We start from the raw sequence: 72089 nt of genomic DNA on the forward strand, positions 1-72089 counted from the left end.
AGGTAGTTTAGACTTATACACTCCAGGTGTTCACAATCCACTTAATCAGAGTACCAGAACAATTAGCACTGTTTTAATGATTTCAAACCTCATGTGTCATGTGTTTCATGTGTCACATCTCATTTGTCACATATCTCATGTGTCACGTGTCTTGTGTCAATCTTTTGCTATTGGATTTTGGCACTGGCACAAATTGTTTGTCATCGGCTACTGCCTATGCAACCACTGATTATTTCTGTAGGTCCATACACTCTTTCTAGTGTGACTGCAACTACCAGTGTGTACCTAACAGGGCTCTTTGGGATGCAGAGGGGTTACCTCTAACAGTAGAGCAATTAGGCATATTTTTGTTATATCTGGAGATCAACAGAACTACCACCAAAATTCACATTAGGTTGGGCATAAACAGAGCACTCTCTTCCACCCTGCACCCAATATATAATAATTTGCAGCGCTAGCATACGAGGAGCTGACTTACTCTGCGTTCAGACATGTTCCTGATGATTTGAAGCATGGACAGCCTCAAACAGAATGCTACGCTCCAATCTTCATTGGTTGCCCAATTTATTGATATTTTTGCTACGATTAAATAGCCAGCAAATGTTGTCTTAATTGAGAGTCACCTTCTGAGAAGCAGGAATACTTTGATGGCTGATTTCAGGTGGAGCCCATTGACCTATATTACTCACTTTTTGCTTGATAGTCTGAATATGAATTACATAATTTGGCTATTTAAAAGTAGATTTATTTGCCTGCATAAGATAAATAGTTACATGCCCAGAATTTTGGCCATTTACAGAAAAGAACAGATTATGTTTGCTACATAAAAAGCCTCACAGTGCTTCCTCCCATGAACCAAAGTTCAAATACATAATTCTGTATTTAAGTGTGTATGTTATTGCCCCTCCTTTGCCATCCACTGTGACTCTAATAAGCCTGTCAGCTGTTTGTCCATATCTCTTCTTGCCCTAGACTGATATATCAGACTGATCTGAGCCTTCCTCAGGATCCTGGGGGCTGATGGACATCATAAAGAGAAAGTCTGGGCTTTTAAGGACTCTTCTCAGAGTAAGAAAAAAACTTGCTCTGATGGAGTCTCACTGACCATACATACACGAAAGCTTCACCAGGAACTTGTCAGTTGAACTGCCGTACAAACATGGGATGGGGAGAGGGAAAATCAGATCTTACCATATTTTGTAGCTTTGCTATTGAGGTTCAACAGACTTGACATAAATCTAAGACTGTCTCTTCATGGGCCTGCTAAGCTTATGACACCTCATTCTGTTTCCTAAGTCTTTGTGTCTCCACAATAAATTTCAGCCTTCTGAAGCAACAAAACCATTGTCTCCTGAGAACTTGGTCTGACCTGTTAAGGAAATCTGTGGTTTACACTGGCTTGTGTCTCAAAAGAAAAGCAGAGGTAAGTTAAAGGTTGTTTTTTTTCTGTTTGGTTGGTTGGTTTTGTTTTTATCTTGAAGAATACATAAATTACTTTTTACAGTTCTTTATAAAACAGCAACCAACATGTTTTTCTGTAATTGCTGAAGTGACCTGCTAAGAAGAGTAGCCCCTGCATCTTGAAAATAAGAACCAAAGCAGAAGGATTTAAGCAAGTTTGCTAATTAAATAAATCCTGTTAAATGGAAATATTTTCAAGAGTTTTATACTATCTAATGCAAGCTTTAGTCTTCAATTATTTAAGTAAAGTATGAACTGAAACCTCTTGGTTTTACTCACATAAACAACTGTGACTGCACTATGCTTCCTATAATGTAGTCCACTTTAAACTCTGGATTACACTCCGTAACTGTAATGTCTAGTTGGAAACCTAATAAGATGCGGCAGTTTATCTGCCAATGACCACAATCACCTTCAGTAAGTTAGTGAGGCCAGTGTAACTATACATAGTTCAGTCTGAGACCTCTGTATTTCCACTTTAATGTAAGGAAAACAAAAGAAGTCTGTAGCACTTCTGCATTATATGTATCAGCAAATCGTATTTGACTGGTAGAAATGCTGCTTCTGAACTATGCTTGTATCACATCCCTTCAGTCTGCCAAGCCCAAGTATTGGAAACAGTGGGGTAAAATGACAAACACAGCAGAATTATTTCAGAGGGGATCTTAAACCTTTCATGAATTTGTGCTGCATCCAGCTGAGGGGAGAACGGAGATTTTGTGTCTTACCTTAAACTCAAATCAGCTTTCACAAATGAGAACACTGCCTGCCACGTTATAAGGCCAGCCACAGAGAAAGCATCACTGCTGGTTTTGTAATCTTGAATCTCATGCTCATTAGTAATACACAACACAACACCAAACCTTTCTAAAACAACAAGGCCAGAACTTTGCTTTAATACCTCTGTCAGCACTTCTCCTTTGCACTCCTGAAGATGCAGATTGTGCTATTGACAGAAAGACAGAGTACTTATAAGTGGCTCTTCTAAACACTAGCACAGGCCTCTGTTTACAAGTGCAGAGTGTGAATAATAGATGCAGAGGTTAACAAAAACAATGGAAAAAATTAACTAATGATCATGCCTGTTGCCGGCAGAAGACGTGTACCTAAGAGTGAACATGAACCACCCAATGTACTGGGCTGCTCTATTAGCTATTATGTTCGATACGATCTTCGAGCATATGACAAAGCTTGTGGCACCATCTTTGAAAGTCCTCCAGGAAGGAATGAAGGAGTAGAGAGAAACTGCAGTCAGTATGACAGCTTCATTCTGACTAGTGACATGAAAGTGGTATTAATTAACACTCAGACACATTAGGGACAGATCAAAAAAAACAAAGAACAGAGACTCCTAAGACTTTGGTGCTCAGACACATGTCTTTTGAGAGCAGTTTGAGTCAAAGTGTTATTAGTAAAGCTATATGAAGTGCCTAAATGCTTCCACAGGGTATAAGCAGTCCAGTGATTTGCTATTGGATCTGGCCATTTGTGGACTGGTCACACACAAAAACTGGAAAAGAAAGTACCTTAGGTGCTTTGGGTAACCTATTAAGGGAGGTCTTAATTTTGAAATTCTACCTAATTTCGTTCTCAAGAGCAACAAACCAATAAAACTGTACTAGTGGCATAAAAATATAGGGGAAGTAGCAAATGACTTATTCATATATAATCATTAGATACACCAGAGGTACACATCTGCTTACACTGCCCAAGGCACTCAAGGTTTTTTTTTTGTGACAACACTTTAATGAAGACAGCTGTAACTTCATTAAGGTCAAATGGAATAGTGTTGTCACCCTAGCTGTATAAAACAGATAGTTTGTTTTTGTTTGTTTGCTTTGTTAAAGTTACAGGGGAAAAGAGAACCTATTTGTAAGTCTAAGCCTAAGAGCTAGTATCTGGGATGTGACTACATCAGACACCAAGTAAAATAGCCTCAAACCGCAGTAAAGACCAAAAAATGCAAAATGTTCTAGCCACACAAAACTTTGCGGGATATTTAGTTAATTAGGCAAATGTGCCTGGTACACTAGGAACAATGTGTCAAAACACTTCCACAGGAGATGGTGAGAGCCCTCAGTAAGGGGCCCTCACCCCTTTCAGCAACTGATAAAGCCTATCACCATCCACAGGATAAAAGGAAAGAGAGGTATCAAATGAATCACAAGTACATCTTCCTGCTAGGCTAGGGAAATAATGCCTTCTTGTCAGAAGCCTTTCATACGACCATTTTAAAAGAAATGAGAACAAGCTGTAAGGAGAGATGAGACCACCAGTAGAACAGTGGCGTTAGTGTAATTTTTTTGTCACTGTCACACTGGTCTGTCATTAGGTTGGGTGCGCTTTTCTGGCTTCCCCTTCTAGGAGCTCCCAATGTATTTAGAGAAATGAAACATATAAACCTCTATCATCTACCTCTTAGATTCAAAAGAACCCCTCAAAATAAACAAAACAGGGACAAAAACCTGATTCATGGTTAATCAGCTTCATAATACATAAAAATGCATGGAAAGAACACTCTGCCATGGAATATAATCCTTCTTTGCTATTTTTATTGTTCTTGAAAACAATAAAACATATAACCTTTGATGAAGACCTTGAAATTATTAGATACAAATTTGTTATCTCCTAATGAGATGAGATAGCTGATGAAATCCGAGAATCCAGTAAGAAAAGTAGAATCAAAAATACGATTCTTGAGATTTTTAACTCTCATACTTATCTAGAGAAGATATATGCGGAGACTGAGAACTTAATTTGCTTTCAAAAGTTAAAAGAAGGGTGCAACAGAACAACCATATTTATCAAGGTTAAGTACTAAGATACTGTCTGGTGTATTCTTAAATGTGGAACTATACTCATATTACAACTGTCAGAAATGGCATTGCTATTAGAAATATTTTAATGGTGTGGTATACTCAGGTCGGCTTATAATGACCTTTTAATCCATTTTTCTTCTCTCTACAAATACTTTTTCTGAGGGGAGAAAAGTCTTTATCTTCTGGTCCTTTGCACAGTTCTCATGCATAATGCAATTACTATGATTTTCTGCACCTCAAAAGTGCAGACATTTCCCATAACTACACAGAGAGAAAGAAAATGACCTGAATTCAAATTACTGTACAAGACACAGACCTTACTAACATGGGTCTTATTACTTAAGATGACAGTGAATAACTACAGATGGTATTAGTATTTTCAGTCCAGGTGGTTCTACGTTCAATTATTAACCAGCCCTACCTCATGTTCCCTTGGATGCTAATGACTTCTGATCATGTGACTGAGCAGATCTGAGCAAAATTTTGACATTGGTCCCACCACAAATTACCTGCCCAAGTCAGGGGAAAACAATATGCCAGGGATATAAGCCAAAAATGAAGCCCATGTTAAGATCTTCTTATTCACTGTACCTTTAGCTGTTAGATCCAAGAAGGCAAAAGAAACATAAAATCCTGCAGTATCTGGAGCTTTTCCTTTTGCTCTCTTAACTATTATTGCTAAGCAAATCTGGCATTCAGACACTAATATTTTGGTTTGCAGAAGAATGCTGAAAAAAACATTATTAAAAATGTCAGGAAAATTGTTATATCTGGTAAAAATCACAGATATTTAAAAAAGGGAAAAAAAGCAATTCAAAGCAGATGTCTTCAATAAGTGTACCTGAAACCTTTTATAACAAAGTTCTCTCTCCACATCATCGATCTAAAGCTTTAATTGGCAGACAGTAAAGTCTGATGGGAAAATAATGGTCTTTTAAATACCTGGGAATGAAAAGCAAATTGAGTTAGCACAGTGTAAGAGGCAAGTAATTACATAATGTCAATCCTGTTTTATACAGTTCAGTCTTTAAACAGCATGCAAAGAAAAGACATGTCTGGGAGAAAATATGAATCTCCCTACTTTAAGTGACTCATGTGCTCTTTTCCCAATAAGAAGTTAGGGCTATTACATGTAACAGCAGGCTCTTTGCTTAAGGGTTTCCCAAATATGGCTGCTGCTAACACTGTTAGTTTGTGACGATTTAAAATTTTCTTTCCCTCTTGTAAAATCCAAATGTCAGTCGCTAGCTACAAGAGTGTGAGTCTTCACTGGGCAACTTCCAAAATAATCCTCTCTGAAGAAAGAATTTCTATTGTCTCAGAGAGAGACCCTCACAAAAAGTAGGCACAAAGTTAAAAGACTGATTGAAATCTCAAGAATATATACCATGCAACTGCATATTTCATTGACATAATATTTAACAATTTGCTGAAAGTATATCACTGAAAACAAACAGAAAAGGGGAGTTTTAGGTGGCTCATGTCTCTGTTCTTCACCGATTCTGCACTTCTCGGTTTCCTGTATCTGGTGTGTTTGCATCATCACTTGTCCTTATGCCATGTACATTGCTTCAGTAGGATTTCACCTACCAGACTCAGCATCAGAGAAAGTGTCTAGAAAAGAGGGTAAGAACTGTCAGGAAGCCAGAACTGAATGCCAGATGTCAGGTAATTTTTCTAAGCAAGATGATCGTGTGGTACTGTAAGGTTTGCAGGAGATACTACTTATTAATTTAGCTTTAAGTATTTTGCATTTGCAGACTTTTACCTTCAACTGTCCCATGTGCAAAGATTACCCTCATCTTCATTTTATATAGGAAAGAGAAGATGATCCTGGTCCACAGTGGTATATTTATTCAAGCAAATTTTGATCATATGGGAAGACATGATCTCGGAATCCTTTTCACAGGTAACGCACCTAAATATATTCTCAACAGGATCGCAGACACTGAATTGATAAAGCAAGAATTGAGAACAGCTATTATGATCATGATTTTCTTTTATTATAGGCCTCCACTGCTACTCCTAGCAGGGTGCATGCAATTAAGTTATGGTATGGTACTGGGTATCTCAAAAGATGATAACCTTTGACAGCTGGGCTTCCTCCAAAAATAAGTTGATTGCATATTCCTCCAATTTAGGTTCATGGCGAATTTCAGTCTTTTCTTCTGTCAGGAGGCCTACAGGCAGCTAGAGGGTTTGGGTCTTCTTTTGCCTTTTCTTTCTCCTCTTTCTTACTGATTTCAAAACAAATGAATTCAGCACTGTTGCTGCTCAATCTCCTTTCCCAAAAGCCAGCTTAAGATGCCTTTCTGCTAGCCTCCAAAAGCTTTAACTACTCATGCTCAAATCCTAGTTGCCACCGCGTTTCCTGAAAGTTCTCATGGATTTTATACAAACATACATTAAAATATGTTTCCTCTGCTTTTTCTCCAGTAGAAGTTGAATGCATGAATTCTTTCTTTCAAATTCTTCTCTTCCCTACAGCTAGAACAAAAAAAAGAACCTGGATATTCTCTCAGTTTGCTTTGTTACTGCCACCTCTGACACAATATACCATCTGCAATTTTGAAAGTGGTTGGTAGGTTCTTACTGCCTGTTCACCACTGTGCCAAGGGCTCACACTTAACCTGCCCTCTACGCTGGTCACCCACTGCAAACATGCTATGATGTTGTATGCTGGGATTTTACCTGCATTTTTTTCCAAACTTTTCAAAAACTTCCACAAATTGCAGTTCATTTGTTGCCCACAGTAGGTAAACACAGTGTCACAGTTCAGGTTTTGGCATGTGGAATTGTTACAGAAACAATCCTTGGTAAAGATTTTCAAATGAAATTTTTTGACATTGAGGCCATGACCAGTTAGGAGAAAAATAACAACAGACTATTGGAAGAGGTCAGAACTGCAAGGCCATTGGCATCCACCCACAGTACTTTAGTAGCCATGATACAACTTTCTATAACAGAATTTCCTTAGACTGCAAATATAATTGGTTTGCATTAAAACTATTAAAGAAAATCACAGATAAAGTGAGCAATAAAGACACAAATGTGAAATGTTGTGAAACACAATTTTCACCGGTCGCCTGGGAGGGAGTATCTGTTACACAGACTTAAATGAAGAGCTAACTAGGGATTTTGAAGTAACAATCATATTACATTTACTAATTATGTTTTTGTTGGCCTTAAGTACCTAAAAGGGTTTCTTTTTCAAATCTAATATGCTAGTTAAGCCTTTTCTTTATAGAAACCTCGAAACAATGCAAATCATAGAATCATATAATTATTTAGTTGAAAAAGACCTTTAAGATTGAGTCAATCAACGGAATAATTCTTCTAGAACAGAACTACCGTTATGTGGTATTTAAGTAGTAGTTACTGACATATTCAAGAAAAATATCCTGGTTGATGAGTAGCTGAAACTGCCATGTAATGACTCAAGGTATTTCAACTCTCTAGGTCACCAGAGGTTTTGAAGTATGTTGATATAAGACCTGCATATGTTTCTTCTGATAAAGACATTTGGACTGTAGGAAAACAAACACACACCAAGAGCCTTCGGATGGCTGGAAAATAAGAATTGTTAAGCTGGGCATAACTCAAACCAAATGTCCATACTTTTTTCCAGCCACTGATATCTCTTTATTCTTTCAAATAATTCTTTGTGCCTTGACATTTGCCTTGGAGACCAACCAATATAGAACACACTGAATTCCTACTATTTGTTTTATTAACTCTTATTCCTAAGGCTGATCAAATTTTTAATTACTTAAGTGTGCAGATGAAACAACAGATCTGCAGTGCATGACTAAATGTTTAAAAACCTCTTAGTAATTTTAGGAACTTCACTTTCAAAAGTGACACTGAGGTGTACACAAACAGTAAGACTGTCTGCAGTCAGAAAGATGGCTTTGCCTGGTACATAATCAAAACTATATTTTTAGTAGCATTAGTATTAGTGTTTTAGTGAAATGAACAGAATGCAGTGATCTCCCCTACTCCAGGGTGTTTGTTTACTAGGTGTTTGTTTACTACAAGGAATCTGTTCTAAGGCCATAAACAATTACTCCTTCTTGAGAAAAAGATCAAATGTTTATGGATCTGAATGCAGAATCAGCAAGGGAATGGAGGTGCTGACACGCTCTTTTACCCGATAGATCGGTTAACAATTGTGGCACACTTGCAGGGTAAGTATTTCTTGTTGCCTAAGGGATCTGAAGGCACATCTCTTTTGTAAATTACTCAGCATGCTCCAGCAAAGTCTAAAATGGGATTTCCAACTCACTCAGGGCCAGGCTGTCTAATTTCTGTATCTGGAAAAGGTTTCTTCTATTCCAGGACATGAGAATTTTACTGTACATCAGATATTTCATGTGCTCAAAAACACTAGGTGCAGGAGCAAAATCACTTGGTTTGAGCAGCCTGCATTTTACATAAGGTGAATTCACTTCAGAAGGCACAAATACTCTAGTATCATGGATTTTACTGACCTTGTGTGCAGCACACCTTTATAAGCCATTCAGTGGAATGTGCCATTCAGGAGTCATGTGCCTGAGCTACTCGTCTATCCACTCTCTAGCTTAGAAGAGTTTCCAAGAGTTTCCTAGTTTCCAATGTTTAGCCAAAGAACCTTTTTTGTGAAAAAGACATTTTTAAGTTTAACCATTTGAGGGTCAACAAAGAACAAGCTCATTAGGAGATTTAAGCAAATAAAAAACTTCTTGTCCCAAGTTGTCCCTGTTGTCATTAAGCAGGGAGTTAAGAGAAAGCTGAGGAGGCTTTGAGCTCTGTTTGACATGAGTAGTCAGAAAAAAGGTGAGAGGGATGAAGTACTCACAGAATAGAAAGATGGTAGTTGGTAGAGGGAGGACTAATGTTTATTTTGGGGCTGATGTTGATGCACAAGAATAAAGATGTCATCCTAGATGTCTTCCAAGAAAACATCTTATGTAAGCATATTTTTCCATTTAATCCTTCTGGATTACATTTCCATTAATCTCCAGATGAAGCCTTGGGTTCAGTTGTTCCTTTAACATATGCTCCACTAACAGAAGCATCATTCAGCTTCTTGATTTACAGATAAGTTTATCAGCTGCTATAGCTCTATGTGAGCTCCTTTGCTGGCCAGGTGGCCATGGCTAAATCAGGAAGTTTAGCTCAGCGAGTAGTAACAACCCTGAGAAATACTCCTGTGAGATGTGCGGAACAATCTGATTTGTGGCTGCAAATCTATGGCAGCCTAGGTGTACACGTCCTGCCCAGGGAGCAAACTCCATACGTCTTTTGCTGCTATTTCTATTTATTTTTCCACAGAGGAGGTTTTCAGAAACACAAGACATTTGTGAAATATAAAGGGACAGGAAAAAAGAATCAGAAACAGTGTAATGTTCTAAGCCATGTTCTACCCAATTGAATGTAGGAGGATGGCTTGTCCTGGGAATATTTGAACTCGGTACTTTATATATCCATTGAAAGGGCTCTGAAAAACTGCAGGAAAAAAAAGTGCTGCACTAAAAATTCCATCTTTGCTCATTCAATGAATGAATTTTTTTTCCCAAAGAATTTATTTCCATTTCTTGTAATTGCAGGTCCTGAAAGCTCAGCATGGGGCCTGAAAATCAAGCAGATTCTTTCTTATGCTATAAATAAGGCAATACATGTTATCTATAAAAATAACCTTTATTTCTGACTCTACTGTCTTGTAGTTATTCTTCAGTGACATACAAAGAGCAAATTCCTTACCTGAGTGGCTACAGCTATCTGAAATGTAACAATCTACCTGCTGATACACAAAACCAAACAGAATACAGCTCACCCCCTCTCAGCTGTCTGGATCTTACAAGTGCAGCAACAGTATAAAGGATTAAAATAAACCACATTAAATATTCCCTTTTGACTAAAGTTACTGTAACATTTGAATGAACAAATTTCAGTCTGAAAGTTTCATCGAAGAAGTTCCAATGAAATGGTATTTTAAACAAACAAAAAGAACTAAGAGTGAAGAATTTATTAAAAGAAGGAGAAATGAAAACTCCAAATACAAACAGGCATCTCTCCAGACTTCAAAAAAATTACCTAGCTACATATAAATCTAGACAAACTTTCCTGAACCTGTGCTATTCTCTTTTTTTCTACAATGAACCTAAGGAAAATTTTCTCCAGAATTTGCCTGCTGAGCAAATCAGTCTTCTGTGTTAATCTTGATGTGGCTAGGAAATAATTTCTATAACCACAATTTTAAAAGTTTATTTTCTGTTTCAGAAGCAAGTTGGTTTTTTTTAAATGCATTGTTCTGAAGTAGCAAAACCCAGGTTAATGTCTTTATTTTTTAAACTATATGCCTCCCTTAATACTATTGATGGCTATTTCGATCACTAGTGGCTTATGCCAGTCACTCACTGGATTCTTTGTTTTTTATTGTGTTGTCTCTTTCCCTTGAGGAGAATCCAAGATCTGTTTAAGTTCCTGAATCACACATTATGTATCAGGCCCAAACTTCATTTGAGCAATACAAGCCGGCTAACACTTTACACAGTATCACTTTGGGCAATACAACTGAAAGCTGATATCAGCTGATCAGATATAAATGATTTGCAAGGCTGTACAGTCCTTGTGGCAGGTTAGTTTTCCACTACTGTTTCCTCTTCTCCTGTTTCTAGAGTTTCAGATCCAAAAGCTATTTTAAAGTGCTGTTACATAGGGAATATAACAGTTAGTCTATTTTAAGCTTATGACACTATTAGCATACAACTAATGTGACAGTATGTATATAAATTCAAATTGTTAACAACATCTCTTCTTTTTGCCTAATAATTCCTCAAAACCACACTTCTGTGCTTGTGTGCTTCAAATTTACATATCGAAAGTAGATATTTCTTCAAACAAATTGGTAACAAGCAGCTGTCAACATATATGTGATCGTATACATTTTTCATCTATTGTGGAGATCCAAATACAAAACTCAGTACTCCAAGACATAATGGTGGTTTGTGAGTGTCCAAATTACCTTGGACCCATAAATAAATGAATGCCTTACATTCACATCTATAAGCAGTTAATCATCACTGAGAGATATAGTATGGGCAACTTTGCAGAGGTAATTCAACTAATGTGCAGTGTAGGTAACTTATGTAGATTAGACAAATTATGCCTTGCTAGCTTGGCACACAAAGAAATTTCAGCTTCTGATGCACATTAACTCTACATGTCTCTCTGGACATCCCACCTGTAAAATTCTCAATTGCATAAACAGTAAGCTTAACATACAGTAATTTGTGAGGACAGAACTCATGAAAGGAACACAAGCAATGGATGTAAAGCATATATTGTGTATGACCTGGAAACACATATTGGTCACATTGTTTGAAGTTTGTGATGTCATACTAGCATAATTTATTTCTTCTGAAGTGAACGATCCACTTTGCTGATTAAAGATTTATTAGCCCTGTATGATAGGATGAACAGAAGTGACATATTGACAGCTTAAGAATTGTTTTCATGAGATGAGAACAGACAAAGGACAAGTGTGTTCATAGCCACAATCTTAAATTCATATCTATCAGAACAAAGTAGTATGTATGTTTTTTTCGAACATTTTCAGATAGACATTAATGCATTTGGACAATCACCTGCCATCAATACTTTTAAGGGATGAGGCAAATTTATCACCCAACATGGTGCTGGATGATAAACATAAGCATCCCATGCAAAGAAATAACTACATCTCAGCTAATTAATTTTTTTTTTCTGAAGTACATATTGTGACATAAGCTTGGCAGTGACCAGTGACTAAGACAAATACAGGAGGCACAGCATTTTATAAATGTTTCAGCTATTTGAATTTTTCGTAGTCAAAACAACAGAGCAAAGGAAATACTAATGGCAATTGCAAACAAAAAATGAATTTGAGTTGGACTGGTCTGTTCAACACCAAGATGCTTAGACAAAGTATAAGTGAATAGCTTTGTCACAAGGACTGTGTGCCCAACATTTACAATGAGTTATCTGGCATTGGACTAATATGGAAAATTGACCCGGAGGGAACAAATCCACAGAGATATTCTTCATTTATTTGCAATAGGATTGTGTAACTGGAGTTGATGTTACACTAAGCTAGCAAAATAAAGTTTTAGAAACATGTATATATAGCTACCAATAAAAATACAGCTGGCATGAAATCAGTTTGGTTGCAGTTTGATAAAACACCAGTGCTTTCTGCAGTGTCAGCTGCTTACTTGGTCCTGCATGGCTTATTACAATCTCAACTCTTTAATACAGAGTTTAGAAATACATTATTTTTCCCAAAGAGCTAGTGACTAATGCCCAAACTTGATTTGAAGGGAATATATATGAAGTAATGGGCCATTCAACTTGAGTAAGATACCACAACAGAACTTGATCATTAGTGAGTACAGCCATTCTGCTTTTTCGTCTCCGGTATTCAAAAGCAGTCATCTTTACTTAGCTTTGCTTTTTGCTCGAAAAGTGGCAGAAGTAACAATGTTGTTCTTCAAGATAAAAAAGAAAACGAACCAAAACAAAAATCCCACAGAATATTTATAACAGAGTAGTACTAATAACTGCACAGATTTAAAAATATTCATCAGCAGAACCTGACCCAAAGGGAAATAGATTTATCTGAAAGAGCAAATAGGGCAAAAATGGTAATTCAAATCATCACTGCCTAAAATCAGCTTATGGATCAGAGATGGACTGACACATTCATCTAAATGATGACATAAACATGGGTTACAGTTTGTTGATATGGTGTTAGGAAAAGGCTCAAGTGAGATATATTAATTTTTCATTTCCCCTGTAGCTAGAAGAATGGCAAGAAAAACCTATCTGGTGGTATTTAGGCACCCTATTTAGAAACTCTGAAAGAACCAGAAAATTTATCGCAGCTGAACAGCAGAGGAAATATGTCAAATGTTTTCCTATGCTAAGTTTTTGTACTGTCTTTTTCAAAGAACCTCTTAGAATAGTTAATTGACAGTAGATGCCTCTCCAGCATAAGCAATCTATCATAAATTGCTTTGCTATTCTATAATTTAATTTTCCTTGATTTTTGTATCAAATCTTATTTTGAATAAAATATATATTCCATGCAGAAATACCTTTGTGAAAAGAATCTTAAGAGTTATGCAGGTTTTGAAGAATAACCCAGTAGATGAGGAAGAAAAGCTATAAAATCCACAGTGGGGGATAAATAGGATAAAGAGCAATCTTAAAAAAAAATCATGACCTGCAAATTGCACAAAAATGAATGAAAAAACACCATCCTTTTTAAAAGACAATACCTGTGGTCTCTGAACTTTTAGTTTGAAGGAAATCAGCTATAACTACCAGAAGCCTTCTTTCAGGGAAGCAGAAAGGCTCAAGAAAATATTTTAATAAAAAGGCTCAATCAGTTTATTCTAGTTTGATATAATCTACAAATATATTTATACTTTTTAGTCCAAATGACTCTTGTGAAAAAAAGGACCTTTACAGAAATTTCAAATTGCTATTAAAATGCTGTATAGGAACAAATGCACCTACTTACATTAAATCTTAACAACAAAAATGTGTCACAAACTTTCTCAAAGACCTAGAGAAGATATATTTCAGTATTAAGCAGATAAAAATATACATTTCAATATACAAATTGAAATATTTTATTATAACATGCATTTATCATATTTATTGTGTGCTTTATATTAGAATATGCATTACCAGTGCCTAGTGAAATTATTGAGAAAGTCATTCTGGGAGTTATTGAAAAACACTTCAGAGACAATGCAGTCATTTGTCATAGCCATAAACTGTTCACAAGGGAAAAGGACTGCTTAACCAACTTAATTTCCTTTTATGACAAGGTAACCCAACTAGTTGACCAAGAGAAACCAGTAGATGTGGGGTTTTTTTATTATTTTATTTTAGCAAAGCTTTTGATACGATCTCTTACAAATACTTCTCCACAAAATGTCCAGCACACAGCTAGACAGGTCCATGGTATTTTGGGTAAGCAACGGGCTGGTAGATTGGGCACAAAGAGTTATAGTAAATTGGGTTACATGAGGCTGGTGGCCAGTCACTAGTGGTGTTTTCCAGGGCTCAGTTTTAGGGCCAGTGCTCTACAATGTTTTTTTTAAATGGTCTGGACATAGGAATTGAATGTACATTAAGTGAGTTTGCCAACAATACTAAACTAGGAGGAACTGTGGACTCCCTCGAGGGTAGAGAGTCCTTACAGAGAGATCTGGATAGACTATAGAGAGCTGGGCAACCAGCAACTACACAAAATTCAACAAGCGCAAGTGCTGGATTCTCCCACTGGGACGGAGTAATCCTGGTTATACGAACAAGTTGGGGGACAAGAGGCTGGAGAGCAGCCCTGCAGAAAGAGATCTGGGGGGCTGGGTTGGTGGCAAGTTGAATATGAGTCAACAGTGTCCTTGGCAGCCAAAAGGACCAACTGTATCCTGGGGTGCATCAAGTACAGCATCGCTGGCTGGTCCAGGGAGGTGATTGTGCTGTTCTGCACTGCACTGGTGTAGCCTCACCTCACGTATGATGTGCAGTTCTGGGTGCCACAGTATAAAAAGCTGAGGTCACGTGGCTTGTTCCGCTTGGAGAAGGGAAGGCTGAGGGGTGACCTCACCACAGTTCACACTTCCCCAAGCATGGCAGCAGGGAGGGAGATACTGATTTCCTCTCTCTAGTGACCAGAAACAGGACACAAGGAAATTGAATGAAGCTGCATCAGGGAAAGTTCAGATTGGACACCAGGAAAAGGCTCTTCACTGAGAGGGTGGTCAGTCACTGGAACAGCCTCCCCAGGGAAGTGGTCATGGCACCAAACCTGTCAGAATTCAAGAAGCATCTGGACGATGGTTTAGTATTACAGTTGGATGTTCTATAATTCTGTTTCAATACAATGGCAATGCTTGGTTGTGATAACATAAATACATAGCTAAGACAAGGTTTAGTGTTGGATATATATTTACAAATGAGAAAAGTAGTAAAACTTACAGGTACATACACTCTTCCCCGGAGACTTCAGCTGACAAGCAAACCTTCAGATTTAAACTTCAGTCAAAGCTGTGTATTTAGCTTATTTTGTTGTTTATTAATATTAAAAAGCATGGGCATCTTTAAAACTATATAGCAAAGAAAAAGCTTGTCCACTGACAACAGCATGTTTTGGGAGCATGTTTATTTCCCATGGTATTTATTTATCCCAGTGCAAGACCAAAGTGATGATGGAAGTCAAACACAGGTCACAAGTGGGCTTGGCTGAACAGCCTTGCACATTTAAAAATTTTCTTCAAAGTGCCAGAACCCCAGGGAAACACAATAAACACAAATTAAATTATAACAGTGAATTTTATTCCTGACTAGCCTTGCACATTGACAGATTTAGACAACCTTACAGGAATGTCTTGATCAAAACTGGTCTCTGTTAAAGTACAAAGTACTGTGTTCATTAACGTTCAGACTTTGATAATATGTACACTGTCCTGTCGCTGTGGTCACTTTCAAGGTGATCTTTACGAGTTCCTTTCAGACAGCATGTAGCTGCCATTCCCCAAAATGTTTTAGCAACTAAGCAGTAGGCAAGATTAAACACAAATACAAGTCACATCAAGGACTTTTTGAAAGACTACCTTCATGTCCATCCCCTGCAGCATATATTTCTTTGAAATAACTCTTGTAATCTAGGAATTTAGAGACCTGATCTGGATAATTTTTGGTGTGTTGTTTTCACTAAGTTTCAAGCAGGGAGAAGGGACAGAAAAGTAGGGCCTGAGAGCAGGGTGATTCCTCAGACAGTGCCTGCACTGAGAGCCTCTCTGGGCTTTCTCGAGGCTGCCCAGCATTCCCAAAACCCAAATATACAAGCAATGGGCAGAGCAGCAGAGCTCTAAGAAACATTTTATGCCTCACTGGTAGACAATGAAACATCCACAGGATAAAACAAATTTATTTAAAATATTCTGTTCTTTGCCTGAGAGCCAGTATTAACATGCTGCAAAAGGTAGAGTAGCAATTTACAAACCATTAATTTAGAACAGGTTATATGAAAAAACAAAAGATAAAAAAGTGCATCTAAACATCTAATCATATAAATACCCAGATATGCATATATATAAAAATTCATATACTTTACAGAAAGTCCTCAGTCTTTAGACTTAAAAATGCTAAGTCAGCTTCCTGAGAGTAATAATAATAGCCAAATTCTCTTATGTACATGTTCCTGCGGGTGTGGAGCAAGATACTTCTTCAGTCTCTCCTTTTGCAGAAAAAGACGAAGAACATATTTTTGACTTGCTGGCTGAACCAGAATATCACCAAAACCAGTTTCAGCCTCAGATTTTTTTTTTTTCCCTGCAAAAAGTACAAACTGTTTTTTTAAGAACCAAAATGCATCATTTTACCACATTTACTTTTGGAGTTAGGAAACTCCAAAACAGATTTTTTTTTTGCCAGATGTGGATTGAAATGCGTCCTTCGCTCAACAAGGCACTGTCATTTCTTCATGTAAAAATTATGCTCTCCTACATTTGTCAGTATGATTTTTTTTTTTTTTCCTGATTTGCAAGTTTTGTTTTTTTTCTTTGCTCTGCATGGCAGATCTGCCGACAGTGTTCCTTTGCTATGAACTCAACTCTCAGCTACATTATTCATTCATGGATAAATGTCATTCCCATATATTTTAAGTAACATTTTCACCTTTATATTTTCTTCCAGTGAAAATAATCACTGCCTCTTCACAGGATGTAAATAAATGCTTTATAACTACAGTGTGAATCTGAAGCTGCTTTTAATCTTTATATCAGTGAAATTCTGCTGTTTCCCCAATGCAGTAAATGATTACTGCCTTCATTTTGGGTAGTGAGGGACCATCAGTTCTGGTGCTGTACATCTACAAGTTGCCCATATCTTAGGCCATTTTTTTAAGCGGCGACCACTTAAGAGACCTGAAGTTTGGTGGAATAATTAAAATACCTTATTAAAGAACTTCAACTGACTGGCTTAGGCTGCATAACACTGGATACATGTATCACTTTGAGAAAAAATAAGGACATCGTTTTTGCCTATGGTCCAGCTATTTCAAGACAGATGCACGGAAGATGGAGGATTTGTTTTTCTGCACAATGGTAACAGTGAGGCTATGGCTGCCTCTTCCTCCCTTCTGCCTATAAACATGTGCCAAGTGCTGTAATAAGAAGTCATCTACAGATACTCTACTACTTAGCATGCTTTCCCTTGCTACTGGGTAGATCCTGCCATCCTTAATCTTCTGTACACAACAAATCTTAGTAGCCTTGGCTACACTTGCCAGTGTTAATATACGAAACTTTGCTGAAGTTCAGCTTTTCTCTGCAAAAGCTCCCTAAAAATAGCATTGTGAAGCTCCACATGTGCTTTTTCTCTCAATAATTACTATTCTAAGAGAGTTCGTTTGTCACTGATAGCTTTGTAAACTCAAACACGGGATACCATTGCATTATTTCTGTATCATATCATCTGGAGTAGTGCCTCTAAAACAGGCGCTTTTAAAGCCCTGGTGACATCCTCTGTCATAGTCATGTCATGCGTCCTGTCCCTGCCCCCACACCGTCCCTTCCTCAGTGTTAAATTCTCAAACTTATGTGGGTGACATACAGAGATCAAATATCTGTCCTTCAGTTCTTGGAATCAGCCATACAATATCTAGTTCTCATTTTTTCCTGATAGCAGCTGAAGTCTTGATGTGCAGTGAAGTTTTTTGACATAAAAAATTTTAAGCATCAGTTGCATAACATGACACACTTTTCACTCAGATGGGTGAAATGTGGCTACAACTAGGTAAACAATCCTACTCAAGTTGAGTCCACAAATCTTTTTTTTTTCTTTTTTTTTTTTTTAGTTAAAAACTACAGCCACAACAGCACTGGATGTTAACAAAATGTTTCTCATTTGAACAGTGACAACAATAAACTGTGGAGTTCTGAATTTCAGCAACAGCAGTGGCAACTAGAATAGTGTCTTCTACATGTCCTGAGCCCTCACTAGGTCATCACTTTTAGCAGCTTGTCCCTAGGCCTATGATGAGATGTCACTAAAGCTGGAAGTGCATAGTAGAAGACTTCAGCTTGGTGGGCATGACCTGATAAAAAACTGTTATGCCTGTCACAGAAAAACAGCGAACTAAATGGTAAAAGCAAAAGTCATTCAAGTACATAGGACAGTACCAGCTGTACAACCACACATATGCATTTTTATTTCTTGTAACCAGTTAGAGGTACTGTAAAATTATAAGACTGACAAAAGGTCCAAGCCAAGACACCTACTCATACAAATATCAGAGTGTCATTCTCCAGGGATGCAAAAGCAATCCAAAGTGTTTGACTTCCACTTGTATTCAGGTGCCCTCCCTTACAAAGAGTGTGTTTGTACATATGAAAGTGTAAATACACACAGATAGGTCTGTAAATCACTATGAACACATATTCAAACCTGGTAACCATCCAATGGTTATTTCTTAGCATAACTTTCATTTATGCCACCTCGCATGCAGAATGAGTATATACAATGAAATTAGGCAGCAGGCCTGATTCTTCTTTATGTATTAGGTAGACTCCTATGGGTTTACTAGATGTATATTGATTGGCCAAGTTCTGAGAAGTTTTTACTGAAATCTCACAAAAATGAGGTTTGTTTCTATTAGATCAAATAAAAGGATAGTGGGATGCAAAAGGATTCTTCATCTGCTTGATACCATCCTGATCTTTGGCCCCTTAGCTACATTTCACTTTCTGAAGGAAAGTTTCACACACAAAAAAAGAGGATCACCTATTTATTTTAGAAATTCTACAAGTTGTTATCAGGTGATACAAATAAAATAAAATCTCCAAACAAAAAAACTACTTTATTCTGAACTGATCTAGTAAGCCAACTGAAGTTAACATTTTAATAAATTAACTGCACTGAGGACAGACCTACAGACAAAGAGCTAAACAAACAGAAATAATCCAATCCAGAAAAAGATTTAAAAAAACAGCAGGAGGAAGGGACAAAGATTTAAGAACAACTCAGTAACCAACACAGATAAATTTAAGAACAGTTCAAAACATCCACAGCTTCCTGCCATTCTGGAGAATAAATATACCCAGACCCACTGTTTAAGTTAGAGTGAACTTTGAGGATTCATAGTATTTGTAAAATTAATATTTTATTGGTGATAAATTTTAATAACTCCCAGAGAAACAATGTCACTGAACACTTATTTACCAGAGAGTGGGCTCAGTCATGCCTACATTAGTAGACAAATGGGGTCAAGCTGCCATTCCAGATTTAATCACATTCAGTTTCTTCAGCTCTCAGATTCAGTTTTCATGCATGTCAAGATGCTGTTCATCTTGCTCTTTTTCTGGCTGAGGAAGAAGAGTCTGAATTTGAAAAGGGTTGTAAATTGGAATTAGAGAGATATGTTTGCAAAAACATCTCTTTCCTAACAGGGAGATGTACAGGGTGAAGAAGACTCTTTGGTTTAATCCCTAGCTCTAGCAGCACTTGCAAACTCCCAATTTTTTTGCAAACTTTTCAGAAAACGGGTGTATCACACTTTCAAGATCCAGTGGAGGCACTGAAGCCATTGTGTCCTTCCCAATGTCAGCTAAACTGATGTGGATATACAAATTTGTAGAAGAGGCAGCACCTAAAATTTCTCAATAATTCCAGCATTGATTCTAAATACAGAAAAATAAGAGTCTCTAAAGCACATGGCAAAGCTTGGTAAGTGAGAGGCAAGGTGTAATCTGGCCCACCCCACAGGCCTAGCACAACCATCATGCATTAAGGAGCCCAGGAGATCTGCTGTCGTACCTGCCCTTTAACAACTGTGGTCAAATCCTACTTTGCCCACTTATTTTTTCTACAACTCAGTACAACTGCTTCAGCTTTAACTGGCTGGAGAGGTTCTTCTGCCCCAGCTTCCCTCCAGACCCCATGCTCTACTGGCCTTGAAGCTTGCAGTCTCAGTGGGGTGTGAGAGGCATCCTTTGCTTTGTTGCAGTCTTGCATGGATGCAACCATGAAAACCAAAATTTGAGTTGCCATCAGCGGCGGTACTAATAAAATAAATCTATTGACCAATAAATTTTAAATGCCACCACAGTTCCCCAGTCAAAGCGTTCTCAGAACAAAGGCTTTATGTAGAAATGCAGGCTTTTTTCCACAGAAGAGTAGGTCACGTAGCTAACACGAACAGATTAAGATCCTAAAATATTTAACAGTGAAGTCAGCAATTTAAAATTTCATTTGGAATATGGACCAAGTCTGAATCAGTGATGTTCCTCACAGACTGGTCATAATAAACATTTTGAGAGCATTTTTAGCTAAACAAGGAATTACACTCTCTCAGATGGTTTCTCACTTCTACCTCATTATGAGGAAATCTACTACCTTGAACTTGTTTCACAGTAAGTATCTAAATATTACCAACAGTTTAGGTAGACAGAAGGAAAGCAGAGGAGGAAGATGGATTACTTGGCTTGTACCTAGCCATCCAACTGTGGCACAGTTCCATTTCAGTTTTGTATAAGGAAAAAAATGGCTTTATTAACGGTACTCACACTGCTACCTACCTAAGATCAGGTTAACTACAGCAACTTAATCCTCCAATACAAGAGGATTTCACCCTGAGAAAAATCCTCTGTAATTCTCTTACCTCTATAAATGGCTCCAATATGCTTACCCAACAAGTAGCTTCCATTTCCTAATCACAGGTCTGCTTGCCGTCACATCAATGGCTCCACCTTTTTTTGCCTTCTCTCTTATTATTACAGCTTTAGACTGACCCAAAGTCTTTTTACTGCAATTAAAACATTCTGCAGGATCATCTGCTTTGTCTTTACCTGCTGCTGTTCTAAGCAGAGGGCTAAAACCGGCTCATAATTCATGACTTAATTAAACCTATTCTCTGGACCTTTTATCTTCATGAGGCAGTGGTGTGGCTAGACCTGGAAAGTGAGGGCCAAATCAGGGCTTCAGTTCCTGGCTCTGCCACGTGAATTGCTATGTCATTTTAAGTGTTAATTATCAACCAGATGTGTTTTCTTCCTTCAGGAAAACTGTGAGGCTTTACTTGTATTGCGACCCTTTCATGGATGGAAGGCTTACTGTATACAAAGCATAACTTCCAGGCCACACACAACTTTTCACAAAGTCTAAAGGAGAACCCTAAAGTAACCATTATATGAAAAAAAAAGCACCGCCTAGGTTCCAATATAACATGCTCAAAGATAGCAGGATACTGTGATTTAATTGTTTTCAGTGCATCAGTTCCACATATTTACCCCAAACAATTCCCTCAACAGAACAGGCAATACTTAAAATAGCATCATATCTTTGAAATATTGTTGCAACAGGAAAGAAAATAGTTCTTTCTCCCCCAAAACTATTTTTTGCCATTAAGTAGAGGAAATAGGAAACATCCTGAATAAATAAGGGTTAAAAATTAAAAATAATTACAGAAACTCTGTGTGAGGACAGTAAAAAACGGATGTTTTAAATAAATAATAATTATACGCTCCTCTAGCTCTTACATTGCACTTTTAGAGACAGATTTTGATCTGTTGTGGTCATGTGAATTCAGTTCAACTCCTTTGTTTTTGATTGAATTACTTCAGGCTCACCAGAATAACCAAGATCAGAGGCTGATTTAGTGATTTGCCCAAAGGCAATCACCAATTTCAAATAACAAAGTAGAAATTAAAGCTTTGGAGGACAAGGCTTTTCTTATATTGGTCTTCAGCAATGGAAAATGTCAAATATAATCCGATTCATCAGAGAAGGAAAATACTGTATTTTCCAAGCATTTCTGATTGAATATTTGGACCACATCGAACCACTTCAAGGTCTGACAGTGTCATCATTCATGCTCCACTATGCGCGTAACATACACAGTAAGTTAAAAGAACCTTGTTAAGGTAATGTGTTCAAGGTCTTTAAAACTTAGGAAATACCGAAAAATATTTTTTCCCTCTGGTGTGTATGCATTAAGATACAGCTGTTAATTTCAAGATTCAATAATGTTTTCCCCATAGAATTATATCTCACTTAATACATAGGATGGATGGTGTTTATTGAAAAAGTAACCAGTCAATAGCTTGTTTTCTGCTGGTTGTTCAATGTTTGGCCTGGGGTCTTATTTGCTGTACACAGTACACAACACTGCTCTGACAACAGAATTCTTTATTGCCTCATAAGCCTTTTTAAATGTTTATTGGTATCTAAATGCTTAAAATATTATTATATTTATTTTTACAACATCTTAACTAGATATGCATATGCCCATTTTAAAAAGCAGAAGCTGAGGAATAGGGAGACTAAAATAAAAGAACCAAACTTGTTCAGAAGCTTTATTAATTGGATGGTTTATCTTCTAATATGTTGATTTGTCAGCTGTTTAAGAAGATAGTTTTGATGATATCTTTCCCAGGAAGGGTTTCTTAAGATGTTTGTTGATTTCTGACCACCAAAAGCTATTGAAAAGCTAGCTGTCAGATAAGAAAAACATTCAGCTGCAAGGAAAGAAGTGACTGTCTCAAGCCTCTCACAGATCTCAGGCAAGCAGTACACCAACAATGGCTGGTCACCAAAAACACCAGGCAACCAGCCACCATGCAGTTCAGACTTCACCCCCCATCTTCACACATACAGATGAATATCTGCACACAACTGTGTACACATTGGAGAGACCTCAAATGATTTGTTCTGATGCAGAAAAAAGGGAGTTTCTGTAAACCCTAGAGTTAAACCCCCAGACCTTGAAAGGACAGAGGAAAAGGAACCCCTGCTTTTCTTTGACTCAGGCCGCATCATCTTTGAGATGATCCCACCTTGGATGGTCACAGTTGGAAGTGAATTATTTTAGGAAGCGCCATAGGATCAAGACTCCCAGATCCCAGCTCCAGCCCCAGTCCTGGCCAATTCCAGCAAACTACCCTGCTTACTCCAAGCCTGCCATAGGTCCAGTATAGACAGAAGATGCTGGGAATATAGCTCAAAAGCACATGAGAGTCCCTCTGTCAAGCCATGTGTAAAATGTAATTCCCTGAGGAGAAGCTCCATAGTAATGAGAGTTCAACTGCCTCCTCCTCATAGAACTTCCTAAAACCAGACCAGATGACTAAGTGCATTGTCCAGACACTCCTTGAACTCTGACAGGTTTGGTGCCGTGACCACTTCCCTGGGGGTCTGTTTCAGTGACTGACCACCCTCTCAATGAAGAATCTTTTTCTCATGTCCAATCTGAACTTCCCTTGGTGGAGCTTCATTCCATTTCCTGGTGTCCTATCACTGGTCACCAGAGAGAGGAGATCAGCATCTCCTCTTCCTCCCTAAAGGAAGCTGTAGACTGGGATGACAGCTCCACTCAGCCTTCTCTTCTCCAGGCTGAACAAACCAAGTGACCTCAGCAGCTCCTTGTAAGTCTTGCCCTTGAGACCTTTCACAATCTTGGTTGCTCTCCTCTGGACTCACTCTAATAGTTTGATGTCCTTATACCGAGGCACCCAAAGCTGCATACAGTGCTCCAGGTTGAGGCCACACCAGTGCAGTGTGGAGTGGGATAATCACCTCCCTCGACCAGCTAGCTACACTATCATTAGTTTTTAGGGAAAACATCAGTCCAAATTATTTCAATTTTAGGAAGCTATCAACAGTTGAAATTGGAGTCATATGATATCAGTATATAATCACTGATTTTACACACATGCATTAATGTAAAGACTGTGTGTGGAAACTGACCAAAGATGTTACATCCACTAGGAATTCAAATATTTCAAAACATTAAAATACCACTGTAAGTTTATATTGATATACTGATAGAAGAGTATAAAGGAGCAATTGAGTTTGAATGACACTTATATAACTTGCTCAAGAATTCAACATTGAACTTGTCAGCAGACCTTAAAGGGGAAATTGTTATTGTTATTGCCATTCCATAATTTAAATGGGAACCACCTCATTCATGTATTACAAAATAGATTTTTATATGCTCTTTACACCAAAGATCCCTCAATTGCACAGACAGGTTTGCGAGGTGAACAGTAAGTGGAACACAAACGAAGGCAGTCAGGGGTCCATCAACCCATGGCATACATCTTGAACTGCATCCTGGTAGGTGCTGCGTGAGGAAAGCTGTTTTTATTTAACTGCTCACTTGACAGAGAGCCCAGCACTAGGAGACACTGAGTGCTGCAGCCTTGGCCAAGCACCTGTGCATGCTTTTTCACTTAAAGGCCGATAGTCCCCAGACTTCATAGCACATGGCCTCAGCCCTCAGGGCTGCTCAAGTGCTGTGCTGGCTGTCGGCAGCGTTGCAGCCTACCGATGCAGCCCACCGATGCAACCCAGCAATGCAGCCTGCTGCAGGACTGAGCAGACGGCCAGCTGCCTGCTGCAGGTTCTGGGGGTGTGCAGTACCCACCAGCACTGCACAGGGGCACCAGCATTGGGCCTGGTAGCTGACATGGCACATTTCCTGATGTGATACTCTGTTCAGCCATGTTGTCCTCTGCTGATGCAGTTTCCACTGCTCTCTTTCCACAGTGGTTTTATAAATCACTTCAAGAGCACTTGAGGACAAAAAAGCTGCTTGTATTTTCTCTCCCGCCACCCCCCTCTCTAGTAACACACAACACATTTGTTCAGGGATTCATTAGCAAAGCATTTTTTAACATTAATCTAGGGAGAAAATCCTGCAGTGGTTCCTTAAGCTATTGCTCTGTTAACACTGAGAGTAACCAGTCTGCAGGCTGGAGATTGCAAAATGCTTTGTCCTTTCTACTTTGCAAAGCAGTATAACTCATTAGCAAGCCCTTGCTAATTGAATTTGATTTAGTGTCAACATTGTCACTGTCACACAGAAGCACACCAATAAAATTTCAGTCCTGCTTGCTGTGATCATTAAGTCCAGTTGTTTAACAACAGGAGTTCTGCCTTTGTGGTGAAGGTTGTCAGATCAGACTCAGAGGGGCTCTGCGTTTCAGTTGCTACATGAAATAAAGAAAAGTGCCAAAGCTGCCATCTAAAATATAAGATTAATAGAGAAATTCATTAGCTCAAATGACATGCATAAATGCTGCTGTTGGCTGTTTTGGGGGTTTCTGATCTCAGTTATCCTCTTTGAAACACAAAACCCCATAGACCAATAGAGATTTGAAAGAATAAGTGTGCTAGGAAAATGACTGGATTTTTTTTCAGTATAAATCTCCTTTCAAATAAACAGAATAAAAATACAGAAGGAAAGGTGGATTTAAAGTATGTCACTGATAATTATTCATTTTTATATATTGAGCTTGCTGGTAGAGTTAGGATAGATTTTTTTTTTTTTCTCTTTGACCAAAACAAAAAGATAAACAGCAAAAAATTGTTTCAAATAACCTAACCTGGGGGCTTTGGGTAAATAATACTACTACCACTAGTAATAAAACAAAACAAAACTCCTAGGAACACAATTTGTTTAGATTTTGATTTAGATTAATGAAACTAGAACAAAAATATTCAGACTGACAGTGCTGTTTGCGATTGTAAAGAACCATTAACTGGACTGACTGTCCTGGCTGATTTTCCTCCTTGGCCCATCACCAGGCTAAGGAGACACACTTTTCCTTTTTACAATTAGTGAGTATGTAGTTATTTTCACAAAGCAGAGCTGCTTCTCTCTTTCAAGGGGGAAGTTCATGATGCTCTAGGGTTCATGATACTCCATCATATCTTTTTATTTTAGTGTTTTACACACAGGCACAAACCTACCCCTCACCAAAGTGGCAGGGTTTCTATACCTCAGCAGCAGCGTGCTTGAATTTCTGTCTCACAGTTCACAGGAAACTGCCATAAAAACTGGAATACTGGATAACTCGGGATAAGTAGTTGTGCAGGGGGGTCCTTATTGACATCAGTCAATACTAAGAATGCATTTTAAATCTCCACTGGAATCTCACCTGAAAACTAAAACAGACAAACAAATCAAACCAAATAAAAAAAAAACAATGGAAATACTGAGGTCTGATGATCAATAGTTTTCTGGTGACCACTTTCTATTGATCCTTCTCCTCTCATTTTCCACAGCTAAGTTCCCACATTGCAGGAGTTCAGTCATTAATCCACAAGTATAAACTGTGAAATTTGTGTTACAGAATTTCACCCCATTTCTACTCCTGTCCTTATGGCCATCTGTGCAGTTTTCCCTATGGTAAACCCCAAACCTTCTACAAATTAATAAAGCCTCCCGATTTTACGATGCCACTACATCCCTAATAATCATGCCATGATCATTAATGGAAATATTAAATCAGATCAGCACAAAAACTGATGCATGAGGAGCTCCACTAGAAAATAATTCTGTTCAGTCTGTTACTGCATATCCCTACCAGCAAGGTATCATTTACTTATGTTGAATCCCAAAAGACTGAGGTGAAATAAAGAACACTTCATATTCCAGATTAACCCAGCTTTTTCACTCATAACTGCCTGTTTATTCTCTTCTGGTGTTCGGAATGATACTTATAAACCACTTAAAATTAATTTAATAAATCCCAAATGATCTCAGGGAAATGTTTGTATCACAAGAGTATATTTTCAGGGATTATAGAAAGATTTCTGTGAAGGCATGGAGACAGACCAGGTATGACAGGCCTCCTGCACGCTACCATACACGTGTGAGCTTTGGGTGAGCTCTAACCCTGCACTGTCCTATGCAGTGTGGAGATACCCTGAATCTCTTTACCATATGAAAGGGCAAGTGGCTTATCATATACACTGCAGGCACAACGTTTTTTTGAAGTTTCCTTTCTAAAATTGCATTGTTCACTGCCATAACACACTGTATAATTTTGAATTATATATCATTTCCTCTGGCAAATTAGAGCCTCCCATTTTCAAAAGCTTTGGTCATAAGAACAGTACAGTGAACTATTAAGGAACATTTTGATAGTCATAGGGCAGTCTGTTCAAAAGCTGCACTGTATAGGTGTGTCTTAAAGTACTGCTGGCCCAAAATAGAATATATACATACCCCACATTGCAGAAAAAATAAGCAAACAACACGTGAGAGATGTGCATGCTTTTCTGTCTTGCAACTCAAAATCTGTGGGGCTACCCCACATCTTTTTTTTTCTATTTGTTGATGCTGAAATGTTATTGTGTATCTTATTTATTGAAGAAAAACAAGCCATCTTAGGAACTCACTAGTCTTCATCAGCCTAAGACATGTGCTCTGATAATCTTGAAGTCTACCCCTTCCAGATAGGCTGAGAGTTGAACAATGAGTACAATGACTTGTCTGTTGGACACATCACTGTCTGGTCCATCAGATTCTGAATTTCTTTCCTTCCTGCTAGGCTGGAAATGATCTGCCTTTGACAAGGGACGATACCGTGCTGCTTATAGATTGTTTTGACCCAGGCCAGCCATTTCCCTCCTCCTTTCATGAAAGCTACTGATCCTTACTCTGTGTCTATGAGAACATCCTTCTCTATCAGAGTTTTAACAGCAAATTGGTGCCTCTTCTCCAGGACTGACTTGCAGAGACTAATAACCAGCTCTCCCCTTGTTCCCTTTGCCATATGATCAACCCTGACTCCATGAAAGAGCGCTCCTACCATCAAAGGTCAGGATAATGGGATTGATCACTTCTTTACTTTTGTCTCTATCCTACTCTGTGCTCACAGGGACTCAAGATGCTTCTGAATTTTTTAGTCTTTCCCTTATCAAAATCTCTGGGTGAGAGAAGAACACAGAAACCTGTTAAAGCATTTGCTCCCTGAATTGTGTGTGGGCTGTGCCTCACTTCATTCTGCCACCGTCTAGACTATTCTCTGAAAAAAATCTAGTCCTTATGTAAAAGAAACAGACCAGACGACAACGTCTCAGTTGTCTAGTATGTATTTTTAAACTCTGCAACTTTGTGTCTTTCCAGTTAGAAACAACCAAATGAAGTACAAAAAATATCCATTTTTAAGCTGCTGAAATCCAACTGCTTACATAAGACATGGCTAATTACAAAAAGGAAACCAAACTTCCACAATCTAGGTTTGCTAGTTGAAGTTCTGAACCACTCTTACCAGTATCTGGCCAGGGAATCTGATTGCCAATTGCTTGAGCCTCTTGGCAATGCCGGGATCCACAGAGATTAAGACGATGAAGCAACTTTTGGAAACAAGGCTGCTGTTTTATTTTGGTCTGATGATTTCTGATGTTTCTAAGATTTTTAAACCTAATGATAGGATTATCTTTAAACTAGAGGATTACAGCTGTTTTCATGGCACTGTATTTTTTAAGTAGAAAGTACTTTGTATTATATTTACAGATGAAAATTGTACAGAGCCTGAATTCTTCCATTAGAAAGGGCTTCCAAACTAGTGTGAGGTAAAATAAACTTCCTTTTCTTCTGTTCTTTCTAACCACACATACTCTGACTATCTCTAAAAGGCCAGAAAGGAGACAGATAGCAAGTTAAGTTTTCTTTACTTTCAGAAGAACGAAAATGATGAAAAGGCCCTAATGGAACTATTTAACATAGCTCTCCCAGTCTGAAAAGATTTTGCATTACATGGTCACTGCACCAGAACAGCAGAAAACTCCTAACTAAGGAAGATAAGGCATTTACACAGCCATTTTGGTTATAGTCTCAATAAGACTTCAGTATTTCAGCATGTCTGACAAAAACTTGAGACAAAGTCAGAAGTGTAATTACTCACAATGAGATGATGCTCCTTAAAACTGTGAGGGATATTTCTGAGATAATGACTATAAAACCATATGCAATTTCAGTAAATGAACCAACAGTTCTTTACAAAGAGTAAGTAGTTTCAGGCTAGTGATATATTAGTCATGGTAGTAATATTCAAGAAAGTGTTAATGGACTGTACTGTATAGTCAATATACAGGTAATTGAAAATGTATTTTTTGTACCTAAAGCTAAGGATCAGATAGCACCATGGAAAACACTTAGGCCTATAGTTACTCACCTAATAGTGCAGAAATATCAAGAGAAATGCAACATGAAGTTTTACATTTTTAATTGCTTTGGTCATTCTTCAAATTTTGCGTGTCAACAAATTTGGCATAGGCAACTTTATATTTAAAATATTCCTGAAACCTCTTACATGGTGAACTGTTCACAACGTAGTTCACAAGTAGCTACCAGTTTGATCCACCATGACACACCTCTCACACAGCTGAAAACTATGGTATATAGCTTGTGAGGTTTGAAGGAAGAATACAGTGAAAAGAGCCTGCAACGACAGATTGAATTAGAGGAATGCCTGCTCAAATTCAAAAATTCCCCAAAACGTAAATAAAAACATATGGCTTCATCTCTCTAGATCTGGCAAAGCATCCTATAAATGTATCTGTTCTAAAGAGGGGAACAGAAAACCAAAAACATGTACAAAATCTTGAAACTGTCAAATGAACTGACAACTGAAGTCACAGAAGAATCTGACCTGAACCACGCCTGGCCAGCTACCTGGCTTCATCTGCTGCAATCCTCTGATTGCAAAGGATTGCTGAAGTTGTTTCAGATTTAGCGGGAAGGTATTTTGCTACCCTGTGAACATTTTGGGTATTTCACAGGTTTTCTCGTTACATAATGGGAAATACAAGCAGTCTTTAGAAGTATTCTATGAAAAATATGTCAGAGAATTATATTAGCCTTAGCACAGCTCAGGACTTAGGTAAATAATTTGTACAAATGTACCAAAATTTAATTCCCTGTCCTGCTCCTACCAATTAAAGATACAAACCTGTGCCCTCTCGTAATGAAGATGATCACCCACTTAGGGTTATGTTACCTTGAACAAATACTGAAATACTTTTTGCAGTAAAGACTTGAACGGAATTGTACCACAGTCCATCTGGCTGGTTTAACTTCTATCAAAGACTCTGTTTGCAGCAGGAGAAGGTTTTGCTAGGTCTCTGTTTCCCTCTTCAGCACTTTTGGTTTTGATCCAAATATTCTGTTCTGGTAAATGTGGCATACCTGTTCCCACAGGCAATTCTGATTCTGCATATTGAACATTTTCAGACTAAGAAATAAAATAATCATAGGACTTTTTTTTTAATCAACTAAAAAATTTAGAAATCTCAGACGAACAAATAAAATGCTTTTCAAAATAACAGAGTTGTCAAATGTATTTCAACAATATCAGCACTAGTGCAGAAAAAAGTCATTTTGGTACATTCTATCTCATTGAAATACTACCTCATTTCACAGCGGCATGTCTGAGATATGATTTTACGATATGGCAAAACTGAGGACCTAAAGCTGCAATAAATTAATTTAGAGGAACCCAAGGCAAAGGTTCTTTTTTTCCCCTAAGGCTTTAAAGCTATCTTTTTTACTTGGCTTTAACAGCACTTTAATAATAACAACACTTCTCAGTGCTACAACTAAACTTTCCCACTGAAACAAACAAGCTTTGGCTCCCAATGCAGTCTTTGTTAGCACAGTGTCTGGGGGTGCTGCCTGAGCCCCCAAAGTTACCAGAGGCAAATGCTGTTGAGAACACAGTTTTCAGTTTTCCATTTGCTCTAATTTCCTGCTACAAACACTAAGGAGCTCTTTTGGTGACCAGAACTCATTTGTGGTGGGTCCCAGCTTAATTCCAGCAGTGATACTAGTTCTCTTTCCTTGGGCAGTCTCAGAGTTTGGAGACAAGCCCAGGCATATCCAGCTACTTAATTAATAATACATCACAGTTATTTCAGAAAATGTCTCTGATTTCTTCAGGCGATAGCGATTCTGTTAATTCTGTAATAAACTAATATGCAGTACAGTCCTTAAGAACAGGGAGGGTCATTCACATGTTCTGGAAAACCTATTTTGCTTTAATATCATAACAACATGACAACAATTAACTCCGTATCTATCAACATCTCAAGCAAGCAAAATGGTGGGGCAAACACTGTTCTTATTTTTCCAATTTAAGAGAAAAATCAGGCTCCAATTATAAATTTACAATGGTAATGCTCAGTCAGATTTATTTTTCACTGACTGGGAACAATTATAATGTCATATCAAGAATATGCCCGTTTTAAGGTACTGATTGATTTATTACACCAACTGGATGAAGCTATACCTATTGCTATCAGCCATATGATGTCACAGGTATTTACCCAGTCTTAAAGATGAAGTTTACAAAATCATGTGTAAGAAACAGAGCTGGAGATCATCAGTTTATTTACAGGCTAATTCAGCGGGACCAGCCCATTACTTAGTTACAACAATGCTGAAATTGGTTTAAAGTTTCTATCTTTCCATATAGAAATGCATTGTATTTGTTTATTTTTTTGGTTTGGTTGGTTGGTTTTGGAGCCTTTCTGATCTGAGGCTATAGGATGCTCTTTTTTTTTTTTAGATTGTAGCCTCCACAGATCACTGAGAAGTTTGCAACTGTTGTCACATGAAGCATATACCAGCCACTTCATCTACACAATGGGAAGGGAACTCAGATCTGTCTCTGTGTAAGCACTGACATTGCTAATTGTGGCAAAACAAAACTTCGGCTGCTGTAAGACTACAGCCCAATGTGATTATTGCTGTGCTGCTTCTACGCAATTTCATATTTCATCGATGAATCTGTCTGGTTGCAAGTTAAAACTAGACAAGTTATTTTCCCCAATTACTCTTGCAGAAGGCTAAAGGCATAGAAGGAAAGGACACATGTTATTAATGAGTAGCTTGACAGATGTCCAATGGGGTTCACATGATGTGGTTTCCTACAGTAGCATAAATACGCTGTATTGACATAGAAGTATGCAGGAGCCAATCTGGTTCCATCTAGTGGAAGTCACTTGACTTGCTTATAAAACATTACCAACCTTTACAGTAATTTGTGTATCTGACCATAACACAATAAATCATTAAGAACTGGCTAAATGCACCTGAATATTGGCCAAATCTGTGACACCATGAGAAAGCAAAAAATTACCCAGGGTCTCTGTGGATCAAGACTAATACATTTCAAGTGACAAGCACACCTCATTGGCAGGAAACAACAGAACATTTTTCCTAGAGGTCATTAGTTTAATACTTGTGCTTGTATTGTAATATTAAAAGATCATGGCAATTTAAGAAGCAGACTTTTTATCTGTAAGATAATTAAAATCTGTGTGTTTACATTTAGGTAACACATACGTGTATGTACATATACTCTTACACATGTGCATTCTTTGCTGTTCAACTGCAAGAGCTGTGAATCACTGCAGTGGGTAAGGGAAGTAAGGTGGTGGTCTTTGCCTTCTCAACTATGAATTGTACCTGTTGTAAACTTTCGCTGCACCCGTAGTACCATCCAATACTTTTCTGTGACAGTGAGCCCTGTCACAATCCAGCTGCATGTACCTGACCACAGATACCTGACCTGCAAAATTCAGGCCAAGCAAACCTCCAGACCACAGATTCATAGTTGTTGCACATTAATATTACACTGACTTTAACAGAGCTACTAACTTCCTGCAGTTGAAAGCCTGGCCTAGTTTACTTTTATGATATCACCTTTGAGAATGACAAGATTAAAAATATAATTTATCAACTTTTTTCTATTTTTTAACTGGTGTAGAAGGAGTTACCAAAATGTTGTGTAACTTGTTAAACTAGTCACTTGTGAACTCTGCATTATATTCAGTTCAAAGGAAGCACAAACAAGCCTTTGTTTTTCCAAGACATGAGAAACAAGCTTATAATTCTGTACTTAAGCCATTCAATCAACACATATAACCTGAACACAGAATCATCCAGTACAAAAATTTATTAGCTTGATATTAATGGGCTAGATTTTTATTAATGCAGTACCACTTTCACAGCATATCGGCTGTAAAAGGACAATTTTTCTAAATGGCTCTGACTGCCATCTAACCCCACCCTTCAAACATCCACTGCAAAGCATCTTCACAGGGTTCAGTATATGATGGTGACAGTTTGCATGTATAAACAGGATATAATCATGTAGCATTTGTTTTTTTTTTCCTGCTTTTTTAAATGAATATACAATGTTGAGACTAATGAATTTCATAGTTTGGTTCACAGCATGAATTCCAAAACATCAGAGGCTTAGAAATGGTTGCAATATATTTATTTTTCTTGATAAAATTCACAGTTATTTCTATTTGTATTTTTAAAGCCCCAGTACTTTAAATGGCAGAGCACTTCTAATTTACTTGATTCTTTTTTTTTTTCTTCTTATAATGGATAGAAAATTGAAAGCTACAGGTTACTTATTATAAAAAGAAATCTGTTATGTTCTAATTGGTTCTTCTGGGGAGAAGAAGTTATAGTTCTGTTTATAGCCACACTGATGCTGCCATTTTCCTGTATCACTAGGTAAAATAGGAAATATTATCATCATCATCACCACATTGACTTTCATTTCTGGAAAATTAATGTAAATAAATGCTGCAGCCAAACACAGAAATGAAGCAGTTTTAACCTGATTCACTCATCTTTCCGAAAGTGCTGTCCAGTGCTGAATTATTTTTATTATAATTTTGTATTCTACCATGTCATACATATTCAATATCATAACTGCAGGCTGAATTTTGGTATGTGTTTCTGGGTGTAGGGATAGGAGGACAAAGGAGAATATTGACATATATGAAAAAGGCTTAGCATGTTTTGCTACTGAAACATTATGTTGTTCCCAATTTACCATTTATGGTATGGCTACAGAAATTTAGATTAACCAGAATAAACATAGCTTGTTCAAAAAATTCTAAAAGCCTTTTATCAGCAGACATATAATCAGATATCCTCTATAACAGATCAGACAAGAAGTTTTTTTTTTTGGCATTTTAAATCCTTGCTTTTCAGGTACAAAATATGGTCCTATTCTGCAAGAAATACCAATGGTCTAGAGTCACTCAGCTTTCAGGATATTTTAAGAGGTACTCAGAATGTGACATGATACAAATGAAGGAAAGTAAAAAACAAAAAACAAACAACAACAAAAACAAATAACCAAGCAGCTAATTAAAAACATCAGATTTACGTTCGAGGCAAACTTAACCACTATAATAGACATTTATAAAAGCAACAAGCATGAAACTACAATTTTGAGGGCTGTTGTACATTACACCTTTTTAAATTTGTGCATTCTATAAATTGTAAAAATTGTTCCTGAACTGTAAAAGAAAAAATAAATCTTTGGATGGATCTGCTAAGAGTTCAGAGCCTGTTACTGAATGAAACATTTCCTCTGAACACCTTTTATTCTCACACCAGGAAGTAATATCAATTTCTGCATTCCTGTATCAAGAGTGATTTGGGCATTGCGTAAAATCTGGCATGTGCTCCACTGTGCATTGTTTTAGCAATAGCTTTCAAACTTAAGGTCTTCAATGTCTTGATTTAGTTAAAGCTAGTGACTCTACATACTAGGTATTAGCTAAGGTTTGGTTTCAGTCTCAATTTTGAAATTTTTTTTTACCCCTTATACTCCCAGGAAACCCACAGAATAAGCCTTACAGTGATCTGCATATAGAGCTTCTAAATAGTATTGCATTTTTGCCTGCCCCCTTTTTTTGTGTTACCATAAATTTTTCTCCTTGATCAAAAAGTCTGAAAACATTTAATACTTCACCTAAATATAAAAATGTGTACATGTAGCTCAAATCCTCTTTTTATCACAGCACTCTTGTAAAATATCATTCCTAATGTTCTAACCACTCCAATTAAATTCAGTGAATTTTACCTGGCTCTAAACGTTTTTGGGATTTTACCTTTTGATCCCAATTATATGACAACTCTTTGATTACACAATCACCAAAAAAGACATAGAAATTATAAACCTACACAAATGTTTAATAACTTACAATTATCAAGGGCTCCATTAAAGGTTTTAGAGGATTAGAAATAAGGTGGTGAGCAGAAGGTAAAGGACATCACGTACCCCTTTTAAAGAAAAAAAAAAAAAAGAGGGGAAATAAAGGCATTTTGGTTCCAAGAGGATCAAGTAATTAGAAGTTTTGCTAGTGTTATTATCTTTTTAATGTTTGTTCTTATTTCAAAAGCAATTTATATTTCCTGCATATTTTACACAGAAAGTAGTTTTGCAAGGATGCTAATCGTATGGGCAACCCAGCTAACTCTGTCATGATCACCGTACTACCAGGAAAACAGTTGAATAAAACAGATACCTACTGCTCTAAATTAATGTATGTGCACACACACACATACACATGTACATATACAGGAGTGTGGTTTTGTTTCCAGTCTTGATCCAATGATATGTTCTGCAAAGTATAATCTGGCAATAAATTTCCATTTCTGCAGGAAAAAGAGAAACTGGACATGCAAGTTATGTCATGATATTAATCATGTGGACATTATCTAGAAAGTTTTACTTAAAATTAAATACCTACTAAAATCATGCTGTGCTTTTTTTCTGTTCTGGGCTTCTTGGGCAATGTTCTATGTAATACTGCGATGAAAACATCTCCCTACTTGGTGGTGCTTTGCATGAGAGTTGGATCATTTCTACTGCTGTATGGAGACATTGTCTGGCCAGAACAGAGGAACATTAAGTTCATTGAGTGAAGACAATTCACCATAAAGCTTGTAATTTATATTTTCCAGGACACTTAAACTCTTATTTGGAGATGCATTTTTATGTCTAAACTTAAAAACATTTAGAGTTAACATGAGTTAACATTAGTAACATTAATATCTACCACACAACACAGACCACATTTTTATAATTTTTCTGTGGAAAATTTACTACAATCATCCCAGTATGAGTGTAATTCCTGTCTTTTGTATAATGCCCACATAAATAACAAGATGAGTAGGCAGGGGAGCGCTCAGAGTTTTTATATCTTCAAGTACTGTAGACTGAGTACCTGAAATTTCACTTCAAATGATTATATAAAGAAATTAACCCTAAAATGTTATAAGAATCTGAACATCTCCCAAAAGCTGCATTCTAGTGTATAATTTCTTTTATGCCTGTGCAAACTCTTCTCAGCAATTTATAAAGTAGGTCATATTTTATCCTAACTATTGACCAAACAACATTGATTGCAACTATCCTATAATTTGTTTTTCTGTTTTCACAGCCTCTCACCCACTGACTACAGTTTTCCCACTGTTTTTTGCTTTATATTTGTGTGTAATTCCAAAAAACCACAAACCTTTGCCTTCTATATAAATATATAAGTATACCCAAAAAAAAACCCCACTGGATTTTCACATATTTGTAGAGCAATTAATAAACAACTGAGAAAACCCTTTTTAGTTTCCTCTTCATTCACTCTTATTTAATCACATCTATTTGCTTTTTCTGCTTATTGGAGCATCTTGTTTAGGGTACCAATGGCTTTGTCATAGACTTTATGTCTCCTTGGATACTATATGCTTCTGAACCACACCAAGGCTTTTTTGTTGTTTCTTAAAATTCTGCAAAATAAAAAAAAAAAAAAAACACATACATATTCCTCTTTGAACCCATATTCAGACTATTTCATTTCAAATGTGAGCTTTTCTGGACTGCATGTTTATCATAGCTGTCTGCAGAACGATAGATTGGCCTGTGCATGTTTGAAGTGATGGATCAATAGCAACATCAGCAGTTTCTTAACTGTGCATACGTAGAATTTGCTGTGATACCTGCTGGAAGGAGGGACCAATGTTTCATTGGCCAGTTAAGCAGAGGTACAGAAACCTACCCTGTGTTTCCAGGGAGATGTTGGCATTAAGAACGATAAAAACCTTGGCACAGTGTTTTCAAACTAATCTATATGAAGCTTCTTAATGGCTCAGAAATTCAGTGTAGAATGGGTTAACTCCATGGTTTAAATCTTCAGAAATGCTTTATTCAGAAATCTAGGTTGAAATGACATATGGGCAGAAGAGCTGACACTTAGTAGCAATACAATACATGATTTTAGTGGAGTCTAGTTAAATCTTGGCAATACAAATATAATAACTGACAGGACTTTAAGGCTTAAATATATATTTTTAAGAAGTGTCTAAACTGTGTGTTCAGCAGTGTTGGCTTGATGTATGTCTTCTATGGAAACTTCTGGTAGGCTTACAGATACTAATTCCTTCTTTCTTTCTGATACACACAAGCTGCCATGTCAAATCTACATTCAGAAGCAGCTAAACACATCATTATTAGCTCTTGTTTGCAGTTACTTTTAAAAACTGAACCCAAGTCCTAACTTGATTATATGGTAGTATGAAGTTAAACAGTAAATACTTTCAGGAGTTAAAAAGAATACTCGATAAACAAAACACTGCCTTCCTGACTTCAGAGAATTCCAGAGTTATGTTTCCAGCTATTAACTCCTGAACCTATAATTTTATAAGCAATATCTGTTCAGAGTCATTGCAGCAATCATGAAGTAAATAAAAATGTTGGCCTATTTCTTTGGGAGATTTTGTTTGTTTGTTTGTTCTGCTTTGGGTGGGTTTTGGTTTGTTTTAATAATGGAATTTACCTTCTTTTTGTACCTTCTCAGGACTAGTTAAGTACCTCCTGAAAAAGCTCTTGAACACCAGTCCTTTTACAGCTGAATAAAACCTGGTAAAACACAGGGGACAAAGGTCTCTGCTGCAGTGTATGTAAAAAGAAGATTTACAGTCATATGCTGTATTGAGCAGCATTGTTGAATAGAATATAGCATACTGCATCTTTGACAAGCTGAAAGAAACCACATGCCAGCTCTGATTTCAGACTTGCATAAGAGGCAGACCAGGTTATATCTTCAGCACATCAGGAAATCAAGCAGTCAAAGGGATAGGGAAAAGAGGCACTGGGAAAGAAAGTAAGGTTCAGCCTGGTTTTGTTGTTGTCCTACATAATATATAATATTTCCAGCTTCAGCTTTTTCCCATTTATATGCTCCCCAGGGCAATTATATGGCACTTATTCACTTTAACATTAGTAGCAATGAGAGGCCACAAACAAGATTTTGTGTAACACCATTTAACCCAAACTGTCTGGGTAAGAAGGAAGAAAATGTCACCCAATCTGTGTTGCCTAAGTACTTTTGGATCATCAGAGCCGTCAGGTTAGTATTTCAACCACTTTCTTCTGGAACTATCTGCATTAATCCATTCTTTGACGAAAAGGGAACTTATCTTCAAGTTTCAATCAGATAAGGATTCTGTGAAAGGGATAATGGCCCTCCATTTGTTTCTTAAAGATATTCAAACACGATTTTCAAAGAAATTAAATCTCAGGTAGCAGCGTGATGTGTCCTCACATGCTGGGGAGGGATGATTCGAAATTATGCCACCTAGGTGAAGCTGTGACCACAGTTCTGAGTATTCAAGAAAAAAGACCAACAACAGAAGAAAAAATAATACCTTTATATGCATATAGGACAAGAGAAAAAAAAAACCTCCAGCATACAATCTGACCCATATAGTCTTTCTCATGGTACAGGAATAAGCAGTGATGATGAAGATGATGAAGATAATGTATGTGGATTATTCTTAGGAAAACACAAAATTTTCACATGAAACATAGCAAACTTTTACAGGTTTTGCATGAATCTAGCTCACATTAATGACTTCTAGAGTGAAATGGATATATTACTGTACTGTCAAATAACCACATGGTCAAAGTGGCACTTGAATATCTCAATTAATTTTCTAAAAGAGTGACATTTGAAAAGTTAATGGCAACTTCTAAGCAGTCTGGGCTTTTGTTCATGCTTAATCTACACATGACCACATTTTGCATAAACTAGTATAAAATTTAGCTTAGAGTGTTTAGGATAGTAGTTGATTTCCAAACCCCAAACAAAACATTAACATTTGCTGTTTATGTTAAAGATGAACCACACTTGAAATCAGTTTCAAAAAGCCCTGAACTTTGGCAAGCAGGTCCACAGCCTAAACACAGATTTTGACTAGAATATTATGCAAGACTGCTATTCTTTCCCTCATATTCATCTGGCTAGGACAATACATGACCTCTTGACACACATCTGAATGCTACAGTATGGACTCTCCTCTTTACAGGCATATTGATGGGTGTGAAGGGAAAATCTTTAAAGAGATGGCCATTCACCTGCAAAAGACAAAGTACCTACATCTTTTCATAGTATATCACTTCATTTCCTCTGATTGCATCCAGGCTTCCTTCCCTAAGACTACGTTATGGTCAATTACAAAAAAAAATTTAAAAAGGGATGAATCTTTTGAAGCCGTATTTCATTGGTTGAAGTACATGGAATTGTCTGAAAAACGAAGATATGCAGGCACCAATTAAGCCGCCTTACAATTAGGAAAGCAGGATATGTCATGTAAGATCAGAGAAGAGAGTCCAAAAAGCTTGATATCCTCCTTCCATATAGGACAGTCCTAATTCTTTGTAGAAATGTGAAAGTCTCCAGAACTTCACACATCTCTGCCCATGCTTAGCTACAGAGTTGAATTAACAGTATCAGAGAACAATTCATGTTGGAAGGGAGCTCTGGAGTCATCTGGTCCAACCTCCTGCTTGAACAGCATAACCGAACCATGCCATCCTGACTCCAGCATTAACTAGTTTATATTGGAAAAAGAAACTTTTTCAATAACCTTCTGTAATGCATATATACAAGCTATAGACAATATTTCTGGACACAAAATGGTCTGCTATCAGGTATTATTATCTTAATACAGGTTTAAGCAGATGCTCCTATTTTATCTATGAATGCCAGGCGGCTTGTCTCCGCAACCATACCCCAGCTTCTGGCATTATATAATGTACTTAAAGGCATTTGTAGATCAGTTCATCAGTTGGGCATGACTACCTGAACTTTATTATTTAATCTTGAAAATAATAGGTCTTAGTCCCTCTTCTTTTATCCCCAAATTATTGTTATGTATCTGCAAGACAGAAAGGAGCTAAAGAGAGGTCCTATCTCATTAAAGGTTATCTAGACTTCATTTAACAAGTGTATGATTGCAGAAGAATAAAGACAGAAGATCTGATTCCCTCTTACCTTATGCCAGTATAAATTAATTTCTTTAATATAGAAAAAGATATTTGGGATACATGCTCAGTTTTCTGTTTTATGTTTTTAGGAACACATGCATAAATCAGACTTTCAATTGCATCCTTTCTGAATCCTTTTCTATCAGAGGTTTCAGTGGAGCTACAATTCAATTAAAAGCAGAATACAGACTGGCTTTTCTCTATGCGTGTGTGAATTTTTTAAAAAAGCAAACAGGTTTTTGAGAAAACACAAACCATACAGCATTTCTAAGCACACTAGTGACTTGATTTTTTTTTTTTTTTTTTACTTAGGGATTTATATTACCAATTATTCATTGACCTAGCCAAATGAAAGGGAACTGAAGCTATTCTCCTAAGAGAAGTTTTCTGTTCTCTGAAAAAGCTTACCAAGAAATAGATACTTTAGCAAGGGAGCAAGGACAATAGATGTTGCCTGTCGCATGGAAAAAGAAGTCTTTTATAAACCAATCAATTTACTTTCTGCCTAGCACATATCCAATGACTGTTTGACTGTGTATCTGTGATGATAAAGGGTAGTGATTATCTTCTTTGTAGAATGTTCTCACAGATTTGCACAATGACTTAAAGATCACAGGAAACAGGAAAACTGTCTCCTTCCCCCAAATTTCACACTGTTCATGACTCAGATCTTGCCCAGGCATCTCCTTGGGGTGCAGGATTTTTGGATAGTTGCAGAGCACTTGCTCATGTTTTGGACCATTAGACACTGATCAGAACCTCAGCATGGACTCCTGCATTTGCTGTGATACCTTGCTTCCTTTGGCACACCTGCCCATGGATGCTGGGTGGAACTGGTGCTCCTTCCCATAGGCTGGCTGAGTGGCTGTGAGTCACAAACACAGCACATGCTAAATTACCCATGTGCCACAGACACCCTGGAAATGCTGGAACAATTCTGTGTTTCTCACTTTTTGTGCTGCCTTCAGTACAACTGCGAGCACTGGGATAGTGTTTTCCCCCTTCCTGAAGTAAATAATAGGTGCAGAATTTGCATATGTAGCCAAATGAAGAAGCAAAAATCCCAATGAATAAAAAACCACATAGTGTGAATTGTAGGAACTTAAAATAACTTAAAACATCCTTCACCTAAGGGTGAAGCAGCTAAACCTTCCCCTTCTGCTGGTTAGAAAGGGGTTTCAGCCACTCCAACACCTAAAGATAACAATACTTCAAATATGTATTTGCCTTTTGAAAACAGAACCTATTTTGAGGGAAAATTACCTCATGGATTACCTCCATGTTTTGGAAGGCAAGGTTTGGGGACTGAGAAAGTGTATTATGTTCTCCTTAGCATTGTGATATAATAGAACAGGATGTACCTTTGACTCAGCTTTGTGATTTTCATGTTGCTTTCATTACAACACTCCTGGAGGCTGGAATTTTTTTAGTTACTTTTAACTGTTACTCTCACCATTGGCTGAAATGGAGGTCCCTGAGGTTCTCTACATTCTATATGAAATAATTGACCAACATCTTGCCAGTTAAATTAAAAACAAGATTTTGAATGTGATTCCTTAAAACTGTTACGGAGTGAAGGCAAATCCCAAAGGACTTGCGTATTCTGGAAACTCCACTATATAAAACTGACTGCCTTCAGAGTTTTCCCTTATAAGCTGCCCTGTTCAGCAAATACCTTCTTAGAACAACTGGCATGAGGAACATCTTGAACATGGCCATTTCAATCCAGAATTTACAGTGTTGCAAAAGTACATGATACTCACAATAGAAAAACAAGCAATAATAATTTCGCAGCGGATATCCTATTCTTCTATAAATTAAAAATATTATTTCATTTCTACTGAGGCTCCAAAGTTAGGTATATACCAAAGTACATTGATGAACTGGGTATTTCTATCTGTCATGTTCATTAAAAAATGAAAGCTTTGAGGCTTTACCGCTCATGAAAGAAAATAAGCTGTTTTAAGTGCATATTCTCCTTGCTACACTAGTAGCTCTGGTCATCATTATAACCAATGACACTTCAGGTCTAGGAAACCAGGGATCCAGAACAATACACCCTGCATAATTAATATATTGGATGGTTTCAAAGCTTCTATTATTCTGACACCTGAATTTTGTAATACTAAAGGACTGTCAGGTTTCCATGCTGGTCTCAGTGACCAAGACCATACTTTGAGATGTTCTTTTATTCGTCATTCTCACACATAGACTGCTGCAGTAGACTGGCATTTTCTGAAATCCTGCATGCTGGCACTTTGGAAAGCAGCGACTATCTCTTGAGAAGATAGGTCCGTTTTATGTCCTACTCAGAGTTTGTGATCTCTACCAACAATGAAACTGTGGTTTTCAGAAAGTGGATAAAACTCTAGGAAACAAGCTGAGCCCAGCTAATAATATGCAAACTGTAAAAAAAAAAAAAAATAAAAAATCATCAGATAAGCCCATCAAAAAGCAGTTTCCAGATTGTGGTCTATAGATTAGTGGGTGGTCTGTGAGCCCATGCTCAGCAGCCTGCAGCTGCTCCAGAGAAGCTATTGTTTTGTTTTCATTTATATAGTCTTAAAGAGAGTTTTAAATGAAAAGTTCTATGCTAGGACTGAATAGTGATCCATTAAAAAAAATTGAATGCATATTAGGTACAGTGATCACAAAAAGTTTGAGAACCATCATATTAAATGTAATGTGATTAATAGCATCTACTTGACAGGCAGTCCGATGCTGCAATGCAATAGGCAGATCTCCATTAGATTCACAACACACAACAGAACACAGAACATCAAGTCTGACATGAAAGTTAAACTTAGAAGTTTTGTAACCTTATTTATTATTATGTCTTTCTAAAAATCTCCTCTCAGCTTTCTGACTTGGAAGCTATTTTTTCTAATTAAAATTTCAGAGGAAACCATAAAACTGACACAACTATTTTCAATATTATCAATATTTCCACTTTAGGGGGAATAAGCACATTTCGTTAATGCGCCATAGCTTTTCTTAACAATAAAAACACTTGAAAATCCACCTAATGGTTTTACTTATTTTAACTAAAGTTTTATACATTTCAACTCCATTTCCGTATTTCTGTGGTTACTAATGGCTTCATTCAACTTGCAAACATACCAAATGTGCATGTTCTTCAGCAAGTCCTTGAAAAATCTTAATATGTTTGGCTCAGTGTCTTTAACTGAGAGCTGATGCCTTGACCTGGGATGGGTTTTCTGACATGCCCAAGTATTTTAGTAATCACATTCTGTAGACAAGCAATGTAACATGTAAAGCTGCCTTTAAAATATCCTTTATCCATTTCACTAGCTTCTATAACCAAGCCACGTATTTCCAGTTTTCACTGAAGTCAAAGACAGCTGATAATACTTCTCATATCTATACCATTCTTCTCATTAATCTCTCTTCCTCTATAAATTGACACATCTAAATTTTTATCTCAAGATTGAGGTTTTCAACTTTACATTTAAAGGTAATGTAGCAAATGGGAATTTCTTTCTTAACCAGTCCTGAGCTGAGGGAATGAAAATATGTTAAAGAAATAAATGTTACAGAAAATTCATCTTGAAAGGTTTGTTTTCATTACCTCTTTGCTTTGTATGCTTTTCTATGTATTGGAAGATAGAGAGAAGAACACTGTATTTTCTTGTGAAAGGATGATGGGGGGGTGAGGGTGGTAAAACGTATTGGAATGGAAAAAGCTGCTGTTTTCATGTAAAAAAATGGCATGTTTTACCTTGTACTCTGGGGTTCTAAATTGCCAATCTTGTGATGCGCTGTCAAAACTTATGTGTGACTGACTGGTTACAGAGCCTGCTGATCTATATGGAGAGGTGAGAATTTGTCACTGTGCATAAGCAGAGAGATCAGTCAGATACAGTGATAGATCTGTTCTTTGCCTGGATTCGTCTGCTGCTATATTAGGGTGGCTCAGCAGCTGCCAAATCAAATTCTGAGCCTAGTCTTGTGTTTGAAAAAACAGGAAAAAGAAGTAGTGATGTCCTGACACAACCACTTTGGAATGCAATAACTGTGGAGGAAAAAAAAACACTGTTATAACCTCTATGGTGTTGTGCTCCATCTTCCAGGGTACCCACAGTGGTCCTGGAGTTATTTCATAATCTTTCCCCAGCCACTGCAGTGTGCTCATGACACAGTACAGCATAGCATGTGGTCACAAGTACCTACCTCTCCTGGTGCTCTCAGTAAAGAAGATATTTTGTATGGCTAAATGTGTTGCTATAAAAAACCATAAAACAGTAGCACAGCACTATAAAGAAGGAGGTTCTCTTCTTGCAGGGAGAAGAAGAGCCCTCATACAGTGTTTCTGTAGTGCACAATGGTCTACTTGTATTTTTAGACTTGCTTCAAAACCATGGAGCCCTTGTTGCAAACAGGTAGGCCCTCAGTAGGCTAATTCTCAAAACTACCCCAGTCTAGAAGCCATGTTAGTGTGTAGCTGGACAACACGCTGAATTCTCTAGTGCAAGCATGGCCATGTACCAACATAACTCAGTGGACTGATACAGTTTAGGTGTATGGTTTGGACGATCGGGTAGTGAGGTGGACTGCAAACTGGCTGAAGGAAGGAAGCCAGAGAGTCATGGTCAATGGGGCAGAGTCTAGGTGGAGGCCTGTGTCTAGTGGAGTGCCTCAGGGGTCAGTATTGGGGCCAGTATATTCAATGTATTCATCAATGACTTGGATGAGGGACTAGAGTGCACTGTCAGCAAGTTTGCTGATGACACCAAGCTGGGAGAAGTGGCTGACACACCAGAAGGCTGTGCTGCCATCCAGTGAGACCTGGACAGGCTGGAGAGTTGGGCGGGGAAAAGTTTAATGAAATAGAACAAGGGCAAGTGTAGAGTCTTGCATCTGGGCAGGAACAACCCCAAGTTCCAGTATAAGTTGGGGAATGACCTATTAGAGAGCAGTGTAGGGGAAAGGGACCTGGGGATCCTGGTGGACAGCAGGATGACCATGAGCCAGCACTGTGCCCTTGTGGCCAAAAAGGCCAATGGCATCCTGCGATGTATTAGAAGAGGGGTGGTTAGTAGGTCGAGAGAGGTTCTCCTCCCCCTCTACTCTGCCTTGGTGAGACCACATCTGGAATGTTGTGTACAGTTCTTGGCCCCTCAGTTCAAGAAGGACAGGAAACTGCTGGAGAGAGTCCAGCACAGGGCAACAAAGATGATTAAGGGAGTGGAGCATCTCCCTTATGAGGAAAGGCTGAGGGAACTGGGTCTCTTTAGCTTGGAGAAGAGGAGACTGAGGGGTGACCTTATTAATGTTTACAAATACATACAGGGTGAGTGTCAGGAGGATGGAGCCAGGCTCTTCTCAGTGACAACCAGTGGTAGGACAAGGGGTAATGGGTTCAAACTGGAACACAAAAGGTTCCACTTAAAATTTAAGAAGAAACTTCTTCACAGTGAGGGTAACAGAACACTGGAACAGGCTGCCCAGGGGGGTTGTGGAGTCTCCTTCTCTGGAACATTCAAAACCCATCTGGACACATTCCTGTGTAACCTCATCCAGGTGTTCCTGCTCCAGCAGGGGGATTGGACTAGATGATCTTTTGAGGTCCCTTCCAACCCCTAACATTCTGTGATCTCAGTTTAGAGCTCAGGTGGAGGTGGATTGCAAATAAATCACAATCGCTGCTCAAACATCTGGCACTCCAAACAGGAGCTCATGAGATCTGCAAGGAAAGGAGCCCTTCTTGGGTCTGCAAACCCACCCTCCTCATCTGAGAAGGTGTGACACATCCACTGGAGGCTTGGGGGACTGCCTACAGAAAGCAACATGTAGTATCCACTCCAAGTCAAAAATGAAAATACACAGGAGTGGAAGAAGAAAGGGATGAGCAGTATCAAGAAGAATGTGCTGAATGTTTGCATAGTTAATGCTCTTTTCCTGCCTGTGTCTCCTCCCTCTTCTCACTTTTGCCATCAGTCCTCAGTCTCTATCTCCATCGCAACTTCCTGAACATGCAGTGCCTTGTCAGAACTCTTGACAGTAGGCAGATTAGACCTAAAAGTTCAAAAGTAAATCTAACTACTTTAAAAAAAACCACATAAAAATTACAATTATCTAGCAGATAGAGAGATTTCAATAGAGTCACACTGGCATAAAATTGACAAAGTCAGGTGTCAGGCACACAGGATTTACAGAAGCTTTTTCCAGTCCATCTCTGTGGTTCTCCTAGATGCTACAGACACAGCTGAGACTGCTGGCCTAAACGTAGGTCAATGTCTGCCCATCATCAGGGGTTTTAGACAATACTGTCTATGCCACCTTGTCCAATGTTTCTGTTGGTCTGCTTTTGGCAGTGGTGATTTATAGTCCCAGTTACTATTTTTTAAACTAAGGTAGCCATTAAGAAGATAATAGCAACTGTATCAAGTGTATTAAATTACACTGCTTGAAGGCTGCCTTACTGCTGATGGAAAGAAGATTCCACTTGGAATTTTGCATTCCTTACCACTTATCAAAGGAATAGTAGTAGAATGCATTTGACCTTTTTTCCCCACTGACACAGTGTAATAGTAGCTGTATTACTGTTCATTTGTATAGATTAAGGTAGCTGCTGGTATGCAGCAGTTTGTAATGATGGGACAAAGAACCAGTGTTCCTTAATGATATTACCAGACCTGACTTTGATTTGCAGCATGACCTTGGGCAAGGCACTTATCACATCATCCACATGGAAGCCTATGTTAGGTCTGAAAGAGCTCATTCAACACAGTCCGGTGCTTCTCCTTCCATGAACATCCCTGCTAGTCTTCAGAAGAGAGACACTGCTGTAAGCATACAAAGTTGGCCATTAGTTTGCTAGGTGGTTTGTCCCTTGAATGGGAGACCATGAAAGAGACCAGTCACTTGTCACTATGGTGTAGCTGAAAAGCAATGCAGCTGTTGCCATGGAGTGAAATAACCGGTTGCTTGTTCAGCAGTGCCTTCACACCTGAAGCACAATAGTGTTATGAACATTGTATTGTTCAAAAGGATCACTTTATTTAAGGTTCCACTGGAAGGAAAAGGAGTATTGTTTTATAATCAATTGGCACAAAAAACAAACCAAACATTAAACAGAGCTCTTTTGAGTACACCAACAAATTCTAAAAGAAAAAATATTGCACATTTTCAATTTCCCTGAAACCTGCATCAAACAAACAGTAAACTTGTGGTACAGTTATTGTTGTGTGCTGTGCTGTTTCTTACAGAATTGTTTGTCATTGCTGTCTATTTAATCATGCCTGTTATGCCGGATTTTAAAGCTTAATAAACACTTTACAAATCCACCCTGGCTTTAGACAGGCTTGTTCTTTGTGAAAGCTGAAATGACTGGATTCATCAAGGACAAACCCCACATACAGTGCAGGCATAATCTTTCTGTGTATTGCAGTATGACAATGAATCAAAGTGGCAGGAAATTAGTACATCAAAGAAGACACAGTTACCCTATTGGTGCTGTTGCAGTATTTTTGGTTACTTTTCTTTTGTACAGAACTAAACACTATCCTTGGCATGTGAAACAGCTGCCACAGAAACTTATTTTTCCTGCATTTTACAACTAACATGCAGTGTCACAGTTAACCAGAGCCTATTGGGTCAACATGCAATAATATGTTTGCCAAAAAAATGTGTGTATAAATACATACATGCACCCTAAGGGAATATGATAGAGCTTTCCACAAACATTGCACATATATGATTATGCAATTTAAGAAAGAGTACCATGATCAAATCTGTAGTATTTTAATAAAAAACTTTGTCTATTTTGGTTTTAATATTCTAGAATGAATCAGTAATGAATGGCTCAGACAGAAAGTAAAAAGATTGCGGAAGATGGCTAAAACATGACTTGAGATGTGGCTATATAAATACGTATGTGCCTCTATGCATGTACACATACAGACAGGAATGTATATTGTATGCAATACTATATGCACATATATAAATGTATATATACATACACATACATGCAAAAATGCTGTGATGCTTTCAAGTATGCTTTTATAGCACCTGCTGTCAGATTGTCTCTGAACGTATCATGTATCAGTGAGTAGAATATTCATAATTCATTTTTTAACATTTTCACAAAATAACACCAGTAGATGCATTATTATCTACTGTAGTAAATATATTTTTTAAAGATTTGATTAAGGATTGGGAGAGCTGCTTAGGGAAAAGTAGCCTTGACAGAACACACAGCTTGGCATCTGGCTTCAGCACACTAGATCAGTTTATTTTCAGCTAGAGAGACAACATGTCAGCTCAGATAAAAAAGATCACAGCATTTCTTCATGCAGTGCTAGCTTTACAGAAGTTTAAGAGTTGCCAAAAATCTCTGAACTCATGAACCCAAATATCAGCTGAGCCAATATTCTCAAGGTAGAATGTTTTCAATAGAAATATTCCACACAAGTGGCTCTATCCATGTTTACAATTCACAGATTGAGGCTCAAGGACTGTGTATATAAGGGCAGCAGGAGATACTCAGACTACTGAAAAAAAATTGCTGATTTAAAGGTTAAATGGTACAATAGCTTTTAATGTGAAAAGTCTGTCATTTCTAGCAGTTCATTTTTATAGTAGCCAGAGATAATCAGACCATTCCCTCAAAGGTAAAATTTGTTAAAAAACAAAACTGAAACCCAGAAATCCCCCATATTTCAAAATAAATCATAACTTCATGCACATTTGAAAAGGTTTATCTTCAAAATGCTGGCAGGACCAGTACCCAAATGTAGGCAAGTCCTAATATACTGAAATATAATATGGAAAAGTACTATTATATTGAAAGTTTCACATATACATATCTGTATGTGTATATATATACACATATTTTATTTATATATATATATATATATATATATATATATATATAAAAATCTGGATGATTTCCAAATGACCTGGTATCTTCCACTGAAAATTTTTGTTTGCATTAAATAAAAGAATATCTGGATGCTGGCAGATTTTGGGCTGACCTTACAGCTGCTTTGTTTTTCCTTTGAGATTAGTACGCCGATCCACATTCAAGAGGTATGTTATATTCAGCAGATGCTTATAAGAAAGAAAATTCCTAAAACCACAGAGAAAGTACTGAAAGCAAATAGTGCCAGTCACTGTATAGGCAGGCCACCTGGCAGTTCAGTTTGATTAGTTGTCATCAACTTGGTAAAATAATTAGTAAAAATGCCAGCGTGCTGCTTGTCAGTTTATAGCTTTAAAGAGGTGTTAGCTCACACTGATAGACAACACTGCTCTTTCCCAGTATAGCAAAAGGAAGAGTAGAGCATAGCAAAACCATAAATATTAATATATATCATCAGGTTTACCACTTAGGACTGTCACCTTGTGATTAATGGGCTGAGAGCCTGTGAGCTGTAAAGCAAAGCTGAGCTGAATGAGATGTGCTTGTTGGCTAAAATATAATTCCTATTGTACGTTTCAGCATATTGGCATTTTAATAATAATAATAATAACAACAACTATTAATCATAATACACAGAATTATAGATGTTTCATGTCAGCATGTGAGGGAAGATGCCTCTTCCGTTTCAGGCAGTTCACTACACAAAATTTTAATGAACAGTCTAAACTCTTATTTGCTCTGTGCAGATACTAAAACTGCAGAAACACTTTTGGCAAAAGGTAATATTTGTCAAATTTTCCAACAGACACGCTTCTCTTTCCTTATCGATTACCTTTACAACTGCACTTGGATGTTTGATTAGCATGTACATATTTATAAAACCTAACAGTAGTCGTCGCTTACGTGCACAGGCAGACTCGAATGTGGTGACAAATCCAAACTTTGGGAGAGTTGCAGAACTTTCTGGAGTCCTGAATGCATGCCAGCAGGTAAAGAGCTACTTTATATAATATGCTTTATGTAAGACACTCTTTATGAGTCAGACTTCTCACAATATAGCCATTGTGTGTACCAGCACCCTGCAGAGGGTTCAGCATCATGTCTGATCTAATTCATGTTAAGGTTTCACTCTTTAAATGGTTGAATCTTGAAGCCTTCATGGACTGTTATGAGAGGGTTTTAGTTCCACTGACTTCACCACTACGAAGTTCCTCATGCCATACAAAATAAACACTTTACTGCAACACTGTAATATCCTTTTACTTTTGATTTATTTATTTACTTTTAAAAACCCTTATTCAACATAATTTTGTATACTTTTTTTTTAAAAAAAAAAATGTGTATTACTTGACATCTAAAAGTCTTGTTTACTACCAGGCTTCCTATAAAATGAGTCATATTTTATTCCCGCAATCCCTCTCACCTTACTTTCTGAAAAAGAAAGGTTAGAAATTCTCTACAGATGGACAATGCAGGAAAAACGAAATAATGATATTGAAAAAAGGGACCCAGTTGAAAAATTTGCTCTTTTTCCTTATGCCATGCTATCCCCACCAGCCATTATTTAAAAAAAAAATAAATAAAAAAAAAAATCAAAATTAATCAGTGTTTTCTGGTCTGTGATCTACTACCTGCCTGTCATTTTATAACACATATTCCAGCGTTAGCAAGTAACAACCATATCACATTCACAATAGCTGATGTGCTACCTGAAACAATCCAGTTATTTACAATAATAACGTAGAGTAGCCTCTCAGCTAAAACTTTTTTTCTGATACATTCTTCAACCAATTAAGAACTGGAGAATTCCCTTAATTGTATGAAATCGTAAGAGATGTGGAGAAGCAATGTGCCAAAACGCCTTCCCTTAGATTTTTCCCAAGGAGTGTCTCAGTCTCTGGCTATTGCACTGCCTCCACTCTAGCAGAAGAAAAAGAAAGTGACAGTACAACCACTTGTTTTAAAACAGGGTTTAGAATTATTATTACTATAAGCTCCTGTGATGCTTTTTATTGCTCTGCCATGTGTAAGTGTGACTTAGAAGCAAACAGTTTCTGTATTGCGCGATACACACATGCATCCGTGTTTGAGCATGAGCAAGACGGAGGACAGGGTTGGATCTGGATTTATACACCAAAGTTCGATGGCTCATCCTCTCCTACGTAAAAGTGCCAGATCTATGTAACTACACAAGCCTTATTCTGCTAGGTGTGCATTTGAAACCTGGAGTCTACACAACAGCTTAGAAATATCTCATTATTACGATCTAGAAAGGAATAAGATAAGCTTATTTAGCAATGAGAGTGTTCATGCAATCTGTTAAACAAGAAACCACCTTTATTTGGTTTACCTTCAAGACAATCAATAGGGAAATTTATGGTTTTCCTTTTGATTTTCGAAAAACTTTTTCCAACTTTTAATATTAGTCAAATCTAAATCCACGCCTCCCCCCTGTTTCTTGCTTCTCAGTGCCACCTAATCTAGGTGCTATTGATGATGATCAGTGGTGTGAATCAGCCGTCTTGCCTTTTTACCAAGTTATTCAGGGCTCCTCTGTAGCCGGGCTCTTTTTTTAGTGCTGGAAGCACTATCCTGACACAAAAGCACTGTACAGGGATTTTCACAAAGAATTCACTTTAAATGCAGCCTGAAAAGTTGCATGAACTTTGGGTACAGGTGTGTAAATGCAAGCACAGACCCCACAGAAAAATCCTGGGTTACCATGGCAAAACAGACTTTTGATAGATGTCATAAGTTTTACATAGTTCCATGAATTAATATGAAACCAATAAAAATTAATTTATCACTAAAACATTTTCTTATATCAGTGAAATACTATCAGTCTAACAAAGGCAATAATTTGGTTAGTATTCAAGAGAAGGTTACAGAGCCATTTAAGCCTCTCACGTAGCCTCACTGTAATGAATAATTTTGAGCCGCATATTTTCAGAAAGATTTCTTAAATCTTTCTCTTCCCTCTCTAGCACTTATTTTGTTGTTGTTCTGTTTTCTTTTCTCCTTCTTTCAGCAACTTCCGTCTTTTGAACTATTCTTATCATATACAGTTTCCCATTAATTCTTAACTTGCTGTTTTGAGTTTTACTCTTCCTGGAGGGTCTTGCTGTCAAAATACTGTCAAGCTGTCAAAACACTTCCAGACTTCCCCTCTTCCTACTGCAGGATCATCCTGGACCCTTCACACTCAAGGTATACTTAGAATCACAGAATCATTTCACTTGTATGGGAACACCAAATTACAAGAATTTGGACTGTAGAATTAAGTATCAAGAGGCACAATTTTAGTGCAATTTCAGTCATGAAACATGCATTAGAATGACAAAAATCAGTGCAGTCTTACTGATTAATAATGTCAGAGGTAATTATACAGCATGACTTTATTTATTCTGTATTTTTCCTGTATTAAGAATAGGGAAGGTATGGCTATACCAAATAATATTGAAATAACTCAATTTATCTAACTGCGAATTGGGAAGTATTTGAGCATGGCCACTGTTAAAATATTGGCACACATATAGTATTACAATAATATTCGGTATTACAAATATTTAATATTGTAATATTCACTTTGGAAAATGGCCATGTTCTGCATTTTAAAGTAGCTTTTTTATGTGGATATAATAACTTTTCATCCTAGTGTTACATATGTAAATCCCTGCATGTTAGGGGGAGAATATAATCTTTATTGTGAATTTTTAATATGCATTGCACATGGCCTGTGCATATAGTACAGTTTACATGCTACACTACATTTTTCAAGTCATTGACAATACTTTTGAAGGACAAAATACAATACTCAGCTGGGGCCAGAGAAAACCAAATTGTCCTCTATTCACCAAGATAAATTCAGCTACAGAATTACAGAATTGGATTCTATAGGATAAGACCAATCTCAGTAACCTGAAGAATAGGTACGTTTCTGAAAACAGGAATGGCTGAGAAATGATAGGTATACAGCCAGTGCATGAGCTTACACCCCCTCTCCTTAATGAAAGGTCAAAATCCAAGGTCATCTTCAGTGAGGAGCATCTAAATAGGAAACAACATCTAAACGCATGTAAAGCTGTCAGCAAGGTCACTGGAGAGGTTTAGGGTTTTGCTTTTTTTCCCTTCTTTTTATTGAAATTCATCTGACATCCACTGCCTCAGCAGCTCAACAAAACTTAAAACCAGCTTTCAGCTGGAGGAGAAAAAAACCAGCTAGCTGATACACACCTTATCTTTCCTCTATGCTCAGAAGATGAGATGATTGCTCCATGTGGAAGAGACATTTTACTTATTCATGGATTTGTTTCAGCTCCTGCACGTAACCAGCAAGCTCCCTCTGCGACCTCTGATAGTCCAGTCTTGCACAAGGTGGCTTTTGCCACTTATTGTGCTCTTGTACCCCTTCTACCTTGTCTTTGAGGACCCACAAGACTGTGATGCCATGGGCTTGGACTCTGAAAAGAACAAGTCAGGCCCTGTATCACATGCAAGACCAGCAGGCAGATGTGCTAAGTGATGCTTCCCATCAAAATTCAGCCACTTGGTTCCAGCTGACAGAGCTGGGTGCATTTAGGCTAAAAGTCTTCTGTAACATAAATAAACTACCTGAGGGAAACCTTTTTGCACAAAATTTAATGCCTGCATCTCATTCATGATAGGAAACTTGGGGGTTTGGGGCAGTAAGGCCAGAAATAGATATGTCCACTCTTGTTCTAAGAGAGAGGTCTAAACTCCAGGTTTTATAGTCTGGGTCTAACCTACTAGCAGCAGGCCCTTTTGCTTCTTCATTTGTCCCTGCACCCTGTAAATCAATCAAAAGTATTTGTGATGGTTTTGTTTTTGTTTTTGTTTTCCACAGCTGCCAGATTTCCTGTTACATGAGTTACAATGCCTGGAGTAAAGTTTAATAAGTATCTCAGAAGACCTGTTCTTTTATTCAAAGGGAAGTCAAACAATATTTGTTCAATTTTTAATGATAATCTCGTTCAGATAATAAAGTTACCAGAAAATGCTCTCAGGAATATGCAAGTGTAAGAAATGAGTTACAAACTGGCAATAACAACACATAGCCACATTTTTCAAAGCAGGTTGTTAGTGTTTCTGAGGCTAACACTGCAACAGTACCTGCTTTTTTAATCTGATATTAGGACCTTCCTGTAATGAGAATGTATGTCTACTTCCAATCCATATATTCAGTTTAGTTCAAAATATCTTTTCAGTGTTAATAAATGCAAACTTCAATTTCTAGCACTACTGAAGCAATTTGTGTCTCAGGATATACTTCTGCACCGAAGAGTCCCGGTTTAAAATTAAGACTGGTAATAAAAACTGAACACTGGAATTCATAACCCCGAGAACTTCAGGATGTATTTTCATATGATGTTTTATGAGGATTGTGAGCTTTGACTACCACCCTCAGCAGTGGCTTTGTAGCCTGTGTGGCTACTTTCCTGTGGAAAGTTGGTAACTGTCTGCTTTACTTGAAAAATTAGGCATCTGTATGGATGAGGAAGTTTTGTTAATACAAGTATGCATAAATATGCACAGTGGGTGACTAAGTCTTTTGGGACCTGTGCGGCTATGCCTCTTCAGAAATTAGGAGTCCAGTCTCCTGATCACTTAGAATAAGTAATCTCCACCAGGAAAACAAGATTTTAACCATGACCAGGTTCCTTTCCTACTATTTCCTTCAAGTTTCCCAAAAAAAGATGCTTCAACTGTACTTAAAATGACAATGACATGAAGTCTGTGCATCAGGATCAGAACAGAACAGTTCTAAATTATTTATTGAGTTCTGCTATAAAAGCAGCAAGTCAGCAATCACTGTGGGTGCCAGAAATAGTCTAATACTGTCACCTCAATCATAATTAAAAACCTAAGCAAACAACAGTTCAAGTAAAGAAAATGTAATTAGTCCAAAATTAAGTTTATATGGTCTAATACTGAAAGCTGCTGACCGACCCTCTCAGAGGCACTGCACAACCTCATTTTCTTTCTTGTATTATTTGTCCATGTGCAGCTGTTTGAGAGTTTTACATAGATGTAATGTGGACAAATATCTAAAAATATTTTCAGAAAATATTTCCAAGAAAAAAAAAAGATGTATTTAATTTCACTTTATTTGTGTACCTTTCACACTCATCTTCCACAAATATATTAGCAAACAAACTTACTAGCTTCCCTAAAAAGCCGATTTTAAATAAATGAAATAATGTTAATGACTTCAGTATTTATGGGTACTTACACTAGAAAGCCACTTGTTAGAGTAGCCTTCATTGATTAAGAAACAGAAAATGTACCATACGTTATATTTTTCAAACAGAATGATCACACCTGAAATTTTAAATATCAGATATTTCCAACAAATTGCTCATGGACAATATAGAGAACAAAGACTATTTAGGGAGGATATTCAACACCTAAAGGTGCAGTCTCATTTTGCCTACTTGAGAACATAGAATTGCTTAAAAAAAGGATAGTTTGCCTGTATTCTGAAGATTTAATTACACACACAAAACAAGCCAAAATAACCAGACATTTCCCCCACATGTTCTTAACATCAGCAATAAGTCTTGCATCACTATCTGTATACATCACACAAAACGGTGAATTAAGGCAGACAGCTGTTGCCTCTTCTGTTCCTTCCACAAAAGGATTTCAGAGCCATTACTACTTGCTGCCACAGTTTTTCAATTGTAAGCAAACCTTTATCCTGTAATGAAAAATCAATATGCTATCTAGTTTTTATAATGTCTGCTTTTTTTTTTCAATGAGTCTTTAACAACACACAGTAATGCAGATATCTATTTTGCTTATTTTCGTCAGTATTTTTTCCAACTATGCAAATTGCATGATGATTTTTCTGTAATTCTGATGTGCTGAGCTGATCATTCTGCTCATTTAATGGTTATGCACAAAGAAAAATTACATAACAATGTAAATCACGACAAATCATGACAAAAATTACAGAATTTTTCCTAGATTAATTAATTAAAAGTGTATTACTTAGGTTTTCCTTTAACTTACAAAAAAGAAATCCATTACTTGTTTAACATTCATAATTATTGTGTATTTAAAATTACATTATCGGTCTTAAGTACTTAGGTACAACACAAGTGAACCGTGACAGCATCTAAACTCCGACCTTAACTACATTATATATTCTATATACTAAGTACCTTCCTGAAACTTAGGGTTTCAACTTTCCAACCAGCTTTCTAACCTGAGACAAGTAAATTTATGAATTATTTCTAATATTGCAGCTGAAATAAAAAATGGAAAATTCAAGCTTCCTCACAGTATGAAGAACACTGTCTAGCTGAAAAGTTAACTTGAATGATTTTACATACAGAAAAACAATTTTAGGTAACACTGAGTGGCAACTAACAGCATAGTCTTCCTGTATTTCCACATCCTGAACAGAACAAATGACAAACATTAACTCATTTACAACATAGTTTAAGTCTAAAGCTTTATTTTGACACAGTGAAATCACTGCAACAGGAACGCTATACACAGGCAGAAAATACAGTGGGGGGGGGAAATATATGACTTTCCATCCTGAACTTATTCTGCAAAAAATACATTTCTTATGTCAAATACTAAGAGGTATAGTGAGAAACATAAAAGGTACCTGCTTAAATCTCTTGATGATCACTCATCACAAAGCAGATTTTCTGTGCCACAGTAAATACTCCAAAGCTATTAAAATCAGCCAAGAGACACAGATTTCCATTAAAATTCTGAAAATCCCCCAAAGACATTGAGAATACTTACAAAAATGTACGAGAGACTGAATGTCTGTACTGGTTTTGGCTGGGACAGAGTTCACTTGGTTTTTAGTAGCTAGTATGAGGCTCTAGTTTGGATTTGTGATAGAAACATGGATATTTCAGTTATTGCTGAGCAGGGCTGAGACAGAGTCAAGGCCTCTTCTGCTTCTCACACCACCCTGTCAGTGAGTGGGCTGGGGGTGCACAAGAAGTTGGGAGGGGACACGGCTGGGACAGCTGACCCCAACTGACCAAAGGGATACTCCATACCATATGGTGTCATGCTCAGCATATAAAGCTGGGGGAAGAAGAAGGAAGAGGGGGAATGTTTGGAGTGATGGTGTTTGTCTTCCCAAGTAACCATTACACATGATGGAGCCCTGCTGTCCTGGTGATGGCTGAACATCTGCCCGCCCATGGGAAGCAGCAAATGAATTCCTTGTTTTGCTTTGCTTGGATAAGCAGCTTTTGCTTTACCTATTAAACTGTGTTTAACTCAACCCATGAAGTTTTTCACTCTTCTGGTTCTGTCCCACTAGGGTGGGGAGTGAGTCAGCAGCTGTGTGGGGCTTCGTTGCTGGCTTGGGTTAAACCACAACAATGACTATGCACTTTTTAGTATTAAAACTCTAATAATTACAATTATACACATTTTGGTTAAAATTAAAATAATAATAAATTTAAAAACCCAATGTATCGTCTTGAAAATTCAAACCTTTTGATACCTTTCTTACGTGTTTCTTTTTTAAAATACTAATGGCCTGTGAAAAGGTCTTAGTGCTGTACCGAAGGCAAAAAGAATGAATATGCCAGTACAACACATGGCCCTTTCAAGTCTTACAAGCCAAAAGTTTTAGATGTGGTTCTGGGAAAAGTCCAGACAGTTTATTTAGGGCAATACACTAACAGTAAGTAAAGGCAATCAGATACCAGATGACTTTGTTGTGTGGTTTGTTTCAGGAATATTACAACAGCTTTCTAATTTGGCAAATTCTAGTTGCCACCCTGCTTATTTCAGTAGGAGTTTAGCTTCCTCTCTTTCCCACAATGTTTCCTCCCCTATTTGTAATCATTCTTACTTTGTATCAGCATGTAATACGGAGGGGTGGAAAACTGGTGACTGCATCCAATTTCAGCCACTGATGTTTGAATGTCCCAAGGGAAAATCTGCTATCTAGTGTGAGAAACTTAAAAAACTACCCTGCCATTGATAAAACAACATGCAGATCTTAGCAAGTATTAAGTTAACATCCAAATGTCCCAGGAGTGTAGCAATTGTTATCCCTACTTTACAAAGGAATATAGCTGAAATGTAGTAGGGAAAAGAGCACTAGAAAGCTGACTCTGTTGCCTTTTCTGAACATACTGCCCATCACCTCTAATTTTACAAGAAAATATTGGAGAAGGTGGTAATTCAGGTAACTGTGTGAGCCAAAATATAGGAAAAGGCTCACATTTTATTGCTGATCCCAGCTGCCTCACCAGCTCAGAGTTACAAGTCACTTGTTGATATGTGACAAGAATTGATTGGAAATGGGACCATGATATGAGTCAGCAATATTAAATAACACATTATAAAAAATATCAGAGGCACGTGTACATTGAAAGGTGTTGGGAAACTGACTTTTCTTTGTGGAGAACTGGCAAAAAAGATAGCCTTGTGATGGCTTACCTAGTGCAGTTTAGGCATGTAAGTGAATAAATGAAACTAAAGTAGTGGCAAAGTATTAATTGAAATGAAATAGCAACAGAAAGTTTAAAAATACAAGAAACAACGAGGCAGTAAAGTATGAATAAACTATCAAAACCCTATAGAAAAATTATGTTTTCCATATTTGAAGTTCTTCCAAAGGCATCTGAATAGAAACCTATCTTTTTCCAAATAAGTCATGTTCCTAGAGACGTCATGATGTCGTTATTCCATGTAGAGACATAAGAACTTGAGATATTTCATACATCTGTGAATCAGGCAGAAAGTCTGTGGTTTGACCTTTTTTGCTTGACCTTGTTTTGATAGCTTAGCTAGATTTCCCCCAGAGGAAAACAACATTACAGCCTACCTGATGAAAATTAACAGAGGGCCTAGCTACCTAGGCATGCAGTTTATGAAACTTCTTGTGATTCAATTAGCAAGTGTTGCTAACATACAGAAAGAGATGTTAGTCTGTTAGAAATTATATCATAATATCTGGAGAGAGACAGTTAGGATACAGTTTCCAACAGGTCCATCACAAAAGTACCTCTGGAATAAGAGAAGAAACAGATTTATACATTGCTAACCTAGAGAAAAGATCGTAAGAAATAAGAGTACAGGCCTAGGATGACACATGCCACTAAAGTGTTACACACTGAAAAGTACTTAGTATAGGTATAAGAACAAACTGATTGTTTGAAATGAGAAGTGAAGTGTGTCAAAGGAAGAGAAATTAAAGAATAGATTTATAGGAAAGGTTGGCATCAGAGGAAGGATGGTGTAGCGAAAGGGTAGCCTCCCTGAAGGAGTGGGGGGGGTAACACAAAATGCAGGTCCAGGTTTCCAAATGTTACGTCAGTGTTATGACAGCTATGTATAATCTGAGCAACAGTCTACAAGCAATGAAAAGCAGCCTCTTCCTCAACCAGCACCTAAGTAATAGCAGAGAAGTGTTGTCTAAACACATGATGTGCTGCACCTGCTGCAAATGCTTAATAAGAAAGATTTCACTGGCAGAGGAAAAAAGCTTTGGTCCAAGTTTACTTCAAACCTCAAGGAAGTAAAACATCAGAAACAGCTGGAAACATGCAGGTAAAGGCAGAAAAGACAAAAAGACTGCTGAAGGAAAGGACCTGAGACAGTGAGATTCACTGAGAAAACATGGTAATGTAACACAAGCAAATGTCTTTGGACACATATTCAGAGTTAAGTAAGAGAACATGTAAGGAATATGCAAACATAAATTCTACACTGCATATCTCTCTCTTGCATGCAGACATTCTTCTGAGTATTAAAAGAAAGAAAGAAAGAAAAAAAAAAAATGGAAAACCAGCTAATTGCTAGGAACCAGGCCTTATTTCTTCAAGAAACAGAATTATTATTATTAAAAAAAAAATGAAAATAAAACCAAACCACAAACAAAAAGCACCACACCACCTTTGGCTGTCTGTGTGTTAAAGTCAGCTACACACAGCTCAAATGATCAGTGTATCTTTGGAGACCCTCTGTCTTTGTCTTAACAAAAAGCAGTGGAAAAAGATTGAGTGATTTTACTCTGTCAGCCAGGAGGATCAAGTTTGTCTTGTGTAAAAGAACAAATCATTCAATTGGCTATCTAATAGCTTAGGACAAGTCAAAACAAAACCCCTTGATTTTCTGAGGAATATTTTTATTGTGCACACAGGATGGAGCTAAGGGACAGAAATAAGAGATACTCTGAGATGAAAATCATCATTATATTCACAGAATCACAGAATCACCACTATTCTGCTGAAAATGCTGAAGTTGTGATAATTTCCTCCAGTCGATAATTTGCATGAATGGGTGAGTTGTATCAATGTCTTTAAAGATTATAATTAGAAGTGCATTAGTAGATCACTGTCAGAATGAGAAGTCATCATTCACTTTTAATTGAATGATCACAGAATGTTAGGGATTGGGAGGGACCTCAAAAGATCATCTAGTCCAATCCCCTTGCCAGAGCAGGAGCACCTAGATAAGGCTACACAGAAATCTGTCCAGGCGGGTTTTGAGTATCTCCAGAGAAGATATCTCCACAACCTCCCTGGGCAGCCTGTTCCAGTGTTCTGTTACCCTCACTGTGAAAAGTTTCTCCTCATATTTAAGTGGAACCTCCTGTGTTACAGTTTCCACGCACTGCCCTTTGTCCTATCATTGGTTGTCACCGAGAAGAGCAAGTGAGGAGCAACAACAAGCAAGATGTAAAACCAACATCTCTACTCCCTTTTTGCTACAAATCGCCCATAGCAATGTCATTATGGTACTCTCCTGAGCTGGAACATGATCACACTTACTAAGGTTCTGTGGAAGTACTCCTAACTCTGCCCTAATGGATAAAAACCCTCCATCGTATCCCACTCCACTTGTGTTCAGTATACAGTCTACTATGTTAGGTATTTGCTTGTGTATTTATGGATTTGATCCTCCAAAGAGCACAGGCAGAGGAACACTCTCTGCACTCTTAAGAGATTACAGATGGTGGATAAAAACAAAGGCAGGAGAAAACATAAACTTTTAACTTTTGAAGAACCTAAATGTTAAAAGCAAACAAGCTTACAGAGATTAAGTATTCTGCAGCTAAGAAAAGGCTTTTAGAGTCAGTTTTGTGGCTGAACACCAATCACATCTGCTAAATTGCATTTATAATGATTTGGTGGATAATAATCTAAGTTCTTCTGCCATCAGAAAAATACTACTTTACTTTCCCCAGCACAAACTTATCTTCAAAATCAGTAAGACATTACAGTGAAGTCAGTAATTTCTATAATACGTTTAACTTTTGATGGATGCAATATGAGCTGTGTTAGACCTAACAAAGCGCTATGTAAAGTTGTCCAGGATAGGTATGGAAAAATTTTGCAGGCACACCCTCAACAGGGAACACATTAAGAAGAGACTAACTTAATCTTATGGGAAAGACTGAATTGCATCCATGACCTTTGGAGATTGAGGGTACTACACAACATAATTTGACCATTAAAAGCTATGACTAGGGAATAGTTGTGATTTTCAAGGGCTACTACTATAGATGAGGAACAATCCATACTAAGTGAGAAAAGCTGACATTTGGAAATTGAAGAGTAAAAAATAACTGAAAACAGAGAAAAATGTGGAAAAGGGAAATGAAAGAAAGACACTAGTGGAAGCAGAACAAGTGTAAAAATATATAACATACTAACTATGGTAAAAATTAGGAAAACCAAAAGGAAATAAAAGCTAAACATGTAATTAAAGAAATAACTGACATATTAAGAAAGAAAAATGTGAACTTTGCAATGTAGAATCTATTTTTTCTTATAAGAGGTTGAAAAAATCTGGAAAGGTTGTTGTTATTTATTGGCTAAATGAGTTTCAAAGCAACTGTGGCAAAGCTGTCAGATCAACATGATGTGGTCCATACTGGGACTGGCTGCAATATGGAATGCCTTGGTATAGGTGGGCAAGAGAACATTTTGGCTCTGATTTATCCTTTTCAGCTGGGCTGGGAAGGAGCTCTCAGACATCCAAGCTAATGACTTCTTTAACTTCAGCAGAAATAGTGTTGTCCTCAGAAGAATCACAAAAGAGGGTGCAAATGGGGCACAAGCACCTCCTGCATGTCTGCAGGCTATGCCTTCTAAGTGTGCACTTCAGAAACTTTTAACACATCTGTTCTTCTTGAGCTTTTCCTGCTAGAGGGGGTATCACAAAATCATCATGTGATGGTAAGTGATAGGCCTACTAATGATACTCATTGTTACCAGAGTGACCCTGTCTTGAATGTGAAATCCCGAAAAACATTCAGGGAATATTTCTTACAGACAGCAGACTTGGAGAATTACCTCCCTATCTCTTTGTTCTTCCTGTTCCCTTCTGTATGAACCCTGACTTTGCTACTTTAACTTGAGAAATGCTTGATTGAACTTCTGCTCACATGAAGAAAAGGAGCAGAACCTATACCATGCAGCTACATGAAGGCCAGCACTAGACAAGTAACCTGATAGTATGGTTCTGACATGCAGAGCTCTCACCATTCTCTACTTGGCTTTAGTTGGTCAGAAAACTTCTGTGAACCACAGTATATTCTACAGTGTCCCATGACTATCCTGTCAAGCCCCACTCAGGTTGCAAACTTAAAGAATCTAATATATTGTATAGCAGTGTGATGAAAACACCAAGTAACAAATATTTCTAAACTGTATCTACGCTGTCCTGTGAGAACACAGACGATCAGCTTCCTTTGGGCAAAACCTCCTTACTATCCATCCTGTCTTTGCCTTGGGGCATACCTGAAAACATCATTTGCTCAGCCTACCCAAGCCTGCCAAGGAGCAGCCTTCAGACTGCTTGCCACAGACAGCACTCCACAGTAACACCCACAGAGTGATCCCAAGAAACACCTCTGTTTCTGTCACAGACAAGCCTTTCCTGGATTCTGTCTACAGCTGGCTCCTTGCAAAATTAAACACCATTTCCAAGAAGGATTGTTCAGGTAGACTTGAGCCATGGCCTGAAAAGTCTACCCAGGAGACAGATGAAATCTGGGCAAACATAACAGCGACTTCACATCAGGATTTCCTCTCTTCAGGATCATTACTGTAGGCCAAAAATCGAGCCAGTAGTATCTATTCGCCTTCACAGAGCAACTGCTACAAAACATCCCCCATCAGACACTGTATCATTCCTGCAAAGAATATTGCAACTTTTTAGCATAGCTCTTAGCTTTTGTAAAATGGAAAAAAGCTGGATACCATCAAAATCGTCCTGGAATGCTCAGGCATAGAGATGATACAGAGAATTATTTCACAGGGAAGAAGTAACTTTGCATGGCATTTTAAAGCCTTGTTCGTCTCAGGTACTCAGAGGTAGCACATAAAGGAATTCAAACACTGGGCTAAACAGATACAGAAAAAATTCCATTAGTGATTTGTAGCCACAGCACCTGATCTAACTGAATTACACAGACCTCCAGCAGGTGATGTGAAGTCTACATGGGGTGGCCAAGGAGATGATGGAGGAACCCCCTAGTGCATGGACAATGGCATTCAATGAGACAGTGAAGACAAAATCTGAAAGTAGATGATGGGGTTTGTATGGAGCACCAGTTTGGGCTATGAACAGTTACTAAGACTTTGCTAGAGATGTTCTGAGAACTCGTCTAATGGTGCCCTGGAGATCATCTCTGGCAACTGGGAACACTGGAAGCTTGGAACAAACCTCAGAAATTATTTAGAAGACCTGGAACAACCTGGACACAGCCCTAGAATCAAACGATTACCTAAAAATGGAAACATGACATCTCTTCCTTTCTAGAGCATAGAAGTAAGCATTGCATTTGGACAGAACCTGGTAAAGAAGCCAATCTCTGAACACCTTTAAAAAAACAAACAAACAAAGAAAAACCAAACAAACAAAAAAAAACAAAACAAAACAAAAAAAAACTTCACAAAAAATCTCTATGGCAAAAAATCTCTACGGTAACACTTCGGCAAATGAAGGGAAACTACAGATTTGCATGCTTGCAACAGATATCAGAACACAAATTGTAATAAATTTCACTGCATTGCTGTGGAAAACCTTATAAAATATATTGTTCTCTCTATGTTCTTAACTGCTTCTTTCTTCAGTAATGCTTCCCCACAGAAGGCCTAAATAACAGATTAGTCCTATTTATTATCAGAATTTGGATGAAAATACTAGAGCAGCAACAGCAAAATTGAGGTCATCGTAATTTTGAGAAGCAAGTTCTGCATTATCTTTGGTAGAAAGATGTTAGGAGAGTGCTGAGGATACCAGAAAAATATTTTAAAACATTAATTATAAGGTTAAATTCTATATTTCCTTCCCACAAACATGATGGGCAAAAATTAAGTATTTACATTTTGGTGAGGCAAAATAGCCCCATGTCTATAATGCTTCTTCAATTTCTGCTGTAATCCAAGTTAGCCGAATTGACTTAAATTTTAACAAATTACACCATCTCCAAAATCTACTTTTGCCAGTTCCATTTTTCAAGTCATGACTCACATCAAGACATAGTCCTCCAAACATTTCTTTCTCCTAGATTTCTTGTGTTTTCAGCTAACTCCTCAACATACTAAAATAGCCTTTTTAAAAATGGCAAGGTAATGTGTTGATCCCAAATCTCCTTGCTTAATCTCAGATACTTTTGCTTAAGATATAATATCTCCATGCAAATCCCAAAATGTATCTGAAAATTTCTCGCATGCATCTTTTTTTTGGCAGAAGAGAACATTAGCACAGGATCTTTTTGAGGGATTCATAATCACACCATAGATTAAAAGATGATTTTCTCTTGGTTCATGTTCAGTGGCTTTTCCCTCCGACACACCGCAGAGTGGATAAAATCTATTTGGAAAATGAAGGGAACAAACATCACTGCAAACACTGGCTTCCTGTCCAAATTGATTTATACAAGAGAAAACAGAAACCGGTCAATTATTTGTTTAAATATTTTTCCAAGATATCCAGCCTGAATTTATTACAGAAAACCTTAGAGAATCAAGCTGCTGTGCAACACGGCTCTTGAAGCCTTTCCTTTCACTACTGGGGCTGACCAGCTGAAGAAACCATCTATATGTCCAGACCTTTAATTGAAATCTGCTGTTGAGGGGAATTATACCCTGCTATTGGCTGGCGCCAATTGGGCTGCCTAGCAACAGCAGCAAGCGATGTGACAAACTAGACACTGCCTCTGCGGGCACCAGTTTGTGGAAGTAGGATATTTACTAGCGAGTGCTCTTTGGAGAAGGAACAGGAAGCCAGACAAAATTAGAGGATAAATAAATATGACTTCCTTAAGAGTATGTACTTTTAAATGCATACTTCTGAGCCAACTCAAATCAGCTTTCCATATGTTGTTGACAAGCCTGTGTTTCATTTATCAAGTACTCTTTGAAGGAAATGTTAAGGTAATATGAACCTGCAGGACAACTGGATCAGCCATAAAAGTACCAATAAAACCTCAAGTTAAATCAGCTAATGGGTGATTCATTTAATCTTTTCAGATCTTAACCAGAAATATATTTCCGCAGCTGCCCATTACACTAGACGTCAAAAAAACATTTGTGCGTTGATAACAAAATAGTATATTACTCCATAGCAAATTTACCTCACATCTGAATGTGTTTCATGTTTTACTTTTAAAACAGTGATACTCACAAGGCACATCTGTAATGTGGCAAAGTGGAGCTCTGACGTCAAGACTCAGTGGAGCTGGGTCCTACTGAGTAAGATTCATGGTTATATGAACACACAATGCAAACCCATGTATCATGAAAACATAGACCTGCAAAACACAGGAAAAAGCTACCCAAAAACATCATGGTGGCCCTAAATCCAGGGGCCAAAGATGACCTTTGCAAAATTATGTGGTAGAAGCAAAACCATTCCGAATTCTCAAACAAAGAGTCACTTGAACAAAACCTTAAGACCTTAGGTTATTGAGTTATTTGGTATACTGCTTCTTAGAGAAGTTGTTTAAAAACTGCTAATATAGAATTTGCTTAGAAGAAGTAAGTTTGCTTAGCATAACTCCTGCAAGCTTTGAACCTTTGAACTTTCTACTTCCTTAAGCAAAAAAGGCCTCAGAGTCTTCAAGCTACAGAAAGGGAGCTGTATCCCTTTAGATAAGTAAAGGAACAGAACTGCACCTAACAGAAAGCAAGAAATAATGTTTTGGATATTGCCAGGAACTTATTTTTCTTCAGCTGCAGATGCAAAATAGCAACTGAAGGTTAGGAGTTTGATTGACAGCCCACCTGAAAAAAATTAAGAGATCCAATGAAGAACAGTGAGACTCCAGACTCTGATTTTGCAGTTGGCCCAGAGCAACATGCAGGCGGGTGAGGGATTTGTCTGTGGGGGTGTAATTGTCCAAATATTTTTCTCGTGAGGGTTCTTTTCCAGGAAGCACCCAGCTCGAGCTGCTCTACCCTGTAACTTGCCAATAAATTATTTATTTTAGAAGAATTTCTGGAATCCATGCCCTAGTCTCTGCTATGGGAAACCTAGGGAAAAGAAACTTCTATAACAAAAGGAGTAAGAAATGTCATACATTAAGTTTTGAGACTCCTGAGAATGTTTTTGTAATGTTCAAAGAACTATGAATAGATCAGATGTACACTTCTAACAGTATGACTTAATTAAAAAAATGCATTTTAGAAGCAAAATGATTTTTGATGCATTTCTGCTTGACTTTAATGGCTTTCTACTTGTTTTTTAGAAGTAACAAAGCCACCGCTGCCCTACAACATGCATTTATACTATCTCTTCATTATCACAACTGAATAATGAAACAATGTGCATCTCTAAAATTCAGTCTTCCTTTAGCAGAAAGTCTAAGTCAGCATTTCTAGGGGAATTTCTTTTAAAAGATTTACAGAAGCAACCCAAAAGTATCAATATTCACGGTACAAACTCATAGCTTTGTTCTGGTCGCTCTTGCTCACTCTGCCTCTTTTTGAATTTGCTATAAAAGCTAAATTAGATCTCAGGGGTACTGCACGACTAAACAAAGATCTCTTCTAGCTCATTGTGATGGAAGTAAATGTACTCAGAAGGGAGATATACTTAAAGGAGAAGCTAAAGTGTCCCCCTTCCTCAGTTCTCTCATCTTTAACACAGATTTCTTTACCTCACTTCACAAAATCACTCACACTTGCTCATATACTCACCCCTCCTCCTTATAGCCTTTTATCTTCCTCAGAAATGTAGCCAGCTGAATTTACTGAACAGGAATAAAAATCTTTTTTTGGCATAACTTGCTACCCTCTTCCAACATTTACATGATTCCTCCTTCAGTCTCTGCATGGTTATCTACATTCAAAATAAGTAACACTTACTCTTTTCAGCATCAGGACAGCGAGGATATACACACAGTCCAATATGCAGCCCTATTATGACTTACTAACAAGCCAGTTCTGCTTTCCCTCTGCTTGCCCATCTACTGTTGCTAATAACAAAATCCTAATATCTCCTCAACTTTAACTTCATAGCCACAGGATTTAAAGTTGCAGACACACTTACAATATGGCCTCACTATGATGGATCACAGTTTTCACTGGTGGGGAAAAAAAACCCAGACCAAGCCAAACCCAACCAACCAACACCACCACCACAAAAAAACCCACTAAAACAACCCAACCCAAACCTGAACCGTATAGTACACTTCCGGCTCAGTTATGAAAACAAATGAAATATTTTAAAAGTTTAACATATTAGAAATAGTGCAAAAACAAAGAATCTACAGTGTTGTATTGAGCTGACAAGTCTAGTATACACCCACATATTCATGTATGGGACTTGAAATTCGGCTTTATAGGTTTAAATGCAGAGGAGTGATTACCATTTCCATTGGACATTGGGAAAACCTTGTTCACATCTATCTAAAAAACAAAATCAAGACTCCTGTAAAATAACTTTTTTGCTGATAGACACAAAAATACAGAATAATGTTGCAGAACAACTGATTTAATCCCAGGCTCCCTGCAATGCTTAAGAACAACTCTATTTTTCAGCTCAATTTTCTGCCTCTGAAACCTTAGAAGTCTGGAATATGTCTGAATATACTTAAATATTTTTGACAGAAAGGCCCCAGTAACTAGAAATGTCCTAAGATCACTTACGAGAAACACATAACAGAATAGAGACTCCCAAGTTTGTGTATTAGATTGCAAAGCTTATTGTAAAACACAAGATTCTCTTTATTTTATATAAAATTCTAATGCTCCTGTTATTGTGCCCTTTTTGTATGCCTGGTCAATTCTTCAGACTTCTGATAAAGTTTGTGAACTTTGTAAAAGGCAGGCTCAAATTCGGCATCTACCCACAAGAAGCAATTTGAGGTATTTTACATATTTGTTGCATAATACTATGGTTTATCAACATATCTTACTTCAGAAGCAAACTTCTCCTACCAAGTGAAACGTTTTCAAATTGACGACAGACACAGAGACTGTACACAGATTAAAGATAAAGGTTTAACACCAGGTCAGTAATGACTGAGCAAAATAAAAATGCCATGGTGCTTGGTGACCTCTGTGAAGTAAGCTGGTGGTCTCAATTCAGTCCTCAATGGACTTTGTTCATAAAAAAGGAAAAACAAAAACCAACCGCATAGCACTAATTGGCACCCCTGTTGGCACTGTCAGCAGCAAGGCCAAGGTTATAACGGCCACGGGAAAGGGGTCTTTCAAGGTCAATGTTGAGGCACAATAGGGGATAGGCATGGGAGAGAGATAGCGCCAGTGCCACAGGCAGTTCAGCTCTCAGGACCTCTGTGAGGTCTGCACCTAACTAGATCAGCCTGACAAGGACTTCTGCACATCAGTCAGCTCATCCATGCAACTGTTCACATGCCAAAAACCCGTTCGGGAACACGTCCTAAATCTCTGCAGGGTACAGAAGAGCCATTCAATCTGGCGCTTTCTTCAAGTAAAGAATATATCACATGTGAAGGCACTAGACAGCAAAACCCCTAGGAAAGTTTTAATTTTACTGGTTTGACAAAATTCCATTGCACAAAAGTTTTCTGTTTCTTTTCTATACTGTATAAAGACGCTTGCTGTATCTGCAATAGAAGGGGAACTACTTTCCCTCACATGGGTAGAAACAGTCATGCAGGGGAATAAAGTAAATGAAAGACAAACTCACTTTTTTTGCTCTCTCGTAAATGAGTTAATTAAATGTCCCTACAGAAAGCATTCATCAATGTGCATAACTATTTATCAGTCTGATATGGACAATTACAAACTCTTCTTCAACCTGCCTTTCTAATGTAACACCTATTCAATGTTCTTCTATTGGGTCTGAAAGTAGAAGTATACTTGTGAAAGAAGCAGCATACAAAATGAAGAAAAACAAAGGCTACGAGAATATGAAACATACCAAGAAGCAACAAATAACTGACAAAGAGTGGAGGTGGAGATTTAAACTAATATAAGACAAAAATATCGAAAAGGTAATATGCAACTGTAATAAAAACCAAAACCAATAAACATACACCAGAATGACTTCTTAGCTCCAAGAGCAAAATCTGATAACCAAACAGGATTGGAAAATGGCATATTTTCTCTTTTCCATCTTCATTATTAACTATAAAAGCACATAGATATGTAAGGTAAGTTTTCATGCTTGGATGTCACTACATCTCCTATTGGAAATGGGTGTTTTTTTAAACTCGCATCATGTGGAAATAAGATTTATTTAAGAAATTGCTCAATCATTATATGCATAAATGTATCAAAATATCACCTATTCCCTCCTGAAACATGTAATATATTTATACATACATCTAAAATATGAAACCTTTCCGATTACCTTTCTGAGCACTAAGTAAAATATTAACGGCTTAGTACTGCTTCAAACACCATAATAGCCTCTAGAGAGTGACCAGTAGTTTAACAGAAATACTCTTATTCCTTAAATGAAAAATAATTCCTAAACAATTTATATTATTCTTGACAGTAAACTAAAGGTTCATCCTTTGACTGTTCCACAGTGAAGCATATACCAAATATGCTATTTTGGAGATTATGAAAAATCACAATATGCATTTAGTAGCATTTGTCTTCCTGAAATGATTTTATCCTGCTGCTCATTTCTGCCCAAAAGATAATGTAGGTTAACACTGGGTCAAAATCTGATGCATTCCTAAACATTTCAGTAATAGCATAAAGACTTTCCTCTGAGACATATATCCTCCTCTATCTCAACTGATGCTGAGAAAGGATGAAATAGATGTTAACGGATGACAGCTTGGCTCTCTGCCTGTTTTATCCTTAGGACTTACAGAAAACTACAGGGGAGAAGTGGGAAAGCAGAGAATTCATGTAAATGAACCTCCTACACTACCAGAGTAGCTTTCTGAAAATTCAGATTTCCTTTTTCTTTTTCGCTATGGAGACTTCTGCAAGTGTTTGGTTCAAGTAATAAACTCTGTAGGGCTTCTACAGAGGGAGAAGTTTGTCGAGGGTATATACTTTAAAATCACTCTGGTCTTGGAGAAATGGGGAACATCGTAAGAACATGCTTTGTTACTCTTCATCTTCTGAGCATGGAGAAAAGATCTGAAGGTGTTTCGTTTTTTGTTTGTTTGGGTTTTTGTTGTTGTTGTTGTTGTTTTGGTTGTTTTGTTTTTTTTGTTTTGTTTTGGTTATTTTGTTTTGTTGTGGTTTTTTTTTTTTTGTAAGATAGAAAAGAAACAAAACACACAACTTTTGCTGCAATCAGATAGGACCTTATCTCTTTACTGTTACATACTTGCACTGTCTCCAAAAGTCTATAATATGACTTAGGTGAACTCTAAACAATAAATTGTTAAAAAAAAAAATAAATCCAAATATATAGGGAAATTATTTTACTAGGCAAGAGAAAGAACAGGTTCTGGCAACCAAGCAGTACTAGGGAAGCAGAAATTCATCTCTCAAGCACCTCTTCTATCTCCAAGGCTACAGGCATACAAATGTAATAGAGGTACATGATGGAGATGCAGCCAGGCCAAGATTTAACGAACTGTTTATTTCTTCCCTACAGCATATCCAAAACACAGATAAACCAAAAGGAACAAAAGGGTGAAAAGAATGAAACATCTTTCTGTAATACACGGACACATATGATGTATGGTCCAATTAATCAATTACACATTTTCTAACAAGTGAATGAAGTTTAGTGTCAAGGACTTCTCTGACTGCACTGCTTTTCAACAAAAGTCACTGGAATAAAAAAAAAAAAAAAAAAGAAGAGACAGAAAAATAACAGAAAGAAAAAACAAAACCAAAACCCACAGAATTTGATTTGGAGTTAAAAAAAAAATCACATTTGGATGTATTTTGCAAATGGCATTTTAATTTTGCAAATGACTAACTTGCCTGAAGTGCGGTGAATGCCAAGCTTGTACAGACAGCTTACATAACTGTATATGTGATGTTCCAACTTGCAGCACTCCTGAGTAGCAGAGCTCTGGATATACATAGTGAAATGAATGGGAGCGGATGTCTCATGTTAGCATTTAGCTGAATACCAAATAGTTTGAAATCCCATTACAAAAAAATCTACATGCAACACCAAGTAATAGAAAGTAGCACAATGAATACATTCATGTTGTGCATTCATTCTTTTCCTTATTTCACCCTTTTTTTCTATTACTTCCAGTTCTCTATTAAAAAAAACAAAAACAAAAAACAACAGCCTGCCAACTGTAGTTAACTCTGCCTGCAATGAGTGGAAATTGAAAAGTCCAGCACTTTGTAGCGTAGTACTGTTCACTTCAAAAAAGCCTTCCATCTCTTCACTCTTCCTTTTTATATTCCTTTGCGTTTCCACTTCTACATATTTCTCTCTCTCTTTCCCAAAACAACACATTTTCTATTTGGTTTGTTGTTTATCCAAATTCACCACCATTTTTTTTCCTCCCTGTTTTCTCTTGCACCTGTTAATTTCCCTGTTGAAAGCATATCTTTCTCTCTT

General features: G+C 37.4%; 1 long non-coding RNA gene across 1 annotated transcript; it reads left to right on the forward strand.

The window, feature by feature from the left end:
- Positions 1–5884: 5884 nt before the first annotated feature.
- Positions 5885–31775, forward strand: LOC309451405. The gene is made up of 3 exons (XR_014186249.1): positions 5885–5948; positions 6098–6189; positions 31676–31775. It is a non-coding gene; the product is annotated as an uncharacterized lncRNA (long non-coding RNA).
- The last annotated feature ends 40314 nt before the right edge of the window (positions 31776–72089 follow it).

The sequence above is a fragment of the Streptopelia decaocto genome (assembly GCF_964273445.1).
Source record: "Streptopelia decaocto genome assembly, chromosome: Z".
Lineage (NCBI taxonomy): Eukaryota > Metazoa > Chordata > Aves > Columbiformes > Columbidae > Streptopelia > Streptopelia decaocto.